At 44.8% G+C, this 60,133-nt stretch overlaps 1 protein-coding gene across 2 annotated transcripts; it reads right to left on the bottom strand.

Annotated features, from left to right (window-relative positions):
* Positions 1 to 5,019: 5,019 nt before the first annotated feature.
* Positions 5,020 to 56,091, bottom strand: LOC135897621 (probable cytochrome P450 49a1). 2 transcript variants are annotated; one of them, XM_065426306.2, is made up of 9 exons: positions 55,769 to 56,091; positions 37,214 to 37,451; positions 32,819 to 33,009; positions 17,870 to 18,071; positions 14,776 to 14,935; positions 13,310 to 13,479; positions 10,223 to 10,301; positions 9,279 to 9,491; positions 5,020 to 5,379 (listed from the first exon to the last, which is right to left on the bottom strand). In XM_065426306.2, exons 1-9 carry the CDS (start codon positions 55,959 to 55,961, stop codon positions 5,260 to 5,262), a joined length of 1,566 nt encoding a protein of 521 aa, XP_065282378.1. In that variant the 5' UTR covers positions 55,962 to 56,091; the 3' UTR covers positions 5,020 to 5,259. The 2 variants fall into 2 exon arrangements, with proteins under 2 accessions (XP_065282378.1, XP_070393164.1); XM_070537063.1 differs by lacking the exon at positions 55,769 to 56,091 and adding an exon at positions 47,190 to 47,291.
* Positions 56,092 to 60,133: the final 4,042 nt, after the last annotated feature.

The raw sequence follows: 60,133 nt of genomic DNA, 5'->3' as shown, positions 1-60,133 counted from the left end.
ATTTTACCCATGTCACGACGTGTCAATAGACTACTGCGCTCAAAGCTGAGTGGTGATCCCGCTAAACCACGATGTTTAACCAAGGGAAGGAGGAACTTCGAGATAAACTTGAATCGACGAAAGACTTCTACTTTAGAGTAAGATTGCCTCAACTTCTTAAAAGCAATTCAAAAATTTAGGCAATCCATCTTACCTTGTGGTATTTGTAACGCCACTTTTGTAATTAATGAGGAGTCTACTAGGAGCTCCAATAAAACCACATCTGCCTTTTTAACTCATATTTTCAATCCGTTTTTACGCAAGATAACCTTGGACTTCCTCCTTTTCAATATGATCTGGCATCAACAATTAGTGACCTCTCTGTATCACTTCACGTAGTCCTTACTTTAGTGTTAAAACTTGATAGTAAGAAATCCTGCGGTCCTAACGGCATTTGCAATGTTTTCCTTGTTCGTTACTCCCTTTGGACTAGTCGTTGTCTGACACGTATTTTTAACAAATCATTAGCAACTGCGTCTGTTCTTTTTCGCGGCAACGTACTAAAATTCTACCTTTGCACAAATCTGTTAATAAACATTTCTTAACTAACAGCCGACAAATTTCCCTAACCTGTCACTCGTGATTACCTAGTATTCAATTACATACTAAATGATTGTCAGCATGGTTCTCGTCGTGGTTTTAGTGCCGTAACCCAACTCACGCATCACATTGTGAAAGCACTATACATTGGTACACAGGTTGACGCAATTTTTATACATCTGTCCAAAGCGTTCGACGCTGTGGTTTACCACAAGCTACTACTTAAACTCAGCCTCATCCTAAATAATTCTAAACTCGTAGATGGCATTGCTAGTTTTCCGTCTGACCGTTCCCCATGTGTACGCTATAATGCTTCTAACTCCCCATATTACTAAAGTTTCCCCTGGCGCGCCTTAGGGTACAGTCCTCGGCCCACTTCTTTTTGTACTTAACATTAATGACTCGCCACAAAACATAATTACTAAAGTACGTCTCTATGCTGATTATTGCATCCTCTATCACGATATTAAATCCCCTGAAGATCATACTGTTTTTAATGACGCATTTTCACACTTCTGTTTATGGTATAACACCTGGCAGATGAATACAAACGTCACCGAAACCGTTTCAATGACATTCACTAGGCGTTTAACTCCTTCCGCCTTTTCGTACGCTTTTAATAACTCCTTTCTACTAAAAGTGCCCCAATATAAGTACCTCGGGCTCTTATTTTCTCACAACTTATATTGGAGCAAGCATATTGAAGCATTATGTACTTGGTGTGACTCCTCAAGAAACTAAACTCCTAACATACAAAACACTAATCCAGCCAGTCCATGAATACGCATTTATAATTTGGAACCCTTTTCATAAAAACGATAATAACAAGATTGAGTCCGTACAAAAGCAAGCTGTTCGTTTTCTATACCGTCGCTACGACAAGGATTTTTCACCTTCCCCTAACCTCTCTAATATCAACATAACCATTCTGGTCACACGTCGCCACAACGGAAAAATAATGTTCTTGCGCACCTTAGCTCTCCACCTCAACCCGCTTAGATTTGCTGAAGCTTCCCGCACCCATAGCTCTCACAGCTTAGATCTTTTGCCACTGCACTCTAGAACTGATATGTAAAACCTACTTTTTTCTCCTCAACAATTCAACGTTGGAACGCATTATCCGGAAATGTTCGTTCCTTGCCCCTGACCAGCTTTTTGTCTGCAACTGACAAATAATGTTATCGCCACTCCTACTATAGCCCAAGATGTGTTGCAGTGTCAAAAAATAAATAAATAAATAAATAAACAAATACATAAATAAATAAATACATAAATAAATACATAAACAAATAAATAAACTCGCAGTTCCGTCCAAAAGGCAAAGCACCGATTGCGACAGTAAATTAGCAGATTGCTGTACGAAGTAAAGGACCCTATAACGTAAAACTATTCCAATATGTTTTTATTTCAATCTCTGACGTCAAATTTGCGTAAATGCCGACGCAAGCATCAGGCGGTCACCCACAGGGTTTTCTCAACGGACCAATCAAACACTCTCGTCGTTCATAGGAGGTCACTTTTCTTCACTTGAAAAACAAATAACATTGCCTACACTGAGCAGCTTGTCTCATCTAATTGGCTCACAAGAGGCGAGGAGCGTGCTCAAGGGGAGAGGGATTCCATGGGGCCGAGCCGCTGCACTGAAAATCTATAATAGGATGAAGACGGTGGTGCCGGTGTCTGCGATTGGTCCGCTTTCCTTTACTTAGCTTACGGTAGCTCGTTGGCAATCGCGGCGGCATGCAACAGAAGCTTAAAAATGACACTAAAACTGATCCTCAGCAAAGAAGAGTTGGCAGAAGAAGGTCGTAAACGTGCCGAAAGTGTTCGAAAATGTTACACAGCCACGCAAAAAGTTTTATTACATGCAAATAAACCCATGCTCTCCGGCAGGTACGAGTATCCAGTGTCTAAGCAATCGGTGGCAGCCATCTTTTATTCCTTTCGGAACGGGGCAGCCTGTGGCTATTCAGAAGAAAATTCAGTTTTGTTCGGCATATTATTGCATCTTTAACGCGTACACTCACATTGACGGGCTTAGTTTTTGTGGTTTTGTGACGTCCCGTGACAGGCAGGTGAAGTAGGTGCAGCCCGAAAACGTTTGACCAATAGCCGAGGGCTAATGGCTAAGAGGCAGTCGAATCTGAAATAACATTTTTTTATTCCGGCAAATCATGCATAATCAGTGTGTACACGTCATATCAGATGGGAAGCTGTCGCGGTTTTCGTGGCATCGTGTGACAGACAAGTGGGGGTGGTCCAAAAATGTTTTTCAACAATCGCGGATGGCTGATTGCAGAATTAGAATAGCAAAGTTTGGAATAGTTTTACATTATAGGGGCCAAGGACCGTAGTTTTATCGGCCGTACAAACTTGAACTAACAAAATTAACAATGATACGATGTGTAAGCGCGACTCAACGAGGACGTAGAAAGAAACAGACACACAGAGACACCGCTGTCTTTGTGTGTATCTGCTTCTTTCTACGTCCTTGTTCAGTCGCACTTACACATTCTATCATGGATTCAAACCAACTAGGCCGCCAACGTATTTTAACGCAATTAAGCAGCACGGCGTCCTGCGTGCACAGATAAACATGAAAACATATTGCTCGATGAGCGCGGAAACTCTCTGTAAAAATTATCGAGTGAGGAATCACGGCAGCAGTAACTGCTTTGGCCTTCATGCGTCTCTCGGTTCAGCGCGGACGAAACGTTGCAAGCACAGCGCATACGAAGCTACCGGCACTACGCGCACTCTGCGAATATCGCAGATCGCTTCGAAGATGAGGTCCGCGCGGGCGTGCACTTTGGCCACGTTGCAGATCGCTTTCAAGACACAGGAGCGCCGTCAACGCGTCCCTACAGCGTCCGCCAAAGGCGTCTGCTACGGCGTCCGTGATTCGCGTGGCCAATGCCGTAGGAGACGCCGCGGTTGTCTCCTCTTTGTACGGAGCGGCGGGCGAGCAGGACATCGATGCACCCTAGCAGCCACCAGAGAAGCACGCCCCTCCTCCCTCGCCTGACCCCTCTGCCTCGCGCACGATAAGAGAGGGCACGCATCCGGGCGGCGTTTCTCGTTCGCGGACGCGAGATGGAACCGCGTACGCTGGCTCACCCTCACAAGCTTTCACTCAAATGGAACCTCATGGCAGCGGTGGTGGCAGAAATGAGCCTAGAGTATTCATATAATTGCTATCGCAATACTAAATATTCTCTGCGCATTGTGTCGTTTATAAAGCAACAGTTCTAGCAAATAATCTGTTTGCAAAATAACAAAGTGGTTTGACGCTCAGAAAGGCGAAATGTAGGTGATTTTATTCATGGACCATAGATCTGACGCTGGCTTAATCGTTTTGTTTGCAGCTGCAGTACACACTAGCGCCAAAGTAGAAGGATATAGGACAGGCAGGCCTCTAAACATCTTAACAGACTCGAAGGAAGCGTGCAGAAATTACACGAGGGGCAGGATTAGCAAAGCCGCCCTCAGAATTCTTGGCGGAGCCAACTTCGCTGAGAGGAACGTTGCGCACAAGTTAATCTGGATTCCGGCCCACGCAGGCATAGAGGGTAACGAAAGGGCAGACAGCCTAGCTCCAGAGACCACGTTCCGAGCAGAGGAGTCGCACGCCCCGGAGTGTCACCCACACGCTTGTGAAGGAAGATACACAGAAATATTGAACTTACACAAAAGTACGAGAGCGAAATATCCCCCACCGCACAAAGCTCTAACGAAGGAGGAAGCAACGAGTTGGCGCAGATTGCAGACAAACTCCTTCCCAAATATATACATCCTAAACAAAATGTACCCAGAACAATACAGAGACACCTGCCCATGGTGCGGGGCCACACCCACACTCTATCATGTCACATAGGAATGTAAGCACAATCAATCATTCCACCAACACAGTAACCCGAGTGCGGAGCAGTGGGAGAGTCGGCTTACCAGCTGCGAGCTCACGACCCAAAGGGCCTTAGTGCAGCACGCTAGTGAGGTAGCTAGGCTCAGTGGAGCCCTGGAATGGTGGCCCACCCTTGCCGGCAGAGGCTCCAAGTCGCCGGCGCCCAAGAAGACGACGGAGACCTCGAGACGCTAAATCCTTGAAAGAACCAAATAAAGTTTTCTCTCTCTCTCTCTCTCTCTCTCTCTCTCTCTCTCTCTCTAAGATTTTTGTAGAAAACTATGTTCTTACCGTAATTACACGGCACTACTGGTGCTCATGCCTGATTCCCAAGTTTACGCGTCTCCGGTAACAGCCTTTACAGTCGCAGTTGTGGCAGTTATGCATCAGTTTTATTTTTCGTCGTCCTTAGGTGACGTGGAAGCTAGGGACCACGAGGTGGCCTAACGGGGAAGAAAAATCTTACGTGTTCTCGTTCACGACGATGGCTGCCGTCAGTGTAACGTAATGGACTGAAGAGATGGACAGGGCCGACCCGATTTTGAGCACGTAAGTGCTGTCGCGGCACATTGTTTCACTTTATTTCAGCACCAATGGTTCACACACTTGATCTCGTTCGCCCACATTAAGCACTCCTTAGTACCGGCATTTCATGGCCTCAAATGATCCCTTATTCTTCACGAAGGGCACCTCGAGGCTGCTTCACTGAAAGCGTCCGAAACAAAACCACCAAAAACGACCACATTAAGAATAAACTAAAGGTTGTACAAAGCACTAAATTAGGCACCGGGCTTGAGCTCGATGAACCGAAATCTCGCTGGCTTGTCCGGAGCATTGGCCAATTTCCCGACGAATCCAATGTCTTCGTAATGGTACTCAACCTTGTACTTCGACAGTACCTGCAGAGAGGACAGTACACGTAATGAGCAGATAATTCTGTAAGACGAGCTTCTGCTCTTCTGCTTTGCATAGATTATGCTTTGTTTGAGGAATAAAATAAGCCTCTTACCCCTCGCAATAACCCTGTTTCCTAAAGGTAGAACCAGTGAGTGAGTTTGTCACTTCGCAATCTGTGGAATTCTCTGACTCACCGAAAATGTGGGACGCCGTGCCGTTACGTGTCCATTCCTACGCTTCGAGCTATGCTGCTAACTTTATGTAATGAAGCCTAGTTACTACGTAGAAACGTCATAGTTGACGGTGCGCACTAACATCCTTTAGCAGGCTTGAGACTGCGTTGATTTAGCTTAATCCCTGTGCGCCGATGGTAGGAAGCGCAGACCATGCTTCGAACAATCGGCGCACAGTTAAAAAGTGCAAATGTTCAAAGCGCACTGCACACTTGTGCAATGTAAATAGCAAGAACAGTGCATAAAAAAGAATGCCAGTGTTGTCTAGCACAGCAAATGAGATTGCCAAATTGCGCATTTCGCTAAATGCAAAAACAAATGTTAATAAAACTACGCAGATTTGCAGTACAACAACCGATAAAGACTTTTGTTAGAAACAGAAGTGTCTTACACAATTTACGAAATGAGCGTTAAATAGGGGCTCGATAGCCGCTCTAGTAAACGAAGTTCGAGGACCATCAGAAGCTGATCAGCTCCTGGTGCACGTAAGATTGACGCCTACGATGCACCCCATTTTTTTTTTTTTTGAAAACCTTTTAATACTGTGAACATTCTTATGGTACTTCATGCACTTTTGGTGGTCTTTTTGCCTGTCTGCCAGTCTGTCTCGCTGTCTGTCTCAGTCTCTAACATTTTACCGCCAAATTGAGTCACTGCTTAGCCCATAGTCTAAGGGTTCGAGCAGCGTGCTTCTGTGCTCAGGGAACCGGGTTCGCTACCAATCGTCGGGCCAACTTGGATCACGGGTACATGATAGTGCGTATGTGCCACCCATCAGTGAACACGCTTCACTGCTACTTGTGTTAATCGGTATGTGCCACAGCTCATGCGCCGCTATACCGTGAACCACGTTCAAGCCAAGTTCGATCATTGCGTATGTAAGCTAGGTATGTTCCACACTTCAATGAACTTCCTTTTTTTCTGTCTGAATTTGGCTCACTGTGTTTGCGCAACTGGATGTGTGCTGCTGTTCAGTGAACCTTTTTGACACAAACTTGGGTCACTGGGTTATGTCGTAGAATATGTGCCACAACGTATGTGCCGCTCTTCAATAAACCTGTTTCACACCAACTTGGGTATGTGTAACTGTGTATGTGTAGCTCTTCAATGAATCGCTTTCACGCCCGCAGTGGGTTTTTTTTTGTACAGCTGGTGCTGAATTCCCGGGTTGTCACCGAATGTAATGCCGCTTGATAGTACAACCCTAAACTCCTCTTTACTCGGTAAAAGACCGACCAAGCAGATGTGCCAAATCCCAACCCCTAAGAAAGTTGGCATAGAAAGGTTTGCTTTATTGAAGGAATTGTGCTCTTGTTGACGTATACTTGCGGCAATGCGGACATTTAGATCTCATTTGCTTTATCATTGAGTGAACTTGTACAGAGAAAGGCCAGAAGACAGGACACCTGTGATGGTAGTAAATATGGTAGTGTTCTCCGCCGTATGAGCTGTTCTGCTAGAAACAAAGCAGCGCCATAGTCCGGGAACTTCGAAATTACGTGAGGTGTCGCTGTCATTATGCAAAAAAGACGTGCGTGCAGACAGGACACAAGAATAGAGAAGTGGACAACACGAACGCCGACTATCAACTTATAGTTGTATAATGAATCCTTACCAACTAGCTCAGCTTTCTGTCGTTCTACGTCTCTGTGATATCATCATTGTACATATTCTCTACACTGTATATACGGAACATCATTTTAGACATGGGGCATTTACTTTATGTGTAACGGTGCTTTTCCGTGGGTCTATGATATATGTTACTGAGGGAGGACTCAGACACTACTTTGAGAAAGTGCCATGTATACAATCCTTAGTTTCTTGTATATGCTATCGTCCTGGTGCATTTGTGCCGTGATTGTGACTCAGTGTTCGTATCGTCTCTTGTTTAAATAAACTTTTTATAAGCAGAATAATTATCAAAAAGGCTTCGTGTGAAAAGTGTTGGCCTAGCGCCAATGAGAAGTACTTGCTAACCATGTCGCAGACCTAGGTTCGATTCTTCGTAGGGACTAGGCTATCGTAATTTTTTTGAGGTTGGTATTGCATCGGGGCCCCTTGTACAGAAGCCAAATTAGCGTATGGTAGCCGACGAAATTCTCGTGCATTTAAAAGCCGAAATGAGTCATATAGCCATCATATGTGCTTTTCCATTTCTCTTCTTCAAGTCTAGCGCGAGGACTCGTCCCCGCCCCAACTTCTTCAACACCAGTCAGTACACGTTTTCAATCTATGCGCATTACCGCGGAACTTCACGGCATTGATCTGGGGCCAAATTTATCGAAATAACAATGCCGCCGGCTTTATTTATTGCAGTGGCACCAAAAGGCACCTCCAGCAGGGAGCTAGACTGATGCATCTTTGACTATAGGCAGTAGCGTGCGCGTAGTAAAATTTATATAGGTAGCAACTGCGGATGCAGCTTGAGCAGCATCTATGCTTGTAAATCTGGTTCCGTATGGCAAGCAAGAGAGAGAGAGATAATGTTTAATGGCAGAAAGGTGGAGAGCAAACAGTTTACGGTGTGGCTTGTGGAATCACTCGAAGAGACAGTTGTGTTGTCAGAACGTGCGTACCGTCTTTTGTTGGAATTATTTTTTTCTAAACAAAAGATACACCTGCATCTTCCACTAAGTTATTTTATACTTCATGAGCGAAACTGCAAAAATGAAAGGAGAGAACAGTACAAATGTTGGCAGGTGACTGATGCAGTAGTTTCAGAACATAATACGAAACACGAAAAATGTGGATGGCGATTACACGGGCTCAAGACAAGCCGCCAAAACATTATGCGCTTTCCTTCCGCTTACGCTCGCTTTCTCATATATTACAGACGGCGTTATATGTCTCTTATAACACGGCTTCGACGTTTCAATTTTCCCGGTTGCCGGCTTACAGTTGGTCTGTCGAGCACCGCTGGATTTTCGTTTCGATCTACCTTTTCCGGCGGCTTCCTGCCCGAGTCAGGCTCCACTGTTGCACTGCGATCCTTGCCCCGCGCGAGACTTCACGTGGTATTTCTTTGACGCTCATAGTCACCCGGCCTGTTAGCGCGCGTGTGGCTTATTTGCGGACAGCAGATACTAAACAGAAGGACGTGCAGTTTTATGCCACAGCAGACAATACATCATCATGCGCAGCAGGTCGGTCCTGATGTATCGTACTGGATAGGGGCATTTTGAACACAACGGTCGCCCTACTTTTCGCTCTAGGTCCCCATGGCTAACGCGTTTGAAGCATGCTTTCTTTAAAGGCTGTATACGGACTTAATGCATCAGCAAGAGCACAGGATGATGTCACGTGGCTATGGCAGCTGGAATTTACTGTGTCTGTTTAATAATAATGAAAGTCCCTGCCTCCTGACGAACTGGTGTATTTAACCTAGCGCTTTGAAGACGATGTTATCGTGTGATGCACTGTAGTTAAGCCGTCATAAGCCCTTTGAGGAGGAAGCGGAGTTAACAACGAAAAGCAACTTGTGTCATAAACTTCCTGTTCACAGCGCCTCTAGCGCATACTTGCGTAACAGGTTTCATGTATACTAAGGAATGGGAAGATTACACCCATCTTCATCACAAAATATAAATAGGAATTTGCGAACTCGCTTTAAGAGTTAATAACAAATATCATCTGGCAGGGTTCACATCAGACAGGTTTCTCTATCTTACCTTTACAAGGAGGATCCACACTTCCAGTTCCGCCATTCTTCGGCCGAGGCACATGCGTGGGCCGAAGCTGAACGGCAAGGACGCATAAGGGTGTAGGGTCCAGTCGTCACGCTGCTCTTCGGATTTCAGCCAGCGCTCCGGAAGAAACGCGTGTGCTTTGGTAAAGTTCTCCTCCAACTGACTCGCAACGTAGTTTTCCGTGAACACTGGTGTCTGGAAAGTTTTACCCACGCACTCTGTCTGTGTCACAGCACAACGACAACGACAAAATTCTCTCACCGTTTGCTGCTTCGTTCTGGCATTTATGAAGATATTAATTTATGTCCCCGATATATACGTCTATCTCTTTCGCACAACTATGCTTAAGGTGATGAAAATTAGCTTAGTTTACCACTGAACAATTTCAGTTCCCGCACCGCTTTTTCAGCGAAAATCGACATTTTTGGCTTTTAAGAATCACCTATAACGACGACACTCTCCACGTATAGCTTGCGATCTTAAAAAAAAAATAGACGAAGGCTCTCAAACTCTTCATTTCCTCTGTCTTGCGCCAAACGAAGTTAATTTCCTTAACGACTTGTATATTCGATTTCCAGCTAATTTGTCGTCAAATCATTGTTCACGGTATTTTCTATCTGGACAAGTTTCAAGGCGTCGATTCAGAACAATATATACCTATGTCTCCTCTGAAGAAGTTACTGCTTATAAAACATGACGTTGATTCTGTTTACGTGCTCATGAGAGTATGCGATGAAGTTTAAGGGGACACTTACCTTCCACGCAAATAAAAGCGATTTTCAACCTGTCAGAATTTTAAAGCTGTATTTTCTCTGAGCGCACGGCTGTAGCATTTCGGAAATACTTCCTGGCCTTCCGTGCGTTTAGAGAGCAGGCAGCACTACGTTAAAATGAAATTATTCTGATTTCAGCAATCGGGTACTCACACCTGCAGGAATGGTGTAGCCAGACATGACGACATCGTGGTCCAGCTTACGGAAGACACCGGACAGCACTGGGTTTAACCTGCAAGGCAAGTGTCATGTGGTATAGTATGGTTCGGCTGCATTTGATATAATTTGATTTAGTTTTACTTGATTTGCTTATCTGAGAACATCAGGAGAAGGAAAGGCCCGGTCAGAAAGTTATAGCTTCTCTTAAAGGAAAATTTTGGCAGCACCAAGCTACAATCAGGGACATTGATGCTTTTAAGTAGCCAAAGTAAGTAGTCAAAGCGACCGGAGCGGAACAATTTTCATGTTCGAATGCATTGCTTAATTGTTTTTTGTCACTAGATACAAGATGAACAACTTCATATATGTAACAAATATTCTCATGCATTAAGAAATGCGCTCTTTCAACGCCTTTCGGAAAGCTTTGACGAAAACAAATTGCAAACAACAAGATGCGTCCCCCTACGCCCTTTAAATTCGGAAGACCGAAAAATCACATTGGAAGATTGGTGCACATTGATTTTGGCGTAAAGCACTTGTCTACTAGGTATTATACGGGCTCAGGGCAACATTTAACACAAGCAGGAACTTCAGGATTTCGCGTTCCCCTAATACTTTTGTCTCTGGCATCTTTGATACGACCTCGTACGGTCGATCAGATCTTCAATCTGCTCCACGCTACACATACATCCGAACGGGCAGGTAAGAAGATTATCCATGTGAAGTTATTAAACAACAACAAACATGCAGCTTTACTTCCTCTCATCACTTTCACAACTAAATCCTAAATCCTAAATCCTAAATCCTAAATCCACCTTCCTACACTTCGTCCCGTTCAGACCACAGATATAAAGTTGCCGTCCCATCCTCCCGAACGAACAAGTATCATGATTCTTTTTTACCCCGCACAAGTGTCGACTGGAACCACCTTCCTGCTTCCATCGTTCAGATCACAGATGCAACTTCATTCAAAACAGCAGTCTACCACGCTATCGCTTAACGTTGCCTGCATACCATTGTCTGCATATTACATTGCTTTGTATGTACCACTCCTTTCTGTAGTGCCTTAGGGCCTTGAAAGTATGTATAATAAATAAATAAATAAATAAATAAATAAATAAATAAATAAATAAATAAATAAATAAATGCAATCAGGGCTCTTGACCTAAGCATTAAAAAAAACTGATCCTTTCCTGCAATACGTGCAAGCCCAGTCACACAGAAAGTAGCGTTGATTTAACTTTCTCTGGGGTCCGTGAAAGCCAACTGCCGACAGGCCCGGTGCGTTCCCCTTCGTGAGGGAGGGAGATTCTCCAGCTTTGTTTCTTCTGACGTCAAAAAAACTGACTTGTTATTCGATGACTTGGTCGACTATCTCATGAACATTTACACTTCTTTTCCGCGCCTTTCATTGCCATGAATACTACAGTGCTCACTCGCCCATGGTATAGAGGTTTACATGTCGTGATTGTCTTATGCAAAGGCTTTCGGAAAAAAATGATATGCTCCAAAATAAATAGCCATTTAGAGAGAAAATGAGTGCGACGGAAATAACCATGAAAGAATGCAACATAGTTTCGGCGAAAAGAAACAGAGTCCCGCGTCTCCCCCCATCACGCGGTTCCATACCACCCCAAAACGCAGGAAAACGCAAAATCACTTACAAAGCGTTCTATGCCACTGCGATTAGGAGTACAGTGGCATAAAGCGCGCCATAAATGCGGGTTCTAGGTAATTTTTTCCATCAGCACATATGTCCGGCTGTTTTGCTTCAGTGGGCTAAGAACAAAACAACTAAATTATGCAGTCCTCAAGGTAAATTTACTTTCATATGCACTTCTCCACGACGAAGTGGCCACAGATTATGATAGGAACTATAGATACAGTGGCGCTATTTGTGACGAGTATTCCCGATTTCCTAGGTTGTGCGGTGATAAAAATATTTACCTGTCACAGTCCTTCCACTTCTCTCATACGTTCTACTTATTCATTTCTTCTATAACACTCAGCAGCCTTACTTTGTTGTGGTTTCTCGTGCACTTCACTTTCCCCCCTGTCCCTGCTCTTCATCTTCTAACTAGCTAGTCCCAATTTTTGTGATGCAGCACACTTGGAAATAAAAGACGTTCAAACAAACATGAATGATGAGGACACACAGCGCTGAATGTGTATCCTCTAATGATTCACGTTTTTGTGGATGCCCTTTTTTTTTTCAAGTGCGCTGCATCGCCAAAATCATGGGTCGTCAACTAGCCCCTCAGTAGCTATTAGCTATTCACGTTCCCTTAATTATAGTAGTGCAACGCGTGTAGGAAAACCTACGTCTTATATTACTTTCCCAATTTTTCGGCAGCCATAAAACACCACAGTGATAGCGCTGTATTATCGGGCAGGTGCTGCTGCCGAAGGTAGCGGCACCGCCATCAATGTAAAATCGAGGCTGAAAGCATTCCTACTTTGTGCAGCCAATCGTAGTTTCTCGTGCATGTTAATAATAACTCGTATTGACGTAGAGTAGTAGTTGTCATTAACATAGGCTGATAGTCAGTCCGGGAAGAGGCCGCAGCAGGCGTCAAGCCGTCTTTCTAGTCAGAAGATACCTTGTACAAGAAACCGAAAAACGCTGACTCAAATATTGTATATCAGTGATGGTTGTGCCTCTATTACATCACAACCATTACAAGAACGAATATTATTGAGTAGGTGACTCGCCTCTTCTACAAGTACTTGAAGCGACTACTAGAGGCCCTTAGACAAAAGCATTATTCCTCATAATTCAATTATATACGCACAAAAAAAGGCGATATGACATCTACAAGCGAATCAGTTTCTGTAGCCTGTAAGGTGCACCACTCAACTTAAGCAACCCAATGGTCGGGGTTAGTTGGCGCACATTCGTATTTATCCTGCCTGTGTGTTGCACAAAAGTGCAAGGAATCGTAAGACTAAACAAAGACTGCGATTCTGTGCATTCATTTTTGTCGTGCCTCGCTCTACTTATGCAACACGTAGCGTGAGGCAATCGCATGTGTTTACGTGCGATTCAGGTATAGATCTTCGAGGCTGTGTTTAACTTCCTACCTGAGCGATTCCTTGAGGCAAGCCTTCACGTATGGCAAGTTACTGAGATGCTGGGATTCCACAGCGCGACAGTTTTCACCCACGACAGACAACACCTCCTTGCGGGCCTTTTCTTGCGCTTCCGGATTCTTTGCCAAGTTGTAGAGGCAAAAAGTGGCAGAGCTTGACGTCTGAAAATAATAAAGAGGAGATAGCGATGCCAATGTCGCGCATAGCAACAGTCATAGCATAGCAATCGACAAAATTCCATTTCTCCTTTTATAGAGCCTGAGTTACCTTTCAAATGCCGGAAATGACCTCCTCATTCAGCTTCCCCAATAGGCAGAGGCAGATGTTAGGCAGGTCTAACACACAAAATATTCACCTCCGAAAATAGTGTTAACAAACTGTGGCGGTTCAAAGCCCGCGTGAACGAGATTGTTCTTCAGGCAAGCAGTGGGGGTTCGTTACTTTATGCATATTTGATATATATATATATATATTTATATATATATATATATGAGAGCGAGATGACCAAAAGTTAAGCTTATGCGTACGGATAAACGTTTCACAATAAGTATCCTCCAGGGATACACATTTCAGTTCGAGAAGAACAAGAAAGAGGGTTCACATACCATCCCTAAGCGGAATCATTTTGATTTGTAACAGTTGCTGCTTCCCAATGCACACAGTTGGTTCACATGTGTGCGATCGCTTGAAGTGATCAGCAGTGGCTGGCAAAAGAAGTCTATGCTAAAACCAACTTTTTCACAAAAGGACTTTTCCGGTAACCTGACGAAGGCAAGCTCCCTGTCCAAAAATTGGCTCCATATTGCCCATGTTTCCTGGTTTTTCAATTGCTCATTGCTCTTCAATGACGCTTTCCTTGCAAGAAAATCCTGATAATATTACTAAACTAAGCATTTATTCGATGTCTTCTTGAAAGCCTCATGCATCAATAATTTATTGCTTTTCGTAATTCCCAGTACGAATGCCGCTATTTAAACAGCCAGCAGTAACCACATGCTTTAACTTCAGACAGTAGAACTGCGAAAGAAATATATATTTTAGTTCCGATAAATCTCGAGATAAAAAAATCTTTTTTTGTCTCAATGTTTTGTAACAGTTTCCTTCCTCCTAGTGAACTCTTATTCATGTAGTACATGCAGAGGACATAGAATTTAGGATGCAGAGGAAACAATAGTACCAGTTCCATAATTGCAAAATTGTGTTGCTTTTGCGTCACCAAAAACCATGGATTTCTTAAACATCATTATAATAGAGATAAAAAGCTAAGCCTGCTTCGCCACCTTCGTCATTTCGATGCAGAGAGCACAAGCAAATCACTTCATTATAAGAGTAGCAATCACCATGCCGTGTTGTGCTGAAGCTTCAGGCCAACGCTTAATGACACAAATAGAACAGATGTTCATTGAATGGACGGTATGCTTACACTATGGTTATGGTATGTGTATATATATTGTTACCGTGTCAGCGCCACCCATAATGAAGTCGCTCATGAAGGAAAGTATTTCACCAAAGCCCAGTTTCTTCTCCACCAACAAGTGTTCCAAGATGGTGTATTCTTGGTCGCTCTTCCTTGTCTTAAGCCGGTTCGCGGCCTCTTGGATGTGCTTGAAAAGTCGCCTGCAACGCAAAAAGAGAGAAACTCATAGAAACTTATGGCGTACTTACGCAGAGGTTTCGTGAACGCACAGACGTAGCACGTTGTATCAGTGTACAAAGGTGAGCTACTTTGTGAGCGAGCATGTTGGAAATAAAAAAAAAAGAAAATAGAACAACTGAAGAATGACGGCACTGCGTCCACGTAATATTTCCTTGTACCACCTTCGCGCTCTTTTGTTCCTCATGACCACCTTATGCTCCACATAGAGTTGTTTCATCTGAGTCGGGTCCAACAATAAAAATATCCATATGTGAATTACGAGAACGCAACCAACTTAGTATTGTTCGCTGTCGTATTGAGCAACTCAGAGTAATTTTACTATGTGCTTAGCTAATGATTTTACAGCGATAAATATAACAAACTTTTTAACCATTGATTTAAACGCAACATCTTCAATGTACAAGGTGAAGAACACATTGAGAAATATCCCACTGATTTCCTGCCGCGCTGATATCAAGCGGGCTTTTTAAGTTTTCAGGGCTGCCGGGAAAGCGCTCAAAATTTGAACGCTCACGTCGCTGCGAGTACGCTCCCATTCACGGGGTAGTTTTTCAAATCTCGCGCGCTCTCTTCACAGCCTGGAAAATTTGAAACCACAGCAGCTATCACAAAAAATAATTAGTTGGACATTTATCATTAGACTCTACAACTTATACGTCGAAGATATTGCGTTTAAATTAACACTTTATAAGTTGTTTAATAAATTAGTGTTCACTATCCACCTAAGCTCATAGAAAAAATACCTTGAGTTGCTCAAGAGGACAGCGAACAGTAAGTACTAAGTTGGCTGAATTTTCCTAGCTCACATGTGCATATTATATATTTTGGCCCGACTTAGCTGAAACAACATCGTGTATATACTCTAGTGATACACTAGGGTATATACTCTACATACTCTAACAGTCGACTTTTGTACACTCTGGCTGAACATCATAAGGAAGACGTGAGTTGCGCCTAACTAAATGTATTGCCATCACATGTCCGTCACACTCCCCATCAAGAAAATTCTTACCAACTACAAGCGCCTCCAGCTTGAAACATGCTAGTCTGGTTCACATCGGCAGATTTGTATTTACTTCTGCTTTTAACCTTCCGTTTTATAACCGAGGGGCCACTCAGTGTAAACAATAACACTTTAACTGACGCAAAAGGGAAACGCTAATTGCAAATTCGGCAAATCACATCCGTGCACACCGGGGCGACGTTTCATCCAAATATCGTCGCCCCAGGATGCCCCGGTGCGAACCGGTGCGATTTGCCGAATTCGCGGAAAGCCAATTTACGCTGGCACAAGCATTGTAACAAAAAAATGTGTGCATTCCTTATTTTCGCAGTAAGAGGCTCAGGTTAAATATAAATAAAGGCAAAACTTCAATTTGCTGAATTTCGCCCCGACACCCCAGCGCTGGTACGGCAGTGTGACGTCAAGGATTCAGGATACAATGATTTCGTGATACCTCTGCACAACAACGCGACGGGGACAAAAATGAAGAGACGATCACAGGCGCTGTGTCGCAGGTGCTCCCACATTCTATATATTGCCCACATGTGTGTATTAAAGCTTCAGTTAATGGACGGCACCTTCCCTTCTTTTTCGTCCGTGTCTAGCAGTTGCGCTGCCGTATCATGAGCACTTTCCAACTCGCCCGTTATCGTTGCTCGTAGAATACAATGCGGTCCGTTTTTAGCGATTAAAGATTTAGTAGGTCCCAACAGATGCCCTCAAAAGTAAATATATCACGGCTAGCTTGTCAGGCAAATTCATAATGACGTCACGGCCCATCTTTCATGTTTGCGTCGTCTCTTACTTAGCGAGCTCCACTCGAGGTAAGAGTTGCTTTCTGGGCGTTAAAGAAGGTTGACGTACCAACACAGCGCCACGTATTTTTATAGTTAGTCTTTATCTAAGAAACTTGTGGATCACTCACTCTAACTTTACTCGGACCTTTCTTGTAGACGCTGTTGACAGTTCAATGAGAACCACACATGATTGTCGAGGTAAACTCATCTTCACCAATGACCAACGCGTTAATGGTGCTTTCATTATGCAAACTAGAAGTGAGGCGTGCAGACAGGACACAAGAGTAGAGAAGTGGACAACACGAACGCCGACTATCAACTGAAGGGAGCACTGAGGCGAAAAATGAAAGAAGACACAAAACTCATCTGAGTTTTGAGTTTTGTGTCTTCTTTCATTTTTCGCCTCAGTGCTCCCTTCAGTTGATAGTCGGCGTTCGTGTTGTCCACTTCTCTACTCTTGTGTCCTGTCTGCACGCCTCACTTCTAGTTTGCATAATGAATCCTTACCAACTAGCTCAGCTTTCTGTCGTTCTAAGCGTTAATGGTATCAGTCTGTGAGCTCACAGATCACAGGAGCTTACGACAGCGTGCACCATTTTGTGTTCTTAAAATGACTTTACCATTAGGATTTATTCTTTTTCTTTACCAATGAAAAGTCATGAATCTTTAGATCCGCATTTAAATTATTTCAGCATGTCAGTAATGTAATTTCTAATATGGCACTAGGGCTTCTGTCGGAAACGGAAGCCAGTGTAGTCGGGGGCCTGCACTTGTCCCCTCTTTCTTCTTACTTTCTTGCACAGCAAACCTTCACTTAGGGCAACATTGATCTATTTTTCGTTTAAGAGCGAGTGAGTGAGTGAACTTTATTTTGGTCCAGAGAAGACGCAGGGAAGACCCCTCGCCACCCGGCTAGTCCTACGTAGGGGCCGCCAAGCCGAGCTTGACGGCCCGATCGCGGGCACTCTGGACGGCCAGGGTTTGGTCGTTGAGTTCGGGGCTGCCCAAGAGCGCAGCCCACCTATCCGTTTAAGAAGACGAATTTACCATTACACGGTTTTGCGTTTCTCGTGCCGTCTTTCGCGATCACTTACAGGGTGAACGCATCCATGGCCTTCTCAAACTTGCGCCAAGTAGGCGTGCGGAAGTAGCGGAAGTACGGGAACCGGTAGCCAAATATCTGCACGCAGGCGAACACGTCGTCCATGTCTTTCAGGAAACCTGCGCCGTCTGATGCGGGGGGAAGCGGATGTGCCAGGCAGCCTGCTCGCGTGTCACCCGACGCCAGCATCACGCCTGGCCCGCATTGGGGGAAAGGAAACGAAAAAATCCACCACTCGTCATTGCAATCAGGAGCCTCACTCAATGCAGCTAAATCTATGCTGGAGGAACTGCGTTTTAGGCGAGCTGATAACAGAACTTTATCGTAATTTCAAGTTGCTTCTTTCGGAAGATCTGTTAATTGGTTATGATACTTCACGTAGTTGCAATTGTTCTTAAAATAGTCGCACGTGGCATCTTTTTCTTTGTTTTTGCTTTCGTTGTGCATAGGTAGTGCTTTAAATTACAAATGACAGAAATAGCATATGGGTGATTGCGTGTAACGTTATCTTAAATAACACAGCGCGAACAGATGCGCATTCTAGGAAAAACAGAGGTGCCTGTCATGTTGTTGTTTTTTTTTCTTTCTTGGGTGCGTCTGCGCTTGCGTTGTGTTCCTTGCGACAAAAATTCATTAATTGCATTAGGCAACAGGTTTTTACGCTTAAACGTTGCTGCAGTCATCAACACCGTAATACGCTTCGTTCACTTGAGACAAAGTTAGTTTTACACTTGTCTGAAACTACCCTCAGTCACGCTCCACCTGCGTTAATAAGCACAGGGAAACAAATATATGAAAAAATTTGTTTATGGTCCCTAATAACGGAACCGCTTGGAGATCATCAGTCGGCGCTTTCGGAATATCTTTTTTTTTTTGAAAGTCGTTTGCCGAAGTTCTGCCCATATCGTTTGACATGTCGCCTGGTTGCGCCATTCTTGAAATAATCATTTGGGCAGAATATATCTATATATCGCAATATTTGTCTTTCTTAAAAGAAATGATCAGCTTCTGCTATTCACTACTTCAAATATAGTAGGGTCACAGTTCTACATTGTGTATTTTCGTCTCGAGAACTTACCACCATAATAACCTTGTGCTAGAATTAGTTTACCGGTATACGGCGCTAATGTCTTCAATGTGCCAAGTGACACTGCATCCATCAATGAGCTCCCTTCAATTCTTGTGGTGTTTCTTTAACTACATTTTCGTAAAGCTCAAGGTGTTTCATCTGTACAACCAATACACCAAGTTCTTGGGATACTTCGGTTTCATTATAACTTTATGTATGGTATTTAGTTGAAGTTGGCGTGACCACTTCTTTTTCACAACTACGTCTAGTCCCGTTTCTTTTCTCCTGCAAATATCAGCTCATTGCTCTTTCAATATTCCCCACAAGCAGGCTTTGATTTTCTGACAGGCTCTAAATGGAAATACGCGAAATTTTTCATTTTTGAAATGGTAGTTTCATCCGGAGATTCGGTTATAGATACACGATGTCATGTTTGCGTCCCTGATTATGCTGCTGCTGACGATAGCTAATGGCTATCTAATCTGGACGGCGACAGCAACTGGTCGCCTAGGCTGTGTAAGCTACTTACGAATCAACATATCCTAATCTATCATTCAGCCTATCTATGCCTTGTCACATACCTCTGTGCATGTCGTGATCACATCTGCATTTCGCCAATGCTCTAATCGTCTCTTGGTTACATTCACTGCTGATCAATAGTTAATGATCCCATCTGTTTGCGCTCCCGTGCATCAACCGCTGCTAGCGTCATCCAGCGGGAAAACTGAGCAATCGAAAAGAGAAAGTTGCGTTTTCGCCGCGAGATGCCGCCGTCGTTGGCCTGACAGCGGGGTCACGCTGCGTCGTCTGCAAACCTCTGCATCAGGAGAAACGTGCGTATGGCTGCGTTCGGGATCCGGTTTTCTTTTTGTTCTTGTTCATTAAAATCGCGACGTTGTAGGCATCGTTGTGAAGGAAACCTATCCGGCGCTGTTCTCAAGCTTATTAAACACTCTGAAATACTTCACGATTTCGCTATGTGATAAATGCCATGTTGTCGTGGACGGAGAAAATTAAAGGCTCTTGTCGGCTATTCAGAATTTGTGCTTGCGCAACTGTGTTTAGTTCTATAGGCAGCGGGTAATAAGAATGAATGTTATAATGGTCTCCATTATCAGCAAAATTTGGTGTTGTTGAGGGTAGCTATAGGGGCTCATTGGTACGGCATCTCCTGTTTTGTTGTAGCTGAAGCTGAAGGACAGGGACTACAGAAAGGCGCATTTCATACGCACGCACAATGCTGTGCGTGTGTCAAATGTGTCTTTCTGTTGTCCCGGTCGTTCAGCTTGCGCTACAGAAAAATAGAGGATTTAGTGGTTTTGCCCGTTGCGAGCCTAAGAAGCGTCTTTTGACTGACACCTCGGGCTTTTTACGGACTTCTGTTTTGCCGCAGTATGGAGCGTTGCCATTGTCTTTCCTGCCCGTCCCATTTCTATGGCGAAAACCGGAGCGTTCCCATGCTCTTTGTTTGAATCCATGATGATTAGGAATCAACTCTTGCGGTGATCAACTAGAACCTTTTGCCTTGTTTTGCTTTCTCTTCAACTCTGGAACAAGATTTCTTTCTCGGTAATATCTTTCAATTTACGAATTGCCCTTTAGGTTTTCATGTACTCTTTCACTACTGTTAATTCGGTAACCATTACTTTATGCAAATATTTTATACATAGCTGGGCAACTTAATTTAAATAAATTTCCTTGTTACCTTCTCCTGCGAGAACTACAAAAGAAACTATGCGGAGACGCACCCTCTACCACGTCAACTCGCAGCAAAGAATACTCTGGAAAACCGAACCCAGAACTCGACCGACCCTTCACGCAGGCCGAAATCCACGTAGCCCTATCCAAGCTGACTAGAAATACCAGCCCAGGTAAAGACAGGATCGTTAACAAACACGTACGCAACCTACCGCAGCAGGCCACCGAGCCTCTCCTCTGTTACTACAATGAGTGCTGGGAGAAAGGAGAACTGCCTGCTGTGTGGAAACACTCGGACATCACCATGATCCCCAAGGCCAACAAACCTCTCAGCTTGGAGAACCTACGCCCGATCTCCCTCACCTCGTGCGCGGGAAAGCTCTACGAACATATGGTGCACGACCGCATTACCCAGTACCTAGAAGACAACGACCACCTACCAGACACCATGTTCGGTTTCAGGCAGCACCTCTCAACGCAGGATGTACTCTTACAACTAAAGGAAGGCCTTTTAGATCACCTAAACAATCGAAGCAAATACTCCATAGTGGCAATAGACGTCAAGGGAGCCTTCGATAACGTTAGCCACGACGCGATCCTCAACAATCTCGAAGGAACCGGCTGCGGCACTAGGACCTACGCATACGTCAGAAACTTTCTGATGGACCGCACGGCAACAGTCGGAATCTGCAACATCCGCAGTGAAAGCTTCCTACTTCCAAACAGAGGCACCCCGCAAGGGTCGGTCATTTCCCCGCTACTCTTTAACGTAGCTATGATCAAGCTACCCCCACTACTCGAGACCATACCAGATCTGCGTCACACGATGTATGCTGATGACATCACGCTCTGGACCAGAGCTACGAACGTTGGAAGGCAAGAAAGTAGCTTACAAGAAGCCGTCGACACCATCGAAAGCTATCTCCGAAACTGCGGCCTCCGCTGCGCCCCAGAGAAGTCTGAACACCTCATCCTGAAAGCAAGAACGAGAGGCCGACCACCCAACTACGAAGAGCCTGACCCCAGCATCACACTCAACGGGACAACAATCCCGAAAGTCGACACTATGCGAATACTTGGACTCCACATCCACAAAGACGGATCGGGAGCTGCCAGCCTACCGAGACTAGAACGCACCCTTTCGCAACTAATGCACCTCGTCAAACGGATCTCAAGCCAAAGAAGCGGGCTCAAGGAGCAAGACACTCTAAGAATAATACAGGCGCTCCTCACCAGCCGCATCACATACGGAACGCCGTACCTGGCTTTAAAGAACGCTGAAATAGAAAAGCTGAACATCATGATAAGGAAGGCAATCAGAGTTGCCCTGGGACTACCCGCCATGGCCTCTACATCACGTCTCCTTAAGATGGGCGTCCACAACACGTGGCAAGAGCTCGCCGAAGCGCACAAGAACAGCCAGCTGGAACGACTCAAGCTCACGCCCACAGGGAGATCAGTACTCCGACACCTAAACTACAGCGAGACGTATGTCGCAGACACGGACAAGAAAGAACGAATACCACCGGACGTTCGAGAGTGCATTTGCATCGCACGTGTCCCGCGCAACATGCATCCCATATATCACAAGAGCAGAAGACAGGCTAGAGCCAACGCCATCAAACGAAGTTTCAGGCATGACCCGAATGCCCGCTACACCGACGCGGCCAAGTATCCGCATCGAAACGCGTACGCTCTGAGCGTCGTAGACTCCCAAGGCTCCGAGCTAGCATCGGCAACCATCAAGGCACGCAACCCGGAAACGGCTGAAGAAGCGGCAATCGCTCTCGCCACCACCACATGCACAGACGCAGCGGTTATATTCACCGACTCTCAGGCCGCCTGCAGAAACTTCTTGAGGGGCCGCATCTCGGCCGATGCACTCAAGATACTAAAAAGACGAAGCACTCCGCTCCCGTACACCTGCGTAACGTTGGTACCCGGACACGAGGGCCTAGAGGGGAACGAAGCGGCCCACGCCGCTGCCCGCGAGCACGTCAGCCGGGCTCCCCTCTCCCCACGCGCTCTCGGACCCGTGACAGAAGAGGCGGAGGCCGTATCCACCAACTATTCGGCCATATTGCAACATTACAGGCTCGAGCGTCGAGTGTACCCTCCACCGCACCCTAAACTCGACAGAGAAGAAAGCCTAATCCTTAGACGCCTGCAAAGTAATACGTACACGCACGGAACGATAATGCATCGCCTCTACCCGACGCTCCACGGCTACCTCTGCCCACTTTGCAACGTACCCGACACTCTGGCACACTTGCTCCTGGAATGCCCGTGGCAGGAAGGCAGCGAAATGCAACCAGAAACGCACGCAAAACGAGCAATAGAAGCAAACGACCTATTCGAAACGTGGGAGGCCAAGCTAACCCTCGGGGACCTGGAAGACCAGCGACAACTCGTCGCCAGGGCCAAGAGGGCAGTCGAAGCCAGAGGGTTCCTGGACTAAGGAGCCCTCCCACCTTAGGGTGATACCCGGCCTCGCTCGGGACACTGTTTCGTTTAATAAACGTTTCTCTCTCTCTCTACCTTCTACAATACTTGTCGGGAGCTGGTAGTTGTGGTGACCGTGGCATTTTCCACCACACATTTCAAATGACTGCCAGCATTTTTTTCCCACTAAAGCTACTTTAGCTTGAGCAAAGGCGACACTAAAAAGTATTCCATCACAAGCTTGCTGCCACTGCGAAGTTCGGTTCCTTTCGAGAAGCAAAACGAGGAAACCTGTTGCAGCGCGTATGACTCGCGCTGACCAACATTACCGCTCTGATTAGGTGCTATCAGTTTTCGCTGCACTACGGCAGGGCAATTCGAATGAGACATCACTGTGAAGCTGTTCAGTGCAGTTCCATGAACACAGTCGTGTTCCGCGGTGGTGGGTATCCAAGTTCAGTAAAAAAAAAAACTCCGAAATCGCCGCCAGAATCAGAACCCTAAATGGAAGTGTTACCAGACCACCTGAACAGGCACCTGGACGCCGGCGTCAGTTGCAGACGACCATGCGTCGGTTACAGCCGACTACTAAGCTGTCATGTATTTAAACGATGGAAAAGAGTCTGGTATACAGAAGAATCGTACCGGACATAGCAAAGCATTTGAAGTCCAAGGTAGATTTCGGGCAGACGCATACTAGAACCCTAGAAGTACCGAAGGATTCGAGAAACTTTTCTACAAATTCGCTCTACCTTCACTGTCCTCACGTAGGAATTCAGTTGCCCGGCCTGATACATATTTGCGAAGTTTAACAGAGAGTCTGCTAGTTCAACTAGAAGCTCTCAAAAACACTGTATGCCAATTATCACTGTCTTGGGAAAAAAACATGAAACAGAAAGAAGCGAACTGAATCACGAAGTTTATGTTTTGAAGGAATATAAGCAATTGCTACATAATAATGACTAAAGCCTTGTTTTTCGCGTGTTTACAAACCTTTTATGTAAGGATTACAAAGTTTTCCCGCTTCCCTGGGAGGGCAAAGATGGCACTGATTTCATGTGTGAAACAAATGGGGGCCATTCTAGGGTTGACGTTTACTGAAAGTTTGAAATGGGGGGGGGTGGGGGGGGGAGGTGTAGGCTATTATGTACTTTAATTTATTTACCGACCACTTGTTTTATCTCTGTCTTTATGGATTATGGGAGGCGTGTTGTTTGTTTTCCCATTCTCTTCGTGAAATTTGCAAGCCATGCTGCTTACATCTCTGGGGGGAGGGGAAGGGAAGGGGGTAAGAAGCGATGTTTATTATGTACCGGTTAGCTGCCGGCTTTGTCGAAAATTATTTGCTTGAGTGTTACAGGCTCTTATAATGCCTTCATCAGCACTGTTTCCCACAGCCCTAAAGCTAGTGTAGAAGACATCAAGTTCAAGTTTAATTGCAGTGTTTGGTAAAACTTTCAACACCTGGCCTAATATGAAAGGTTGAAAGTAATTATTGAACCATCGTTTATTTTTTCGATGTTCATGTATTATGCAAGTTTCATGCTTGGTTTCCCCGATGTCTTCGATGGAATATACAAGGGATCTTCCTTATATCTGGAGAAAATACGTGGCACATTATGTATTATGGGTAGGCAAAGCTTAAAGGAGGGGGTGGGGCGGGGGACGTTGAAGATGCAAGCGCCCAGGAACTCTATGAGTGCGCTTACAAGTGGTGCATAATTAAGCCTGTTGCCCTGACCGAATTACAAATGCTACCGTGATTAAACTTAACAAAAATATGGTGAGAGGGCCACGCGAAATTTTTGTGCGAATATAAATGCGTGTGGAGTAATTGCAGCCTTTATTAAAAAAATCTTTTGATTAAGTGTATGAGCGCGTCATACAGTCCTTCTGAGCTATATTTCCTAATGTACTGAGAAAACTGTTCATTACAGCCAATTTAAAATTGTTGGAAATGAGAACGGTGATAAGCGTAATGTCTGTGTGGCGCAGCTTTATCTTTTCAGGACAGAACAAAGGCGGTGCAAATAATTGCTGAGCCCTCGCCTTTCCTTGTTATTTTTCCGTTTTCTGCGTTGAGCGAAATTTGCAGTAGGTTTCCCCTGCGTCCACAGTGAACTAAAGAAAACATCTTGATTAAATTTGATCTAAACTAAGGCAATTTATGGCTGAAGTGTAAAGGTTGTTGAACGTGTGTGTACTAATTTAGGCCCTGACAGTAAATTATGTGATTTTTAGTGTTTTAAGTGTGCTTTACGTACAATACAGAATTTAGCCCGGTGTCCTGGAAGCCTCACGAACGTCACCGAGATAAAGTTTAGACAGACTTTGCGAAACATCATGGCTAATGTTCTGGGGAAGTAAAGAGCGTGTGGATAAATTACAGATTTTGCAAAATATTTCGTAAGAGCTCGAGTGAGTTATCAAAGGGGCTAGCCATTAGGGACAACGCTTTAAAGTATGTAGTTTATTTACAGAGAAGTTCTAGTTTATTGTAACTCAGTGAAACTTCGATTGTAATTTCGCAGGGTCCCACCAGCCTGCTGTCTTTTTTTTTTTCACAAAAGTGGTCGAGCCTCATCCTCAACGCCTCATTACGCTTTCTTGGTGTTGATTTGTAGAACTTACTTCAACTGCACAATTTTAGGCATAATCGAGTGTCTTGACTGCACAGTAATCTTAAAACTCGTCTGTGAGAGATAGCACTGCTTGAATTCTTTAGCTCGATTACTCAAAACGTTGTACGTTACTGTTACAAGGAATCTAAATTCATAATTGACTAATGAAGAAAATATTACTGATAAGAAGTTGCGAACTGGACCCGGTGAGTTTGCCCACGTATCCTTTTAGAAAAACTTTCAGGATGCCACTAGTCTTGAAATATTCATTCACAAAGTGTGTAGCTGCAAATGCCTAGATGTTCCACTCATTTTGGTGCTTGAATGCATAAAACGGCAATTTTTGAAGAATAAAGGGAAAATCACACCAATACTACGAAAATCCGATGGTGCTTATCTCAAAAGCAGTGCCTTCCTAAGAAATTCTTGCAAGCTGATATGCCTTGCAATACCATTAGCAAGAATTTTCATAAGGCTTAATATGCGAGCTTTCAATAAGTACTTGGTGAAATTGTTTGAATGAGCGAATTATGCCTTCCAATTTATATTAAAAGTCCTGTTCTTCAAACACTTTGGTTCAATAATTGGTATTTGGTGTTTGGGACCAACTAAATTATTTTAAACGACATTCGTCTCAACCGATAGCGCTTGGGTGGGTCCCTAGTAGTGATGGCCCTCGCTTGTCGGCTTTCGTGAGGCGGGTAGCTCACATTCACATTCCTGGCAGCACCCTTCCCAGACTTAAGAGCCCCCCCGTTCAGCAATGACCAGGGTCGAGTGAAACCACCTCAGTCCTGCTACTGGCAGAGAATTCGGCCTTTCACAAATGTCAAGCTCCTGATACAACAACGGCGATACTCCGACAGCACTTCCCTGGCCCGTGCTACTGGCAATGAGGCTGTGAAAGAACTCGGAAAAGTCTGGGACATCTGGAAACCTAAGATGTTAGTCGTGCAGCACGAAGGGCTCTCGCTGCTTTTAAAGCGAAAGCTTTACTGGCCGCGAACTCGCGATTTCGCCGTGACCGTGCCCCGAGGAGGCACATCACGTGACACCGCGTTGCTCGTCACACCACGGGCGCTATAACGTAAAACTATTCCAAACTTTTCTATTCCAATTCTGCTATCAGCCCTCCGCGATTGGTCAAAAACATTTTTCGACCACCCCCCACTTCACCTGTCTGTCACGCGACGTTACAAAAACCGCAATACCTCCCCATCTGATATGATGTGTGCACACTGATTATGCATGATTTGACAGAAAAAAGAAAAACAGTTATTTCTGATTCGACCCCTTTTCGCCATTAGCCCTCGGCTATTGGTAAAAAGTTTTCGGGCTGCACCCACTTCACCTGCCTGTCACGCGACGTCACAAAACCGCACGAACTCACCGCGTCAAAGTGACGTGTACGCGATAAAGATGCATTAATATGCCGAACAAAACTGAATTTTTTTCGGAATAGCCGCAGGCTGTCCCGTTCCGAAAGGAATAAAAGATAGCTGCCGCCGATCGCTGAGACGCTGGCTACTCGCACCTGCCGGAGAGCATGGGTGTATTTGCGTATAATAAAACTTCTAGCGTGACCGTGTAACGTTTTCAAGCACTTTCGACACGTTTACTACCTCATTCTGCCAACTCTTCTTTGCTGAGGGTCAATTTTAGCGTCAATCTTAAGCTTCCGTTGCATGCTGCCGCGATTTTCGACCAGCCACCACTAGCTAAGTAAGGGAAAGCCGACCAATCGCAGACGCTGGCACCACCCTCTTCATCCGGTTATCGGTTTTCAGTGCACTGGCTCTGCCCTAGTGAATCCCTCTCCACTTGAGCGTTCTCCTCGCCTCTTGTCAGCCAATTAGATACAACAAGCCGCTCAGTGTAGGCAATGTTATTCGTTTTTCAAGCAAACAAAAGGGACCTCCTATGAACGAGGAGAGCGTTTGATTGGTTTGTTCAGACAACCCTATGGGTGACCGCCCGGTGCTTGCGTCGGTGGTTACGCAAATTTGACGTCAGGAAATTGGAATAGAAACATATTGGAATAGTTTTACGTTATAGGGCCCCACGTTCCTACATTGCGTTCCTCGTCGTTGCGCTCGCCTCCACTCTCTTTGCCAGCTGCATCGCCTGCCTGATAACATGGAGGATTGAAAGGGAGAGTTCGCGTGTGGCGCTACCACAGTTGACGCGGCAGTAGGGGCGGCGACAATGCTGATAAGCAGGAGGCCTGGAATCGACATCGGAACAAGGTGAAGAGGAAACGAATCACCCAGGAAACAGACGAACAGCGCGCCGAACCACTGGCTAAACGCCGTAACATAGCTAGACAACCTGACTAACCTGGACTTGCAATCAAGATTAACCAAGGCTAACCATGCTATGCCTTAGCTTTCGCTACGTATATCGTGGCGTGGCCGAGCTAAGCCACTGCCATTTTTTTTTCTTAACTTCGACAAGTAGAAACTGTACATAAAGCTAATTTTCTCATGCGTCCAGACGCATCTTTCTCCTGTACAGCACTAGCTCTGGGGCTTCTGGGGCCGTCCGGACCCAGATCTCTTAAATAATAGTAAAAAACGCCTGGTAATTACCTTCCGCATGGAATTTTTAACCTAAACGATTTGAATGAGGCCTGAAGAATTTTATTGTTGAACATTTCCATTCAGGTTGCCGACAGTTCTAGTTAGATGTGAAGGAGATATCTGCATACCTACCAGAGCAAATACGGAGGTGTGTCAGGATATCGTGCGTAAGCGTACGTACAAACGTTCGGCTCCACTGACCGTGTGAAGGGTGATGCGAGGAATGTTATACCGTGCGATGCATGTGTTCGGCAGTTTCGCATGAAGGGCAAAGCGATGATAACGTTTAGTTGAGTGTTGTGACCATGCACGGGTGCAAGAAGCTATCACGACGCCGCTCACAAGACGACTGCTGCCTGCGGAAATAACAGCCCCCCAGAAGCTACCAGGCGTCTCACAAGGTTTGCCTGATGAGAGGCGCCCGTTCAATGACGGAGGGGGGTGGGTTACACCTCAGTGATTGCTATTAAATTGCGTTAGCTTTACGTGTGCTCTCTATACCGCTCGGAACGGTGCATACATACTGCAGCTGAGCGAGAGCAGTAGTCTGCGTGCTGTGTGCGTACGCACGGCGCTCATGCAGCGTGGTCACAAGGGAGCGGAAACTTAAAAAAGCTATGAAAAGCAAATTGATCTAAAGCAACGTGTTAGCATCCATATGATTACATGGTTTCTTTGTCTCTAAGGGTAAATTCTTTTATCCATTCAAAACTGAGATTATATAAACAACATTTTCCAAAAAAATCGGTCAAACGTCGAACTATTTATCTTAATTCAGCCATTCAGCCTCCATAGCGCCGCATCGGATGTATGAAATGGAGCCGTTTGATACTTTAGCGTTGATGCACCGCTTTCTCGGCTCGTATCCATGGCAGATTGCGAAGCACCACCAAACCAGGCACATTACTGAGGCTAGAAATAGGAAATAGAAGCTGTAACTAAGCAGGAGGCGGAGGAGGGGGGGGAAATGGAAGCAATGACAGGGAGGTCAGCCAGTGTAATTACTGGCTGGCTACCCAGTGCTGAGGAAAGGGCTAAAGAGAATAAAAGGTGTTAAAAGGGATAAGAAAAGATAAAGAGAGAAAAAAATTACCGACGATTACGTTACTTCCTAATGCGAAATTTGAGCGCAGCAAATAAGCTGTTTCACCTTTTCGATAGATTGAGGCAAAGAAATCGAGCAACACATGTATGCGCTATCACAGAATTTTTTGTTTATTTTTCACACGTATTCCTTTAACAAAGACTGCACTAACAGTTCTTGACAGTCATGAAGGAAGCTTTGTGGTCGGAGAAATAGACTGATATATGTTCGACTTGGTACACCAATGCTTGATTCTCAAAGACGAGATCTATACAAGTGCCTCGCGAGGTTGTCACAGCCGTGGGACGCGTTACGAGCGAGAGGAACGGGATGTTCTCCCGCATAAGTGTTAGGAAATTGCTGTTTGTCTTTATGTCAACATTAAAGTCCCCCACTACTAACATCGGTGTGGATCGATGGACGGTTAATGCGAGTTGCAGGAAGTGCACGACGTCTTTCGTGAGTGCGGTAGCGGACTCACGAAAGCGGTATCAGTCGGTCGCTGCTAGCGCTGGGGGGATGAAAGGGGGGCGGAGCTGGTTACGAGGCCGACGACAACGCCGACGACGACGCGAAACCCAGGAACGGACGCCAAAGAGCCATTTGTGTAGCCAGCCCTCCTCCACAGTCTCTCCTCCTCCCTTCCATCATCCTCCCTCGCCCGGAGAGCCGACAGCGCGCATGCGCGGCGGCGGAGCAGATTCGTCGGCGAGCTGGTTACGAGGCCGACGACGACGCGAAACCCAGGAACGGACGCCAAAGAGCCATTTGTGTAGCCAGCCCTCCTCCACAGTCTCTCCTCCTCCCTTCCATCATCCTCCCTCGCCCGGAGAGCCGACAGCGCGCATGCGCGGCGGCGGCGGAGCAGATTCGTCGGCGAGCTGGTTACGAGGCCGACGACGACGACAACGCCGACGACGACGCGAAACCCAGGAACGGACGCCAAAGAGCTGCGCTCTAAAAAATGCACACATGTTTCTTTATCACCCACATGATCAATGTTGATCGCCATCGGTGAGTACAGGAGTCAGAAAAGGTGTATGAAAGGGTTTTGGTACATTCGTACCTTCTACAACAACTGGCATTCTTTCGGAAAGTTCACCCAGTTTCCGGTCGGCGTGTTTGTCTCTGTTGAACTGTTTTACTCGACATTCAATTTAAAAACGCATTGTTCATATGTGGTGCCGGGCGGAATCAAACCCTCTTCACACGGGTTCTTCAATCACATCAGCCCTGCACTTTATGGCGCTTCGCAAGGAATGCAGGCCGGAATAAGTGATTTGTAGCGTCCTCAGGTATAGACCCTGTAGTATGTGGGGGCCACAGGGACAAAACTGGATGTGGTGGGGAGGCAGCGTTTACTGGAGCTTTCTTTTCGCCGTCGAAAAGTGCACACGCTGTGGTCTCTGATCGCACTAGGGTAATGCGAGTATCAACGTGCATAACATTCTTTACCTACTTTCCCCACTACCGAATGTAAATGAAGGTGTCTTCAGCAATACGGTTTTTCGATTTATTGCTTCGAAACGAAGGACATTAACGTCGACAGTCATATTAAGATGTGTTCCGCCAAATATTTTTGTAACGTGGATAAACGTCGCAATTGCGTTGACTCGCGAGCTTCCGCGAGCAGACGACAGCCAGAAGGATCAGAACTGGTCATGCGGGTCACGTCTCTACCTCGAACTGTTTTGAAATAATACTATTTCGAGTCACTTCCATGAAACGGAGGAAAACAACGATCGACGGAGCGTTGCTTATGTCCTATCTGCCATCTCGGCTTATCTATAGTCTTTGTGTGTATACTTTCTGCTAGATTTCACCGAGTGGTCACCGTCCATACTAGATATGAACTTCTGCGCACTTGTGAAGTATGCAAGGCGAAAAAAATAAACGAGGACATAAAGACACATAAAGGGTACACCGCAAGCGGCTGTGGCGCATGTAGCGTGTGCCCTATCAATTTAAAGAAAGCGTGTAAAACGAGGGGTAGGCACCTATATCGACGTGTTTTGCACCATCAAATTAAGCGTTTTCATGCATTCGTGCCTCCGCTTGTGTGCGTCAATAAGTGTTTTAATAATTTCAATTTTCGATCTACGACAAATGAAGAAGCGCGTATGCTACGTGAAGCCACGCCAATCCTAAGAGACAAGAGAGGGACAACACGAGGGAAGGGCAGAGTGATTAACCATGCAGACTAGCTGCCCATTCGGCTACGCCGTATAAGGGTGGGGTAAATTCGGGAAGCATAATGAGAAAAGGCGACTGAAGAAAATCTGGCCGGAGAGAGCGAGTGCATTTCACAGTGGCTATGCCTTTTCGGAAAACCAGTTCCGATTATTTAAAAATAAAGAACACTAGTGCTTCAGGAACAACTTGTGCTAATGTCGGCTAGGACCAGGTCTGAGAATTCTGTTTTACATAAGGGTATGGTTGTTGGGCCTGTCCTGTCTGGTGCTGAGGACGTTTCCTTGCCCACTGAAACTAGGACAAGAGCAGGGAAGGTGTGCAATTATCTCTTTGCACCTACAAGCTTCGATTTCCGGACTTCCAGTACAAGTGTGCCACATGGCGAGCTGCCTGCCTTCACGCCCTGATATGGAGAACAAATCTCAAGAATACTAGCCAGGTATCTCCTTTGCTACGGAGGTGAGATATACCGTAGCGAATGTCTACAATACCATTCCCTTTCCGTGAAGTGGGAAAAGCGGTGCCCAGTTCTAACCTATTTGTTCTATAGTGGGCGAATTTGGCGCTACTATGTCGGGCCAGGACGTAGTTTCATTCTGAAACGGAAGCCTCCGGGGAAACCTAACCACATTCCCCGTCTATAGAGCAAAACAACTCAAAACATCAAAAGTGAGTAAGTGCAAGGCGAAGGTATTCTCCAGATTAAGGGAAGCGCGATAATATAACGAGTGCTGCACAAAATCATATTCTTGAATTTAAGACACACCCATTATGACCCGACGCACGTGCAGTTACTGATGCTTGTGTTGCACGTCTAAGCTAGTTCTCTGGCCATCAGAATATACAGCGTGTTTATAAGTAGCTGTATCTGGGGTTAAGGAAGCGCAACTACAGGACTAACAATACATCGCTGAATGCGATGAAGCATTTTTGTTTACAGGGCGATTATGGTCGTTAACATGTACATTTATACAGTGCGTTTTCTTTTTCTGACGTTTCATTACATGTCTGTGGGAAGACGTGTAGCATGCGGCGTGCATCTCACATGCATGCATCATCGCATGGTCAGCTAATATTTATACGTACGCTTTTCTGATGGCTGCCGAAAGGATGGGAACCATCACTTAGCCCAGCACGTCGATCCTCAGGCTCTTTTTCCTGTCGGTTACGATTGTTAGTGTGTTTGAAGTATAGGCGACCTATGATCTACCATTGTCATTCTCGTCAATGCGTTTAGCCTGCGACAGGTACTCACTCTCGAGTGCCCAACGGTAGAGTATCGTGTAGCAGTCATCCACTTCTTTCTTGTCGTCTCGCGTCTTATCGATGAGCTGCAGGGCGTCCTCAGCAATCAGGTCCATGCCGGGCACATAGGACATGATTGTGCGTGGTCGGAGCGTGTACGGCTGCGTCTTCGAGCGGACGTTGTACCACTCCTGGCCTTGCCTGCAAGAGAATCAGAATCAGTGGAGCTTCAAGCGGCGTCGTGCACGGTTTCGATTCGGCTTAACGCACAGGTTACGACGTGAACATCGAATGTCGTGAATGTGGCTTTCAATCCAGCGTCAAAATTCTTACATGTGCACGACCCCGAAGACATGGCTAGCTGCAAGAATGATTTTCTCTAGGCTGGAACGATATGCAGAGGTCTCACGCCTTCGGCAAATAGTCGAATTTCACGGCATTTACTCCTTACTCGAAGTGTATACTCAACAGCGAATTCGTGATGAAGACAGACTAAATGAACTAGTCTTTTTCTTAGCTGTTTTACCTTTGTTCCCCATACTAGAGGCTACTAAACTATCAGAGCGAGCTAATATTTGATCGTAATGAGGAATACATGGAGAATGGAGTCATGCAACGGCAGAAAGTTTGACAGCCTAAGCCGCTCCTGCCAACAAAGAGGAGACTAAAGAAACGTCTTTCCCTTGTTCCATCTGTTGCCAGAGAAAATTGTCAAAGTGTCAAAGAAATAGCCATTCAAGGATAAAGGCTGTGCGCTAACTGCACTATAAAGGCCCATTCTTCTCATGTTTAAGTGAGTACAAAGAATATCGGGTGCCCAGGGGGTGGTCGTAACGTGTATTGGGGGATTTGACACCATGACAACCGCACTATAGATGAGCGCTTGGGAGTGAACATTCATCATGAGTGAACATATTGGCACGTTTACTTATTTCTCCTTTTCTCCGGGTCTGCATTTCACTCACTAACAACTTAATGTTATCGCTCAGCGCAAGGCGCGCCTGCATGAATGAAATTTACTGGAATAGTATCGATGATTCTATGCGTTGTCTGCTGTCACCGAAGCTTGTGTAATACGATTCTATACGCGACGCAAATTGTTTAATACTTTCTGCAAGACATGTATAAAAGCCGACGCGCTTGACCGGCGGTTAAGATTTTCGCCGATCGCCGACTGTGTTTGCCTCTATTGTTATGCTTTTAGTGTAACTTGCTTTTGTGTGCACAGGTTCACCCAATAAAAAGTTAGTCAATCTATTGGCAGTTTTGCTGCTGTGTTTCTTGACCCTCCCTACCACGTGACAAGATACGTGAGTGAGCATTCATCTGCGAGTGCGCACACATTCGCCTTCCCTTCTAAAGGTAATGCTTCTTCAAGCAATATACTCAATTCTGAGTTTTTATACGCTGGAACTACTATCTCGTAATGATGTGCTCCGTAGTTGGGGACTGCAGATTAATTTTGGCCCCCCTGGGGTTCTTTAACTTGAGCGTAATCTTAAGCACACAAGCGTTTTAGCATATCGCCCTCATTAAAATGCAGCTGTCGCGACCTTGACCGACTCCGAGACGTCAAACTCAGCCGCGCAAAAACCACAGCAACTAACCTACCATGCTTTCTTTTAATGTACTCGAGCCTTCGCCATTGAAGAAACATAGGTCGCACAGAAAATGATATCGACAAGAGTATCTATCGACTGCACATGTTCGACAACTGTGTAAAGCTCGTTAAACTCACTGTCGGAGTGATTGTAAGGCTTTAACTTATGTTAGCTTCAAGAAAACAACGTTTTCTTTGAAGCTGCCGCTGACCATCTTGCATACTACGCTTCAGTATAATATGCCGTCCCAATGTAAAATATAGTAGTACCCTGGAGTGCTTGAGCAGACGACGCTTTCATTTGGGAGAAAAGTAGTGACTAAATAATTATGGCTCATGCCATCGCGCTTTTTCAAAAAAGAAATAATTTAATTCTGGGTTTTAAGTGCCAAAAGCGTAATCCGGTTATGAGGCACGCCGAAGTGCGCTATCGCAGCGAGTATCGCCCTTCTTATTGGATCACGCCAACTCTACGTTCCAATCCAGTGTGTCATTACTACACAACGGAATGTACCTTATCTTACCTGAATACAAGGCATGAGCTTCGTATCACCTGCCCTCTATAGTAGAAATTGCGCCGTTAGGCGTGTGTGTTCATGAGGTATCGTCAACCTTGTAATTAGAGAATAATTCCAAGATTACTTGTACATACGGCGATACAAAATTTGAGAACAGCTCAACGTTTTCTGTAATAATATAGTGAGTGTTCCAAGTAATTTGTGCGAAAAGTTAAAATATGTGCAAGCGCCACGTATCTTGATAGAGCCAAGGTAATCTTCTTTACTAACTATGTAATTAGGCGGAATGCAAATAAAATAGTCAGACTATCTCCAACTGACGGCAAACAACATTATCCTGATTCTGTCCAGCTACGGGGCATTTGCACATTTTTAAATATTCGTGCATGATAGCTGGGACGCCCCGTATATATATTGCCACGTAGTCGGCATTCCAGTGCCACACACATCGCCTTGGACTCCGCAAGCGTTGCAACAAAGCGAAACGCCACCAGCGTCCATCACGACATGCGGAGTGCATCTGCCGGCCAACTTGCGTGCGAACGGGCACACGCACAGGAGCTGTCCCACCAATGGGAAACGACCGTGTGTGGCTTCGTTAAAGGAGGCCGCGAGCGGCGTTCCACAACACCGTTCGACTACAGTGGCACGCGGCCGATGACGTTTTCGACTGCCTTCGCTGCGGAGGCGACAGAATGATCTTCTTTAGCTCTGGGAACAAATTCGTCCGTTAATAAATAGTTAATTTTTATGAACATGTGTCGCCTAAAGTCGCTACATTTCTGGTGGAGGAGCGGGGTACGATTCCCAGCCCCACGGACCGAAGAGGGCGTTGTCCTGATCCTCGGCGATTGTAACCCGTGGAACCTACACCACTGCACCAAAGTACCAGTCGTCGTATTTGAAGGGATTCGGCAGAATTCTGACCTCTTGAGTTCGCGGCGAGCGAACCAACTGACACCAGCCAAGTTACGCCGGCACAACTCGTTGTGCCAACCTACCACACCGCAGGCCTTCCACGGCGACTCGTTCGAAGACGCCGAGGACTGGTCATACCATTTCGAGAGAGTGGCACGGTCGAACTAATAGAGTGAACAACGCAAGCTGCGCAATGTCTACTTTGCTTTAGAAGACTCGGCGCTAACGTGGTATGAAAACCACGAGGCTTTTCTGTCGTCTTGGGAAGAGTTTCGGTGGCAGCTGATGACTACGTAGGATAGCAATGATCTCAGGAATACTCGGCGACAGCTCACTGCATCAAATGCATCACGTGTGTTTTCCAATGGAAGGAGAATAAAGCAAAACAGAAGAACATATACATTTTGTCATGTGAACAACAGTACAGCGTACACTCGTCCTACTCAAGTAAAAGAATGGCCAAGGAAATTGCGCAGAAACCGCCGAGAAGAACTGCCAATAATAACGAACAGCTTAACGCTTCTATAGGACTATCCGCTTTACTTAAGGAATGATGCGCTTGACGACGTATATTCGCTGCAGTGAGCACGTTATAGTCGGTGACAGCCTATTAATTCAGTGCGAGGTCCACCCCCAAACATGCAGTGCACCCACCCGTCATTTCTGAAACAGAGCCGAGCCAACTGGAGTACACTCACAGCTTTATGACGTTGCTCTGCTAATGTAAATGTCAGGCTACTCGAAAAATAAGTTTTTTTCACTCTAAAGCATTACTTTTTGGTATAGCACTGATATCAGAATCACCAATAAACATAGACACGACGTCGAGATTTTATCCATAACTAGTGACCAACACATACGCACACAGACACGCACAAAAGGAATATGTATGGAGAAAACAGCCGTTTTAAAGGCGGAAAAACCACTTGACGTAGTGGATGTAAACAAACCTAATTGACTGACACATATATATTAAGAAAGTTTTCTGTAGGGTTTAGTGCATAGGTAGTGGAAGAAACGAAAGCGCACAGTTACGAAAATTGCATGTTTAATAGTTTAATGTTTCGGCCGTGGGACGGCTGGAATATTCAACCATTAAACATGCAATTTCACGCGACAGCACGTATGTCTCAGAGCTACAATAGTTTGAGGTCGGCAAGGAATGCGCCCCCGCAACTCGGTTTCGCGAGAGCACCTCCTGCCCTCTGCAGTGATGACTTTGTTTCAGCGGTGAAAGCCCAACCACTCCAACCGCCGCATAGCATCGCGAAAAATGGCATAAGAACCGGAGAAAGCTGTTCGCTTTCGAATAAAACTGCTCTAATAAGTTACCTTCGCAGAAAAGATGAGTGTAGAACGCTGTACTTACAAATTGAGGATACCGACGTTGGCGTAGTACTGAGGCCGGCTCTCACGGTACCTCTTGAATGCTGTGGCCCCCATACGAAAGGGCATTTTGCCTTCTTCTTGGTACAGCGTCCGGAAGTCGTCGGCATTGAAGAGGTGTACCAACGAGTAGCGGCCTGGCAGGCGCTCGGCTACCACAGGGCCGTACTTGCGGTACATGTCCGCGGCCGCGAGGTGCCGCCGGTCCGGGTGGTACTTGCCTGTGCATTTGTTAGAGGCCTTGAGTTAACAACGCCTTCTAAAAGGCCCATGAGAGGTTAAGGAAATGAAAATGGTTTCAATTAACTCCACCAGGATAGTCAAGCACTGAACGTACCACTTCTGGAAGTACAACACAGGCTCTTCAAAATTTGCACGGCATTCTTGAGGTAGCACCCTGCTCCCAATATAAGAAAGGCGAACGTTCTCGCCTGTTTGATTTTAAACTTGTCTAGCTTTGCCTTTAGTCAAACTGTCATCCCTCTTTTTAGAGGCGTGTGAAAATCGAATGCGTTTTCTGTTTCATTCATAATCGAATCACCAATGCACCGTGCGAATATGTCGAATATTCGTTTATCTTCGAAAATCAATATAACAACGCTTATTCCAGTCTAGTAGGGGGGGGAAGCTCACGCGTTGGTTACGAGAGTGTAACGCGGATGTTGATCCGTTGGCTGTGGTGCCGGCTAGGTATTTTCGCTCCCAGTTTTACGCACGACGAATCGCTTCAGGGTCTGAAGGTCCTGTTTCCTCAATGATATTTCCCTGTGAATGATGTGTTGTGCCCTTCTCCTTTAAATTACTACGCTCGTCTCAGATGAGTGCAAGACGACAACGACAACTGGATGACGGCTGTATTACGACGATGGCGCAACGATGACGACACAACGAGAGTCGGGTGTCGAAGCTGGAATGACTACGATGGAATGACCACGACAGCGCATGGATGACGATGCCTGTACGACAACGACGCAATGACGGGGACAATATGAAAACACCGGCATGAACACGTTGTAAAGTCGACGGCATGAGCACTGCGGCATGAGAACAATTAGACCCGCCCTAGTTGCTCAGTGAGTGTGATGTGGACCTAGTAAGCGTGAGTTCGCGGGATCGAATCCCGGCCACGGCTGCCAGAAACTACGGCTAAGACAAAGCTGGAATGACGACAATGGAACGACCACGAAGGCATGACGACGAGGGTATCGCAAGTAGTGCATTTCGATGACAGTACAAAGACGATGGAATGACCACGAATGAGAACCGCATGTTGACTATTCAATAGCGAGAACATAATTACGGCGGTGTGACGACGTGAATCTCGAAGGATTTTTGAGCAATACACCGGGGTCAATCGGTGGACTCCGCTGCCCTTGATGCGCGTAGCGCTACACCGCCTGGTGGAATGAAAGGGAACCGACCTTTGCGTCACGTCACCGACCAATCTTTTCTCATTGGTGGAAGCGCCCGCAGCGATCCTCTCTCATCGGTGGAAGCACCTTCTGGCGCTTCTCTCGCCTATCTCGTCTGTGTCGCTTACGTATCTGGCTGCGGATGGTGCCAGGGCGCCAAAAAGAAACGTGCTAACGCCAACGGACCAACCCAAGCGGAAACTGTTCGGAGCGATTCTGCTGCAGGACTAGCACGAATGATGCCGCGAGGCATCAGTTCCTCGGTGAATTCATGGAGCCGTTAACTTTTGTAAAATATATTCAAGCCTTTTTATAAAGACGCCTCGCATTTCGACAGTGTATGGAAATTATGGTGCTGATTCAGGTAAAGCAATGTTCATTGCCAGAGCAATTATATGGACACTCGAGGCTCGTATGCGCCATTGTCGCAGGCCGCCGTCACCACAGTGCTGTCCCAGTATGGGCGGCGCTTGGTCTCCAGAGCAGATAAAAAGGCGCAGTGCGTCTGGATGCGGAAACGGTGAAGCCAAGTCGAAGTACCTTCACGCTCTGCTCAATGAGCTCTGCTACGGATCCGAGGAAGCGTTCTTTATTACGCTGCTGGCGTTAGTGTTATGTGCACGAAAACTAGTATTACAGCTTGTGGGGACTGCGTAGCCCATTTCGTTGCAGCGCCATAGCGCAGCACGTTTTGGGCATAGGAGCCGAGCGCGGCGAGGTCGCTTTCGAACTTCGCGCGCGCGGTCCACCGCTTTCCCTCTCTCTCATTCCTCCGAGGGCGCCGAACGGCAGCGGGACCGTAAAACACTTGCTGCCGTCCGCCCCCGAACGGTCCAGGGGCTCACCCGATTGGTCTGTTTGGGCAGGAACCCGCGTTCCCTCTCTCCTGGCGACTCAAGTCGACCGAGGAGCGGCAACGCGGGGGAAGCTCTCGGACAGCGAAACGGTGCGTACTGACTTCCCATTCTCCCTGGTCATCCCTTTGGTTGGCCGGTCTCGCCGAAGGTCCTCGACCCGAGGCGGTTGCGTACCTATTCGCTGCTCCTGTTCTGAAGGCTACGCCAAAGAGACGCGGCTCACTTGACGTGCGCGGTCGTACTGCGCCGAGTCGCCCTCGGAGGCTACCCCGAGCTGAAAGAACGTTGCCCTGGTAGCACGGTCGTTGGGAGCCATCCTCCCGTATAGCGGCGTGCTACCGCGTTTTGAGATAGCTGAGTGTCACCCCTTGACTTGCGGGAGCTTCGGCTCATGAGCCCCGCGCCGAAACGGGTGTATACAGATATCCTGAACGCCAAGGTGGTCGTACAATAAACGCCTTCCTTGTACTCTGGACCTTCTCCTTGCGGCGCTCTGTTTCGCTCCCATAGGAGACCGAACGAGCGTCCGCTTCGGGCACACGCTACACACGCGGCTGAGCTGATCGTCCCCCTGAGGGGCTCGGATCCTCGGACACGCGCGGTGGTCTAGGTGACTCCCGGCGGAGCACCGCTATATAGGCGGAGACCACAAAGTGGCGCCCAACGTGGGGCCAAGGGCTCATTAAGCCTTTGGCCGCTTGATAGCCGAGCCAGAACGCTTTAACGATCAGGCTCGCCGCGTCAGGTCTGGTAGCAAGAGTGGCCCTTTGCTGCTTTCCGCTTTCGGACGACCCTCTGCCAAGTACCGAACGAGCGTCCACTTCGGGCACACGAAACACACGCGGCTGAGCTGATCGTCCCCCTGAGGGGCTCGGATCCTCGGACCTGCGCGGTGGTCAAGGTGACTCCCGGCGGAGCACCGCTATATAGGCGGAGACCACAAGCTTATAAGCTGTGTGCAACGTTAGTTAACTTGCGAACAACTTTCTGTGGCAATGAAAGGAAAGCTGCGCTGACAAAACTCGCACAAACCAGAACGCTTTTGAAAAATGTCCCACATTTTCGTCCACGTTAGTTCACTCCTTATCTTGCTTAATTTAAGCTGGTGAAGAGAAAGCATAAATACCTCATTTACAACAGCCGATGAACCCAAAGAACACCACTGAGTGTTGAAGTTGATTAAGATTCCTAGCTTTTGCTTTTGCGTCTTTGCAGACGCGAAGTAATCGTACGTTGAAGCTACACCGATTAAGTATCTTCTCTAAGGAACCGAAATCGCTGTCATATACACTGGCCCAATACTACGCTCGGTAGAACGTTTACAGTAGTTCCGCCCCCGTAACTTTCCTTTCATTGCCACAGTACGTCCACATGTGGAGAGCTTCAGTTCTAGCAAAGTCGGTTGTTGGCGTAACCCAACGCGCCGACGCTGGGACGCGAGTGTTCACTTTCAGTGCGGGCGTGACCCGACTTTGGTTGCGCAGTGTTTTGAGCAGGGCGGACGCTACACTTCAAGCTATAAACGCCGATGATATTCCTTGGGTCTCATCTTCCGTAAGTTTGAGGTGCGATGCCTGCAACGGCGGAGGCGGTGTTCCAGATCACACCAGTATGTTGAGACGCGTATAGCAGCGTCCCAAGACGGTCGTTCTTCCAACACTGTTTCTTTTGTACAGCAGCAGTTGACTGGCTTACTACGTCGCGCCTGTATGTTAATTGCCTCACATCATTGTTACGACACTGTCCGCAGAGCATGAGAGCCACGGCGAAGCCTGCTATCGCTTTCAACGCTACTCCTTTCCGAGTGAAAGTGACCACGTTTTGGTGACCATTCGTAACAAACATTTGAACAGCACCATTTCAGGCATGTTTTTAAGCTTGTATTTGGTGGTGTTAGGTTAACTAACATGAGGGAAGGTGAACAATATTTTTCTTTACATCTTTCTTTTGTAGTTGCAAATAAAGCTAAATAAGCATACAGCCGTAGAAAGCATACTAAGTGGGTCAAGAAAGGTGGCTTTTCAAGATGGCATAGGTTAGCCTTGTCTACGTAAATTTGGCTCCCGAACTTTGTCAGTAACTCGCGCATGTCTTCACCCGTCAGGAGCAGGTGTCGCTCCGAAAATTTCGCGCGAGTGCGGCTGTCACGCCTTCCACCCGCGGGCAGTTGAGATATATTGACGACTTCTCTAGGTGGCCATACTGTCCTGCGCCAGTACAGGAGGTAGACCTACAGCACTTTCTACGGATATGCCCTGGTTTGTGATCGGCACGTCAACGTCATCTGAGCCGTGTAGGTCTCTATCCTAATCCACCGCCAGAGTTACACAAGTGAACCATTGGCCCTCATCACCGGTCCTTTTTGGACTTGATGCAGGAGACAGAGCTTCACAATTATGTGTAACCCTTCCTTTGATGTCGCAAGGCAAACCAACGCAATAAAAAAATGTAACGACTGTGGTAGAGATTGCCCTAATGGGGAGCATTTGGAAATGGCCGCTGCCCCTGTTGTGGTATAACAGAAACAACGCCTCACACGGTGTTCGTATTCGTAGCTGCCAAAGGCTGTCGCATGCCGGTAAACGTGCTATGGCGATCGCGTTAATTTCCGCAGCAGAAGCAAACAGTGTAGCTCAGCTCGGCCAATATTCACAAAAACTTCTTACGCTGTAATTTTTCATGAGAACAAATTCCAGCCAATCCTGATACTGGACATATTATTAGCGACGGCAGCCACTCTGCGGAAAAGAGCACTTACGAGCAAACAGGTTTGTGAATCCGGCCCCTAGTTTTTAATCCGAAGCATTCTCTGTATCATTCCGGACGTTTTCGGGAGGTGCATAAGTGGTTTCAGCTCTCATCTCGTTTCGGACCTTTTCAATAAAACTTGTTACCGACGGAGAAACGAACCTCTGACTTCCAGCACAGCAGACCGATGCTCAAACCATTAGGCCAAGATTCATATTTTTTCAGCTCTTGCCTGACATAATAAAACAATACAAAACTCACTTGCCGTTCACGCACCATAAGAACACGTACTTCACATTCACACACATAAAACAGTAATAAAGATACTTTTTATTTTCTACATCGCTTATAACATTGGCCAGCCTTGACTCGGGCTTGGCTTGGCTAAGCTTGCGTCGGCGTCTGCTTGTCGTATGGCCATAGTAAACCGCCACATGCTTTGCGGGCGTGAGGCATGTTTTCTTTTATTTATTATTATATGTTAATTAGGCGATGATGTCGCCTTTAATTGGCGCCGGCTACTCCTTTTCACATAGAGACTTAAAGAAAGAAGAATAAATCATAGCAAAAATAGTGAAATCATAACAACAATAATTTCGGTACCATAAGTACACTAATGTCACATTACAACAGAAAGACAACTCCAAATCATAATAACACAAAGTCCGGTCGCGTAAGTAGACTAATGCCGCTAAAACTGAAAGTCAACTCAGACGCACAGCAACACAAAGTCCAGTCACGTATGTGCACTGAAGTAAACACAAAGTCTGGTCACATAGCTGGAATAAAATAAGGGCACATAAGAAATCGTGGATTAAATTCTGGTGAAGTTACAAAAAACCAGGCATTGGATTGACCAAAGTCAGGAAAAATAAAAACATCGAATGCGCTATCACATTTAAACACTCTACTCAATACTTCCCGAGAATATTGTTCGCTTCGAGAAATCGTTATAGGGCCAGTAACGCTCGCCTTTGCAATAAGCAAGTTGGCCAAGGGCCTAAGATCTTCCTGAGGCCGAAGGGCTTGCGATCTAACGCCACTAAATCACGTGCTAAGCGTTGTCAGTTTGTGTCATGTCGCGGACATTCTAGCAGAAGATGCTGTACATCTTCATCAGTCTGGCCACAAGTGCATTCCGCACTATCAGCTCTTGAAATTTTATGTCGAAAGTGTTTTGTGCACGCGGTACCGAGCCGCAGAAGGTTAATCAGCGCTTCAAAGGCACTGGTTGTATTTAATGTGTACAGTATCTTAAATTAAAATGATGGGTCAATGTGAAACAAATCTGAAGATTTCGAATTCTATTCAAACCATGTCACTTTGCAACCATGGGCTGATATCTGTCTTAGTATGCAGCGCAATTCGCCTTTTGTTAGACGGAGACAATGTGTGGCATTATTAACATGCGCTTATCCAGCTTCCTTATCTGCTGGAACATTCCCGGGGATATTTCAGTTGCCAGGTATCCATTGCAACATTATACTGTATGATTTTCTTCACTTGCTTTTGTGAGTTCCTTAAGCATCTCGTGAACTAACGCCATGTTTTGCGAACTGCTGATTTCACTATGAACTGAAGATAAAGCTGCCTGCGAGTCACAAAGGAGGACCTATTGTTCCCCTTTTGCTTTGAATTTATGTAGTGCAGCAAAGACAAAATTGCAAAAAGCTCTGCTATTCTTCGTGACGTCGTGTGAGATAGTTTAAACTTTTGTATATTGTTCCATTCTGAAGGATGTTTAATATAGATTGAGCGCGGCGCCATCATCAAAATGGAGCGCTATCATGAAACTTGGAACGGACTTTATATGGATTAATTGGAAGTTCTTTTTTGAGAGTACGTTGAGGAGAGGTCATAGAGCGCGTGTTCAAAAGCTTTGCCATTTTTGGCTATAATAAAGTGAACACCCCACGGAACAAATAAAGCCTTCTCTGCTTGGCGTTGCTTTACAGGAAACGTACCGGTGTCCACGCAATGAATAATATGCTTGCCGCTGGTAGTACCATGATTCTCTTAACTCGCTTAAGAGCACCTATTTCTTCTTTCGTAGAATAAAAAAATCAATCGGTAAAATACACTGCAGGAAACACAAAACGACAAACATCATCCTACATTCTTTTACAATTTACTTCGCTGAGATACTTTAACTAAAAGCCTACAAACCACAAACGACAAGCCAAAATGACTTCTCTTAGGAATCCCTGAACTAGCCCTGTCGTTCGATCCTCCGAGACCACAACAACGAGCAAAGTGTCTCCCAAGCGGAGCTGCAAGACTGTACGCAACAAAAGTGGTGTTTTACAAATATAATAAACAGAAACCACGTGACCTCTTGGCGCAATAAGAAGGTGTACTAAACTCAATCTGCCGTCGCGGTCGCGTCAGAAAACATTTATACGAGTCGTCCTCTCCTAGGAAGACCCTCACATGAAAACCGCGAGCACTAGATAGAACTTTTCCGTGTTACCTATGAACAGGTTGCTGAGACTGCTTCTACCAATTATAGACCGTATTTTCCATTTGCTTGTTTTCTCGCGCAATTCGCACAGGTGATTTCGCCAAGATGCTTTATTTGCACCTGGACATCGTCATCACTGCCCCCTGAAGAAGGAGCCGAGTTGGTTCCGAAACGTCGGCAAAATAAACTTATTTTTTTGTTTGCAGCCACTTGAAATTCATAATTAATTAACCGTACCAGATAGGCAATTCTGTCAAAATGTTTAGCTTCAATATTACAATGCAGCCCCCAAATCATTTGCATTAGTTGTAACAAAAGTTTTATTGGCAAAGGTATCTGGCGCTATTGATCAGTCAGCATGCCGAAGCCGCAGACATCTTCCCTGTTAACAGCGCTCCCGTTCACGTCAGAAAAACGTTCTACAGCTTGAACGAACTGCACGATGCCCTTATATCGAACGCAGAACGCCGTGCCAGCCTCTGGGTAATCTAAAAGTTTTACTTGTACTTGTTTTCACCTAAATACTCTGACATGTTTGCTGCCCATAATGCGCAATGGCAAGGGCTCCAAGTACGAGCAAAACAAAAGCGGTGAGAGAGGGCGCGCCTGGCGACGGAGAGATCGTTGCATTTCTGTGCGTTCACCCACTATTTGACGCACTGTCATTTGCGTTGTCCAAGCCCTGTACGCCATGGCGACTCCCCTTCTGACCACACTGCCCAAATTTACACAGTCCAATCTCAAAACAAAAGTATCATGGCCAACTCTGTCAAAAGCATTTTCTATGTCGATGGCGATCACAAGCGCCCCAAGTCCAGAGTCATCCCAACATTCTGGAACAACACACGCGACATTATTGCTTGTAAATATCGATCTACCTTTGATTCCGCATGTTTGGTGTGGCACCACATCGTTTAGCTACTATTCTTCAACGAATTTTATAACTACATTAGTCAAGCTAACGTCCATAGTCTGGTCTCCTCGTCAGAGGCACCTCATTAACAAGATAGAGGTGATCCAAAATAGAGCCAGTTGATTTATATCAATAACTAAGACCGCCATGTCAGTGGTACTAACATTTAACGAGAACTTAACCTCCAGCCGTCGGATACCCGTCGCTCTGTTTCACTTTTATACCTACTGCATAAGTACGCTCATATCTTACCGTCCCGTCGCTAAGCAATTCACCCTCCAACGCGCACATCACGACGTCCGCATCATAATCTGAGCATCTAATGCATTTTCGGAAGGACTAAAGCTTTTAATTCATGTGCACTATCACGTGTCATTGCATTTTGGAATGATCTTCCCGAAGCCATCGTCATGACCACTGACAGTAACCACTCTCGCGAACCACTGGGCAGACATTTTCATATTGTCTAAGGATTCCACATTCGCTTGTATTACATACAGAATATGTCTATAGTACTTTGATGACACTGCAGTGTTTTGTTTTACTTGCTGTGTGCTGACATAACTCTGTTTATTACTCTGTGCCCCCTTCAATCAGTGCCTCTTCGGAAGCATTGTGAGGTATCATAAATAATAATAACAATAGGAAGTGACACTGTGCTGTTTTTCTGAGTGGGTTATATGTTCGGATATAAGAATCGTGTGCGTTCCCGCAAAGCAAGGGGGCAATGCACTTACATCATATGCTTCAATAAAACCGGTAGTTGGAGTTGTCATCAACCAGCATCTCAGAACTTTGTAAAAAGCTACATTGAGCCCGCGACTTCCGCGAGAGTGGCCGGGGTTGGGCTTTTAAATTCCCTATACTTAACCTCGTCCTCACTAATGGGCCATTCCAGCTGCTCTGTTTTATATTCCCCGAGACGCCGCGTCGAGGAAATAAACTTTGTCTTAAAACCTCCGGGTCTACAGCGCTGCATGCGAATAAGTCATACTAACAATGAAAAAAAAAGTATCGTTGACTTCCCTTTGGTTCTCTTGTAAAAGTTCCTTGGCAATTAATCTGCGTGGCATTTGCCCTTTTTCAGGGCCTGGTGCCTTTTTCGTTGGCGCTTCACCCATTATCAGCCTTTAATTTCTTGACCTGACTCACCCAAGCGCCTCGATAGTCGACGCATCAAATAGTTGTAGCCTGGTTTAAGTTACCGAAAGTAATCTTTAAACTCGCCTGTGCTTATGCATTCCGCTTTTATTAGCTGCTGCAAGTTTACCTGCATTGCTTCCGCGTTCTTTTCTTTGTTGAAATCGCATGAACTTTTATTTTCACTTCTTCTTTGAACACTTCTAACCTTGGGCCAGGTTTTGCTCTGCTGCTGTCGACTCACTTATTAAACACATTTCTAATGTAGACGCATGCTTTTCTCTCCTGCGAAAGCCAATTAACTGTTTGAGACGTGTCGCGTGTGCATCAAGCGCCAAACTTTCTTTCTTTAAATTAAGTATGCAAGTATATTATTCATTAAAAGCGTGTGAAAAGAGTCAAGTGAATGCCGTAATAATAGTACTCACTGCGAAGTCTTTCATTCCCATATTTCTGTGTTCCACCGCAGCGAAGAAAGGAGACGTTTGATTTAAATTCTACGTGAATGACGGGCATAGCTACGAACAAAATGTTTCGACCTTCCACTTTTATCACTTGGCCTTGCCAGTTCCGGCATTTTCATACAGAGCGCTTGCCTGATAATCTTATCGCACCGACTACTTGACCGACGAACCCTTTAGAAAGCATGGGCTAAGGCAGCTACTAAGGGAAAGTCTGATGTCATCAGTCATATAATCATAAAATTTTGATCGCACGCCTCGCGCAATAAGTACAATACATTTCTCCTTCTTATGCTGGTAAGGGAACAGGGGCGTGACTGCTTCAGCTCAAAGAATCGAAATTGGCCTGCGATGCGACTCAGAAGAGCAGTATTTAGAATAATTAACCGAAAGCCCAGGACAGTCGCCTTTTAAAGTTTAGACCGTAAAGGGAAGTACAGTGTTACATTAGATGTGCGATCTAATTTGACATATATAGGGGCAGAAGAAGAATGATCAGAAGCTATGATAGCCGTTTTCTACCGGGTGACCGAAAAGTAACGGTTCAGTGAACATGGTGGTCATAAAATTTGAACCTTTATTTACGGCACTGCAGTGATGACTACAGGAAATGCCGCAAATGTCCACCACCTTCTTGGATACATATCTGAATATAATCCTGCTTATTGTTAATTGCCATGTGCAATCAGCTGAGTTGTATGCGCCGATGTGCTGGATAATGTCTGCCTGTAGCATCTACTCTTTGTGAAAATCGTTTTCGTACACCCGTCCTTTGAGTGTACCTACAGACGTTATCTGATGAACTACAGCTCTTGTGCTATCATACCACGCGTGAAACTGCGATGTCATTCACAAAAAATAATCATACCTTTGCTTGTTTTTCACACTGCACAATTACTTTTCGGGTACCCTATAGCGTCTATACACAAGAGCCAATTCCCATGCATCAAATTTACTTTTACGTAGACGGGAGGGAAATCTATGTCAACACGTTGACATAATCCAGCTGTACGATCGAGGGTTTTTCTCCTTATTTTTTTGCCTGATGTCTACGATTCGAATAAAATATGCGTTAGTCTATGCAAATTTTAAAAATACGTCCATTTCTGCATATTTACATTATCACCACAGTTATTTGATTATTTTTCTCGTCATGCCACAGATAACACAATGTCGTCAAAGAACACTGCTGCTTATATGTTTAAAAACATATGAGCAGCAGCAACCAAGAACCACTGATGTAGTTTTTTTTATTTATTTATTTATTTATTTATTTATTTATTTATTTATTTATTTATTTATTTATTCATTCATTCATACATTCATCTGTTTATTTCCTATCTAGTAGAGCCTTGCGACATAGTGTGCGTGCTACAGCATGAGAACTTGATGCATTGTCTGTCCCGTTGACTCTAGCGATAAATTCGCAGAGCACCCTTGACTCTCGTAGCAACTATCTCAAATATTATTGCACTCAAATAAAAGCAAAAGCGCCCGTAAGTTCGAAGAAGTAAGCAGTTTATAGCTTTCGTATGAAAAAGAATGGCAAAGAATGGGGAGGACACATAGACGGTACACGTGGTCTTTTGTGATGCCCACTGCTGAAAAATTCAAGTGCGTCAGAACGCGAGTGTGGTCAATTCTGGTCAGCTTTTCTGAAGCATCCGCATCTCTACAGCTGTGTACGGTCACTTCGACTGCTTTTGATTCCGAGCAAACGCTGGTTAGCCGTGATGTCTAAAAGAATCGAGCCTGCGACATGCAGGTTGAGACCGAGCGCTAAAGGCAAGTATGAGTGTTTGCGACCAATCTGGTACAAATAGGCTTGAGGATTGGGCGAGTCGGTATTGCATTTTAAAACTGGTACAGCGCAACATACAAAGGAAGAAAGAAGCCGAGCCGGCCAGATAAAGGAACAGCGCTCTGTTCCTTTATCTGGCTGGCTCGGTTTGTTTCTTCCTTTGGATGTAGTGCTTTTCCAGTTTTAGACTGGTACAAATACTCATTCTAAGCTACTAGCGTCCCTCCCCGGAGAAAATCTCATCTTTAGCTATCATCACAAAGAAGACGCGATGCAAGCATATCGGTACATTTCTTTATTGTTATTCAGTAGTTTGTCGAGTTCTCGGCATTCTAAATCGGTGTGGGCGTACAAATTACTCCAGGAAAGGTCGCAGTTCCTCCATACGTGTATAAGTACACGTGAATACATACATGGATACATACATACATACATACATACATACATACATACATACATACATACATACATGCATACATACATACATACATACATACATACATACATACATACATACATACATACATACATACATACATACATACATACATACATACATACATACATACATACATACATACATACATACATACATACATACATACATACATACATACATACATACATACATACATACATACATACATACATACATACATACATAAACGAAACAATAGAGGGACTTGCTCTTCAATTCCAGATGGTGATTCAGAGACACAGACCTCTCTCTCTCTATATATATATATATATATATATATATATATATATATATATATGGCTTCGAGGGAGGCATGCATTTGTTTTCTTTCTACGGGAGCGAGAGTATTACTTTTTGTTGCTATGGGTGCAAATCTGTATCTGTAAGTGATGTGGTTCGCTTGTCGGTGCTGTCACGTCTCGAAAAGTTCAGCGCTCCATGAGGAAAGAACGATTTGCTTCGAAGTGAGACACAGTAAGATAAAAAGGCCTCGATTATTACAGCTTTACCTGGCTTATACTGGCTGCTGAGAGGACCCGTGGGATGGCTTGTAAAGCTAAGGTTAAGGTGAAAGTGCACGGGGGTATGTAGGTCACGTTACTCTGATAGTTTGTTTTATTTGAGACAGCTGCATCTCCAGATAGTTTGATGAATTGGTTTGTACGAGTGCAGCATTTTCTACAGTAAACAACATACATGTATTGTGTGTTGCAGTTACAAGGGAGCGCTTGAAAACCCAGATGCAAGCCAGGTCGGTCATTACCTGTAGGTTTTCTTAAGGCGACGGCAGTACATGCCTATCATTGAAACACGTCATAAATAAAACAGGTAATAAAGTGAAACATTTACATTCGCGTTTCAATTCGTCAATTTCATCATTGAGCGCGCAGTTAACCTCCTCTTTGGATGAAGACGTAAATAATGGCGCGAGCTCAAAGGTGACCTAGCTCTCGGCCGAATGAAGCTGCTCAATGAACACAAAGAACGTGAAAAAAAAAATCGCCCCACCACCAAATCAAAATTACGGCAACAATACATGTTACGGTTAAGGATTACGGTTGCTGCAGATCATATTTTTTTATTTAGTCGGTGTATCCCTGTACTCGCCTGCGACGATGAACGGTGTTTTCTTTCTTTATTCACATGTCTATGGCCATATGTACCCGCACCATTCCTATATATAAAGCCACACATTTTTCGAACTGATACCAGTTCAATGATTTTGATAACAAAACCAAGTGTCCGCTAGACTGAACATTTACAGAACTAGATGCATATTTCGCTGCTGTGATAATTGTACTAGGAACGCTGATATATTTAGGATCCTTGGCCTACAAGTGATCATCACGCCATTGCTCAGCCTAATTGATGCCTTTGTGCAAGAAACCCATGCAACTAGTCCGCAGGATATAATAGACAAAAATATTATAGCTTCCTTATTATTAAGCAAATCGTACTCCCTTGTCGGTGTGCATGACAAGTTGTTTCTAACACCTGCGAACTTTTTCATGGCTTTTTCTTTGCGATTTCAAGCTTTGATTTGCTATGAAGTCTGTTTATTCATCAGGCAATTATTAGGAGGCTGCCTTTACTAAACAAATTATGGACATCGCACGCACACATTTTACAAGGCAGCAAAAGTTGTGGCTGCATCACAAACCTTAACGGGCATGTAATTGGGAGAAATGAGCGTGATCTTGCAGAATGCATCAGTGTCCACCAAAATTACAGGCAGTTATATCGTCCTTTTTCATGTTCAGAGACGGAATAATTTGAGGAGTGGGTCTAGTAAGGGCAGCTGATATGTTATCTTCCGACAATCGACGTCAATAAATGTGTTCTACTGCTGAAAGCCAGATTTCTGCTACCGCCCTTTCCATGCACGGCTAGTCGTTTCACTCTACAGAGTTTACAACATTCCTGAGGCTGGACCACGTTAACATTGATTAAAATGCATATGGTCTGTATTCAGCCAATAGTAGCCTCTCTTTCTGACATTTGGAGGCAACCAAGAAATCTTGGAGCGAAGCTAAAGTAGGAACTGCTGATGGAAATGCAATTCACCAGAGTGGGTGTTCCCTTCAATGCAGCCAGATGCTGTCGAGTCCTTTTTTTCATGTACTGTGCTCGTGTTTGGTACAATGTTCTCTTGTTAACGTTAGGTAATGTTTTATGCAGCAGTGTTTCATAAAAGTGCTGCAACCTGCAAGAGAGGCCAAAGTGGCGAACTTGCGCGAGATGGAAAATTTTGGATATAGATAACATAGCTATAAGTTGTATTGTAAATGTAAGGCGGATTTCTTCTGACACGCCTTTACTTTTTTGAAGGAGAAAGGTGTATACTAGACATAGCAGCGATAAAGGCTTTCGGGACCGGACTTTATCGCGTAGCATTCTGTATTAGTTGCATATGTAGGTCCTGATTGCTGTGGCTATAGGGGCATAGAACTTCCATCTGAATTTCTGCACCCGTGGAACGCATATGACTTTTAGTGTTCCGAATATATAGAAAAACCTACTGCCCGTATAAACATTACAGATATTAAACTGGAATCGGTAAAGGGATCCATCAGTCTCATAAAAGGCTGTAGATGCTCTCACAGGCTTTTCAGATTGCCAAGATATTCGTCAGTAAGTAAATTAATATTCACTATTGACGCATTCGTAAAGACAAGTACCTGTTTAGATTGGCACAACACTTTGACGGAAAGCACCCTTAAGCACTAGAATACAAGGTTATGCTTGAAATGTGGTACACATATGAAACATGTGTTTTTATTAGCTCATACGAGGTAATAGGATATGTTCCATATGTGTCATATGATATTTTTTGATAGGTATGAAATAATAAAGAAAAATCACAGCGTGGAATGTCTCAACACAAGTAGTCAAGACAGAGGTTTATATCACGGGAAACTTATAAAAAAAAAGTGCCTGTTCACGCGCTAGAAGTGTGCATCGCCCTTACCGAATGACACCCCATACGCGGAATGACATAAAGGGGACTAATAAAAGCCTAAAAACCTTTTATTAGTCTCGGCGAGTGGTTAATTCCTTTCGAAATACATTTTTTTGCTTGTGATGTCCAACTTCTATGACCGATAAAGTCAATCTCGTTTGAGAAAATGTCCCTGTTCTTATTTCGTATTTCGGTAATATTCTACGAAGGCAAACTTTACTGAAGTTGTGCAGGGTAAACTTCCTAACACATTTAATTAATGTAACCACAGTGTGACCACAGTATGACTACAACGTGCCTAACCTCTGGCTAAGCATCTATCACAGACATACTGTCTTCAAAGCATGTCCCTTCATGATGCATGAACTGGGGCGGGTATCGCAGTGTAGTGTAGTCCGCTATCATTGTATTTAACGGTGTCTCCTGACCCGCTAGGCCTGTTCTCTCTAAAAGAGCTTTTATTTATGCCCTTCATTTAGTCTATTTTGGTACCTTTAAAAACTCATTCTCGCCTAGAATGTCACCTATTAGAGGTATAAGAACAAGACGGCACTATGAAAAGAGAGAGGGAAAAGACGCCATGGGATTTAGAATGTCACACATATTAGGTAAGTTGAATAGAACTATTCATTCGGCCCTACCACTCTTTAGTATACTAATTATACATCGCCTAACATTTTTTTCAGTGTACGCCTAAGTTTATATCAGTGCTGCATGCCAATAATGTTTGCTATGGGAAGAAGCAATATTGTTCTAAAAAACGCATAAGAGACCTTGCCCTACGAATTAGAAAATTGGAAAAATTTCACGGTGCTATCGATATTTGAAAGCATCTTCGTCATAATTGAATAAATTTTACCTCGTCTTCTCATAATTAGGGAAGTAAAAATGTTCCGTGCTTTGATAAATCGCAAGAAAATTATAAACTATTAGCGTTTTCATTTCCTTAGGAAAGCGTAGCAACTCACAAGGGTCTGTCACCGATTTCTAATTTTCCTTTTTCTTGGCTACTGTTTATTATGAAAAGTGAACAAGTGCTTTAAAGCACTTGCGTGGCGCTCACACTACACTCAGGCTACGTTCTCATTGGCTTTTGTTGCTATTGTAAGGTTATATACTAGTCTTTGGTGGAAACCTTTCATTTATTTCATAAACAAGTGACATTGAGTGCGTCGAGCTCAATAAATTTTCAGAGGTTACGCCTCTTTTTCTTTTGCCGCACGACATCAGATGCCTTATGTGTCTACTCATTGTTAGCTTTAACATAAAATCAAGCAAAATCTGGAGTCTGTGACAGGTGTGATCAATTTAGTGCATCGCACTTGGTTTTCTCTTCTGTACAGGTACTTCCGTGTTGCGGTCGACCGACATGGCCGCTTATTGCAACTATAAGCATCCCCTGAATGAAGATGCCTAATTTTTCTTTGTTTTTCTTGCGAACTTCGGAGCATTAAAAAGTGGAAACGAAATGCTGCCCACTTTTTCGAATAATGTGACTGCAGAAATAACACGAAATAGTGGAACCGTTCATATAGATTTCCTTAAGAACACCCTTTTTAAAATGTTTGTTCTCTACCAGTTATGTCCATTTGCAGCTGAATAGGTCTATTTTCTTCCTTATTTTTGTGACTGAGACTTATAAAGAGCAGAAAAATGTTACCAAAAAGAAGGATCAGAACGGAAGGCAGACCGAAAAGCAGTAAACGTGTGTATTGCCTTGTCTCCTTCGTTCAATTGTGAATTCCACATTGCATTCTATTTTTAAGGGCTCGTTGAAACTCAAGAAAAAAAAAGGATGTTTAAGGTTGTTCAGAAAATAAATTTGGAGCTTCTTTAAAGTAGCTTATCGTTTTCTGTCACAACAATAATATGAGATAAAATCTGTACCATATGACGCTTTCATAACTGCTATAATTGTCCGGCAGCAGGATATTTTATTCAACCCTTAACTGAGGCCTTGTTTAAAATGTGCAATAACCTTTAATCTGAAAACTGCAAGATCAAGTTGTTGTTAACTTCGGCATAATATGACTCCGTGTGTATTTATTTGTGACTGATAAACCCTTGCTGTCTACAAGCAACATGAATTAAATGCCTTGTCAAATAACATTTCTCAGTGAAGCCCGTATATGCTTACAATTTTAGGGAAACGCCTCAATTGTGGCCAAGAACATAGCTTCTGCTGTCATCTAAAACGAATGTGAGCGATTTGTTCGTACTGAAATATCGGGCAGAAAACGAGGATGAAACATGAAACGTGCCTGCGCATGTTCTTTCTTGAAAGACTCCGTATAGTATACGTTTGTTGTTTCAGTATGAATTCTGCTATTATTTACGCAACTAAGGCTTCTGCTCTTGTTTAGACCGCTAACATTTATGTTCGTAACAAGATGACATGGGCTGGCATTGCCCGCCCTATACATGTGAATAAGTAGAGACAGAGAAAGTTATATGATATCTGGAGAGGTTAGCTTAGCGACAGGCTACTCAAGGTAAGATGATGAGCGTTGAAAGAGAGCAAGTGAGATAAGAACAACAACAAAGCAAACTCACGCTAACACAGCACACAAACAAAATGCAGTAACACAAAGGTTATGAACAGAGTCTCATGGAGGCCTTGTCGCGTAGAAATACTCTAAGCGATTTGGGGCAGTTCGATTGAAACCCAGGACATTGCCAAATGTGAACAGGGGGACTATTACGTGAAGTAATGGTCACAAACCGTTTTGTATGCTTGAGCGATGCAATTCTATGCCCTAGCACGGCATGCGCTGAGTGACCTAAAGGTAACGCAGTGAACAGACCAGTTTTTCACTGGTACAATCTTAGTACGCGCAGGTAAAACAACATGGCCTCGGTGTTTGCTGCAATAATTTAGGGTAACAAATTGCGCAAAGAAACGAAATGCTTAAGTGTGTTATTTAAAAAAAATGAAACATGTGCTCTCAAGTAAGCCACCACCCTGATCGAAGTCCCGCATAACAATTAAGAAGGTACAGCACAGAAACCATCTCCCAGGTGATTTGACATTCTCGCGCAATACTAAGATTGACAGGCATTGTCAACGACAGAGTTTGCGTCACTGAGAATTAAATGCATTATCTATGTTGCACTGTGAATCACCGTGTTAATTGCTAGTTGAATTATATGAAGAATCGTGAATTATAATAGAGCTCGCACAGCCTGATTAGTTCTTGTTTTTCTTCGTGAATAAAGTCCTTCCCAACAATGATCCACGCACCACGACATAGAAACTTACGCTTAGCTGAACACAAAAGTTCGGTGAAACCAAAAACAGAAGCCCTCACCCACAAGACGCCAGTACATCCACGAACTTCCAACCAATGGCAGTGAGGGAACCCTGGGAACCTCGCTGAAGGGCTTCGGCTTGACACTTGTCGGTTTCGCATCTTCCACGGAGGCGACAACCGCTTGCGAGTACGGCCTCGCGAGTGCAGCTGCATTCCGCCACGCAACTAGCGATGCATTAAGGTGCTTCATTTCGAATTTAGAGCGGCGTCCTCTTGCAAATATGACGGCTCACGGAGAAACCCGAGGCTGCGGCCGAGAGATCCCGCCGGCACAAAGTCATTCACACGACGGACTCGCTTGTGCTATCGGGCGGAAAATGTCCTCGCGTGGGCCGCAGCTATCAGGGAGGTTACCTACGGTCCACAGTCAGCCTTATCAGCTCGAGGGCTTCGTCTCCTATTCACTGCTCTTGTTTGCGATCGCGATACCGCTCGCAAGGTTGTCTCCAATGGCTCAGCGTTGTTGTATTGCTCGGAAGTGATGTGGCCATCGCATCCAGCCTTGGTACTCATGCGAACGAGGGAAGTACTGGGGAAAAGTGCAAGGGCCGCGCAGGCACAATGACGCATAGAACACGTGATGCCCGGCTTTTACGATTTCCGCAATGGCTGAAGCTGTTTCATTTTTGTTTTGTTTTTTTCTGTCAAAAGCCCACCTGTTCGCTTTAGTTCTGCAGCCATTTCACAGTCTGTGTGCCCAAGCTTTCCATCAAACTGGACAGGGTAAAACATTGCTCTCTTGTAGGTGATTTGTCTTTTTATGAAACGTAATATTGCACAGGAGAGTTAATGAATTTTTTTAAGCGCTCTAGCCTTGTGGTGTTTATTTTTATCCACTTACGCATCGTTCAAGCGTTAGAGCATGCAAAGTAAATAAGACGAACATACTGAATAGGCAGCAAGTTTTTATAAACCGTGTGTCCCAACTGTTCAACGAAGCAGAAACAGGATTATGAAAACACACTGCAACATATGCAGGTTGTCCCAGTTAACTTTAGCCAGAGTTTAAAAATATGGAAATGCCACGTAACTGGACAGAACAAAGGTAATGCTGTTTTATGTAGGTTGGAGATACTCGAACTATCTTTCTCACTCCTCCTAATTTGATAATTAGCCTTAATCAATTAGTGATCTGCTCAAATAATATAAATAAATAAAAAGTGTCAAAAGGAAAATTGCAGAGCAACTTGAAGAACTCCCGATACAGCTTTTTGTTGCTCAATACGTGCTATATAATTTTTTTTTTTCCCAGCGTGAAAGGAGCCCGCGAATACACGAAAAGTGCCTCGAGCGGCCAGTCATGCGACAATATTGTGAGCATTTGAGGACTTTTCGGGTGTTTTTATGTCACTCTACAATTTTCACATTGACACTTTTCATCTATCTATAATATTTGAGAAATTGATTAATTAATTAAGACTGATCATGTGATTAGGCGGAATGAAAAAAATAGCTTAAGTATCTCCAAGCGACAGCAAACAAAATTGCTTTTGATCTATCGAGCTACGTGCCATTTGCATATTTTTAAACTCTGGTAAGTTTACCTGGGACACCCTGTAGAATTTTAATACGTAGGGTGTTCGGTAGTCAGACCTCTGACGATCGAACACAGCAACTCTTAAAATTGCATTTTGCACCTTGTTTTGTAAAACATTTTTTGTTGAACACTTTGGCTAACCTTAGGTGGGACATGTTATAGAGCATCAGCATTTCTGACTGCTACGAACTTGAAACAGCCAGAGAAGCAGAGCGTTTTCCTGCTTTCGCGAATATCTCTTCACAGATTCAAGTAAACGCCGATATATTCTATTCATTCTGCTCCGTTAAATTCTGTTCTTATAAATCAATCCAAGTGATAAAGCAAGTGGAGCACCGCTCCTATATTAAAATAAATTATGGCGTTTTACGTGCCAACACCGCAGTCTGATTGTGAGGCACGCCGTAGGGGAGACTCCGGTATAATTTTGACCACCTGTGGTTTTCTTAACGTACACCTAAATCTAAGCACAGGGATGTTTTTCCATTTTGCCTTCCATCGAACTGCGGCCGCCGTGGCAGGCATTTGATCCCACGACCTCGTGCTTAGCAGCGCAACACCAAAGCCACAATGCAACCAAGGCGGGTAAGCACCGCTCCTGCCTTTAATGATGCTCAAAAATGAAAATGACTTGACGGGATTGCACGGATCTGCAGTACATTAAAGAAGCCTGTAAATGGTTACTGTCACAAAATTTTAGGTCCAGACAATTGCGAAATTTGAGCTTTTAAAGTCTGTCAAAGACTTATCAAATTTTGTGGTTAGAGGTTAGTTAATGGTGGAATACGGTGTTCATAGCGCTCGAACGAGAATTTCGACGGGCTGTCCGTAGTTTTCAATTTTTTGACGCGGTTTGGTTGTGCATTCTCGCCGTACTGTCGGCAACTCAGTTCTTTCTTCAACGGCGTTTTTTGTAAAGTGCGAAGTTTTCTTTATGAAAAGCCGATTTATGGTGAGCTTCGTGGCCATATACAGTCGTGTGGGTGAAAATTTTCCCTTTCATGGCTGTCTTATTGTTTTCATTTTGCTTGTTTGTTTCATTTTATGCAATGCCTGGAGACAAATTCTTGCCTGTGTCCCTTTTTGTCATTGTAACTTCGGCCCTCGTGCTTAACTGTTCACTTGAGAACGCAAGTCAAAACAACTGTATGCATTTTTTTTCTTGTACTTGTATTTTTGCCGTTAACGAAAGGGTAAGTTTCGTATAAGAAACGTGTACTTCAAGCACTGAGCGAAATAAACAACGCTTTGTTATGTAAGTAGTGCTTTTAAAAACATTCGAACTTCTTTCCATTCTTAAGATAGATTATAAAAGAGTAGGTTAATATCACTGCAATTCTTCCTGACGCCTAGCATGGCCAAATATAAATGCCCTGTAAACCGACTAAATAAATTGACCTAAAACACGCTTTCTTATGGAAGTTATTTTGGTCCATTTTATTTTTTATGCTTTCTATATTTCATAAAGCTTTGGGAGGGGGGGACATGACTGATTGATGATATGATACCACTTATCACCCACAAACAAATGCTAAAGATTACGTAAACAAAGGGTTGAAAGTTGCTTTTGCCAAGATGACCATGTTCCTGAAACTCTGCAGCGTGATTAAGCACTGAAAGCTCGGCTGAAGCGAAAGGAACGGGTGCTTTCCAAAATAGGCTAACGTGAAAACTGACTTCCTTCCAGGCGTGCTTTATCTTCGAAGCGGCAGACCACTGATATGATTGCTGTTGCTAGGAGTTAGAGACGGTTGGAGGCTGACTTTCCACACAGTTCAAGCAGTTCGAAACATGCAGAATTCCTGAAACCATTCGTTTTTCCTATTTTACACACGCGCTAAGGATAAAGGAAGCCCCACTTTTGTTTTGTATATAATATTTCTTTGTTCGTTTTCTTGCCAGCTTGCTATTTTGCTTGCTTCTTTGCTTGAGCCTTTGTTGAGCCTACGCTTGTAGGAAATAGTGTGTTTAATTCCGAGGTCGTTCATCCAAAATAACACGAAGCTGCCGCATAATGTCCTGCCGCCGAAATCATTCCGGGACAGATATAAACGCGATGAAATTGGGTCGCCGCGCAAAAGCCACTCGTCGGGCGAAGCGGCTGAGGGCGAAGTTGTGGTGCCGCCTTCTCCGTGCTTCACGTATCTCTCATTTACCGTGGCGAACAGGGCAGCGTTGTGCCCTGTAAAAAAAAGTCAGAACAGTTAGCGCAGTTAAATTATAACTCCACATAAAATGTTGGCATTAACACAAAAAAATTGAGCTGTGCAGCCCATGTAATACGGAGGGCAGATAACCGGTGGACCATGACAGTTACGGAATGGGTGCCAAAAGAATGGAAGCGCAGTCGAGGACAGAAATGAGGAAATTTGCCGGCGCAAGTTCGAATCAGCTAGTTTAAAACAGGGGCAACTGGAGATGGCTGAGAGAGCCCTTCGTCCTGCAGTGGAGATAAAAATGATCTGATCATGGTTATGAGATTGATGACGACATGGAACGCCCCAAATTAGTACCACAAAAATTTTTATGACTCAGTCAGTAAGTCAATTAATCAAGCTCTCAACTTAGAGTGCGCTCCGCCGTAGTGATATTTTTTTTTGCGGTGGCCCCTGGCTCAAAGCCTGTCACAGCGTGAGCAGTTCTTGGTATTTTTGGAGTTGCACTCGGCGACTGTTCGTTTGCAGAGCTTTTGTGTCCCTAATGTTCGTCTCCACTGATTCGCGAATCATCTGTCATGTTGACTCATTGCAATGGTCAGGCGCGAGATGACACCCCAGAGACGTCTGAGGGGACATGTCGGCTTGACGTATAGTTAATGTCGCGGA

This window comes from Dermacentor albipictus, chromosome 4 (assembly GCF_038994185.2).
Source record: "Dermacentor albipictus isolate Rhodes 1998 colony chromosome 4, USDA_Dalb.pri_finalv2, whole genome shotgun sequence".
NCBI lineage: Eukaryota > Metazoa > Arthropoda > Arachnida > Ixodida > Ixodidae > Dermacentor > Dermacentor albipictus.
Note: the sequence above shows the minus strand (reverse complement) of the source record. Positions and strands in the feature narration are given on the sequence as shown.

Excerpts from the sequence above, each read along its gene's own strand:
- LOC135897621 (XM_065426306.2), bottom strand. The coding sequence starts at position 55,961 with ATGAAGCACCTTAATGCATCGCTAGTTGCGTGGCGGAATGCAGCTGCA. Across the intron at positions 13,480-14,775 it reads TTATGGGTGGCGCTGACACG|ACGTCAAGCTCTGCCACTTT; the intron begins GTAACAATATAT and ends TATTATTTTCAG. Across the intron at positions 5,380-9,278 it reads TGTGGATCCTCCTTGTAAAG|GTACTGTCGAAGTACAAGGT; the intron begins GTAAGATAGAGA and ends TCCTCTCTGCAG.